This window comes from Suncus etruscus, chromosome 10, assembly GCF_024139225.1.
Source record: "Suncus etruscus isolate mSunEtr1 chromosome 10, mSunEtr1.pri.cur, whole genome shotgun sequence".
Classification (NCBI taxonomy): domain Eukaryota; kingdom Metazoa; phylum Chordata; class Mammalia; order Eulipotyphla; family Soricidae; genus Suncus; species Suncus etruscus.
Genome location: NC_064857.1, coordinates 84105244 through 84166191, shown reverse-complemented (window position 1 = coordinate 84166191; position 60948 = coordinate 84105244). Strand labels below are relative to the sequence as shown.

General features: G+C 51.7%; 2 protein-coding genes across 2 annotated transcripts; one reads left to right on the top strand and one right to left on the bottom strand.

The window, feature by feature from the left end:
- Positions 1-1227: 1227 nt before the first annotated feature.
- RPAP1 (RNA polymerase II associated protein 1) lies at positions 1228-22424 on the bottom strand. Its single transcript, XM_049782140.1, has 25 exons — positions 22365-22424; positions 16994-17226; positions 16526-16674; positions 16173-16262; positions 14871-14991; positions 14168-14386; positions 12789-12941; positions 11429-11544; positions 10926-11024; positions 10196-10297; positions 9893-10060; positions 9296-9475; positions 9069-9203; positions 8801-8971; positions 8109-8266; positions 7453-7605; positions 7157-7349; positions 6718-6827; positions 6133-6328; positions 5829-5981; positions 5401-5543; positions 3721-4477; positions 1977-2153; positions 1772-1831; positions 1228-1587 (listed from the first exon to the last, which is right to left on the bottom strand). The coding sequence occupies exons 2-25, from the start codon at positions 17148-17150 to the stop codon at positions 1426-1428; spliced, it is 4122 nt and encodes a 1373-aa protein (XP_049638097.1). The 5' UTR covers positions 17151-17226; positions 22365-22424; the 3' UTR covers positions 1228-1425.
- Positions 22425-31778: 9354 nt separating this feature from the next.
- Positions 31779-48722, top strand: TYRO3 (TYRO3 protein tyrosine kinase). The gene is made up of 19 exons (XM_049782136.1): positions 31779-32016; positions 33735-33918; positions 34142-34242; positions 35003-35173; positions 36642-36728; positions 37800-37915; positions 39294-39471; positions 40005-40150; positions 40523-40667; positions 41381-41510; positions 41587-41687; positions 41943-42038; positions 42331-42411; positions 42812-42904; positions 43648-43769; positions 43993-44102; positions 44248-44407; positions 44564-44700; positions 47305-48722. The coding sequence occupies exons 1-19, from the start codon at positions 31923-31925 to the stop codon at positions 47696-47698; spliced, it is 2646 nt and encodes an 881-aa protein (XP_049638093.1). The 5' UTR covers positions 31779-31922; the 3' UTR covers positions 47699-48722.
- Positions 48723-60948: the final 12226 nt, after the last annotated feature.

Below are 60948 nucleotides of genomic sequence, written 5' to 3'. Positions count from 1 at the left end.
TTCAGGGACATGAGACTCTAAGCAACTGGGGTCTATCTAAAAGCACCATCTTCACTAATTCCCCTCATAAGGAAGTTCCACATTTTTTTTTTTTTGGTTTTTGGGCCACACCCGGTGATGCTCAGGGGTTACTCCTGGCTATGTGCTCAGAAGTTGCTCCTGGCTTGGGGGACCATATGGGACACCCGGGGATCGAACCGCGGTCCGTCCAAGGCTAGCGCAGGCAAGGCAGGCGCCTTACCTTTAGCGCCACCACCCGGCCCCATGTTCCACATTTTTGTGGTTCCCAGCCATCACTCACCCAGGACTCCTTGCACTTCTTTCACAGTGCTTCTGCTTCTCCCAGCTAATGGACCCCACCTTCTTTGCCAATCTTGATAAGACATTCCCAGGAGATAAAAATCCTTTTCATTTTTTAAAAAATTTTATTGTATAGAAACCATTGTTGATTTTTGTTTGTTTTTGGACCACATCTGGCAGTGCTCAGGGGTTACTCCTGGCTCTGTGCTCAGAAATTGCTCCTGGCAGACTCAGGGAACCACAAGGGATGACGGGGATCCAAACCAGACCTTTTATCTTATTTTTGGTTTTGGAATCACACCTGATGATACCCAGAGGTTACTCAATCCTGTTGGTGCTCAGAGATGCTGAGAATTGGGATGCTGGGAATCAAATCTGTGTCAGCTGTTGTGCAAAGCAATTGCCCCACCCAATACCCAATATATCTTATCTCTGGACCCTAAAAATTCTTTTGTTGGTGTTTTCTTTTTTTGCTACACTCTGGAATTACTCTTGGCTCTGAGCTCTGTAATCATTCCAGCAGAGCACCAAGGACCGTAAGGGCTACCAGGGATCGAACCTGGGTCTGCCACAAGCAAGGCAAATACACTACCTGCTATACTATCTCACTGACCCAAGCTCCTAAAAATCCCTTTAAATGTCAACATCCAACTACAATATTTAAATATTCTGCCCAGGGTCATGAAGGACAAAGAGAAGTGAATCAAGTCCATTTTTTCCCTAAAAAGATGAATGCTTGGGGCCGGAGAGATAGCATGGAGGTAAGGTGTTTGCCTTTCATGCAGAAGGTCATCAGTTCGAATCCCGGTGTCCCATATGGTCCCCCATGCCTGCCAGGAGCAATTTCTGAGCATGGAGCCAGGAGTAACCCCTGAGCACTGCCGGGTGTGACCCAAAAAATCACAAAAAAAAAAAAAAAAAAAAAAAAGATGAATGCTTGTCACCTTCACTCCCAGCACAAACCCCAAAGGTCTCAGACCCTGAACTCCAGCTCTCAGGGTCTAACTGGGGATTGGGGCAAGTCCAGAGAAGTTCGGCCTGTTGCCAGGAAGAAAAATCTCTTCTCTCTGGTGTTCTGGCCCATCTGGGTAGGCATCTGTGGGCAAGTCCTAGACACTGGTGCTCTCACTTCACCGGGAATGGCTCTGATGCCTCATTCTGCTGCATCTCTGAGGTGAGGCTCTGCAGGTACTGCTGCCGCACAGGGGGCAACTGCGGATAGAGCTCAAAGCCCTCCGGGCAGGCAGAATTAGGGAGTTTGTAGTGCAGGAGGTGCTGCCGGGGCCCCTGAAAAGAGAGAAGAATCCCCATGAGGAAGTGAGTGGGGACCTGTTAAGACACTGTCTCGGGGATACACACCTGGTCAAGCTCAAGGAATTATATTTGGTGCTGGAGATCAAACCTTAATGGATCACATTCAAGGCCCCTAAGGTCCTATATTCTCCCAACCTCCAGGAATTGCCCCTTCTACCTCATCGGCCAGCAGCCACGTTTTCTGCAGCATACTCCTGCGGGCGGCCTTCACTTCATCCTAGAAGCAGAACAGGGATAGTGCGGAGTCAGTTGGTACCTGCTGCTGGCCATGCCAGCCTGTCATTCCTGAACCCAGCTGGCCTAGGCAGCTCCATCACAGTGCATTGCAGGCTCCCTCCCACTCCTTGTCTGTGGGGACTTACCGAGCTCTTGGGATCCTGGGAGAAGATGAAGCTGTTGATATGAGCCACAGCCACAGCATAGAGCACTGGGCACCAGCATGGTCTGAGCATGTGGGTCACCAGAGCCCGGAAGTAGAGCTGCAGAAGGGCCAGGCTGTCCTCAGGGGGGCTGGTGTAGTATTCCAGGGGCACAGGCAACTGTGACAGAGAAAGATACACTGTGAGGATGTAAGGTGGGCAGGCGGGATGGTAATGGGAGAATGTCCAGCCTCTGCTTGGGCATTCAATCCCCATCACGACCTTCCGGGAAATGAAGTAGGGAATGTGGGAAAGTTGTTTTGAGTTTTTGCTTCTACTCCTCACTTCTTGGTAGATGAAAACTCTCAAATAGTAATATTTAATATTAAGCTATGGGGTGGGAGATAGCATGGAGGTAGGGTGTTTGTCTTGTATGCAGAAGGACGGTGAATTGAATCCTGGCATCCCATATGGTCCCCTGAGCCTGCCAGGAATGATTTCTAAGCATAGAGCCAGGAGTAACCCTTGAGTACTGCCAGATGTGACTCAAAAAACAAAAACAAAAAAAAATTTTTTTTTTTTGGTTTTTCGGGCCACACCGTTTGATGCTCAGGGGTTACTCCTGGCTAAGCGCTCAGAAATTGCCCCTGGTTTGGGGGGACCATATGGGACGCCAGGGGATCGAACCGCGGTCCTGATCCTTGGCTAGCGCTTGCAAGGCAGACACCTTACCTCTAGTGCCACCTCGCCGGCCCCCCCCCCCAAATTTAAGCTCAGTGAAAATAGCAAATCTTTCAAAAGTTCAGTTTTGGGCTGCGGAGATAGCAGAGGGCAGAAACACAAGCATTGCATGCAAGCACTCTACCCACTGTATTATCTTTCTAGCCCTAGGAGTTCTGATAACCATAACCAGACCACACTTAATGAAATGTTATTTTTTTGGTTTTGCTTGGAGGCCAGGCCTGGCAATGCTTAGGAGCTACTCCCAGCTGTGCTCTGGGGTTGCTTCCAGGATATTCAGGCAACCACATACTACAGGCATCCAACATGAATCTCCTGCATGCAAATATGGACTTAGCTCATTGAATTCCTCTTTGGCTCTAGCACAGATTATTATTATATATAAAAAAGATATATCTCCTTCCTAGCATGCATAGTGATATGGGACTTGTAATACTGAAGGAAGAAATTATTATGCAGGAATTATATTCTATAAAATACATGAGTTCTAAAAAGGATAAAATGCCAGAGGGATCATACAAGTATCATACAGTCTGAATCCCAAGCACCACCAGGGGTCATTCCTGAGCAGAGTCAGGAATAGGCCCTGGGGCCGGAGAGATAGCACGGAGGCAGGGTGTTTGCCTTACATGCAGAAAGACAGTGGTTTGTGGTTCGAACCCAGCATCCCATATGGTCCCCTGAGCCTGCCAGGAGCGATTTCTGAGCTTAGAGCCAGGAGTAACCCCTGAGTGCTGCTGGGTGTGACCCCCCCCCCAAATAAAGGAATAGGCCCTAAGTATAGCTGGGTGTGCCCCCAATATCCCCCACCTAAATCAATACCTACTATATGCTTGGTACTGTCCTTGACCCATTTCCTGGGTTCTCTTCATTTCTCAAAGCCCCCAAGAGGAAAGAATTGATCTGAGGGAATCCAAGGCCAGCCAAAGCCCCTCACTACACCGAGACCACATTCCCCTCTCTCAGATTAGCTAAGGATGCCTGTGTAGACTGAGGGCAGCAGTACCTTGGACAGAGGTAGGCCCAGGGCTCTCAAGGCTCCCACGTGCTCGCCAAAGAGGGCAAGGCGCAAGGTGACACTGAATCGACGCTGCAGGGGAAGGAGGACCAGTGTCCCAAAAAGCTGATCCCCAAACGACACGGCCTCAAAGTGCTCCAGCAGGCTGGCATAAAGGTCAGGGAAAGATGCCAGGCCAGCGAGTGGGCAGTCCAGTTGGAGATTTGGCAGGACTTCAGGCTGGCAGAGCTGGGCCACGAGGGTTGCCACCAGGTTTTGTATGGGGGTCTCCCGAAACAGCTCACTGTCCACCAAGAACACACACATGAGCCGTGCCAGGCGGGCGGCAGGAGACACAGCCCAGAGGACCTGAGGGCGCCAGCTCTCCAGAATGAGCACCCACTGCAGGGCTCGCCAGGCTGTGCCCATAGTGTCAGAGGGAGGGATCCCCAAACGGGGGTCTGAGGCCTGGTGATAGAGGCGAAGCAGGGGCAGGAACGGCCAGTCGGTGGGCAGCAGCGGCTCCTTGGACACTGGTAGCATCAGACTGGTCACCTGCTGCAGCTGCCCTCGGTGGATGGCTTGGGAGGCGAGCAGGCTGGCTCGGGCTAAGGAGCAGTGGGCAAGGTAGCAGCTGCGAATGCTGGGAAGGTCCTGGCAGGCCTGAGTGAGAAGAGCCCCTCGTCCACTCCCAAGATCCTGGCTGTTCCCCAAGGAGAGCTGATCAGAGAAATCAGCTGCCTCCGGACCTCCAGATGCTCTTTCCCTGTAACGGAACACCAAAGCCAAAAATGAGGGCTGGAACCACACCACTGTACAGACCCTGTTAGCTCTGCAGGCTTTCCAGGGGCTCTAACATCCCATCCTGCGCCTCCCTGAGCCTTCTAAAATCTCCCAGGCAGTGTGTGTTGCCTTTAAGAAGAGGGACTTCAGGATCAGCAGTGTTCCTCAGGTGACCCCTCAGCCTTTTTTTTTTTTTTGGGGGGGGGGCCACACCCGGCGGTGCTCAGGGGTTACTCCTGGCTGTCTGCTCAGAAATAGCTCCTGGCAGGCACGGGGGACCATATGGGATACCAGGGATTCGAACCAACCACCTTTGGTCTTGGATCGGCTGCACACCGCTGTGCTATCTCTCCGGGCCCTTTTGTTTTGTTTTGTTTTGTTTCTTTTTTGACTCCTCAGCTTTTTTTGGGCCACACCCTGTGACGCTCAGGGGTTACTTCTGGCTATGTGCTCAGAAATCGCTCCTGGCTGGGGGAACCATATGTGACACAGGCAGACGATTTACTGCTTGCGCTACGGCTCTGGCCCCCACAGCCGTTAATTATCACTTGTGCAAAGCTCATGTCTCTTATTTGGGTGGGAGAGAATTAATTGAGATCACACCCTGCAGTGACCAGGGGCTCCTGCTTCAGTGCTTGGGGGTCACTCCCATTAGTGCTCAGGGATTCGTGCAGTGCTGGGGATTCCAGGTCTCCTGCATGCAATGAAGATGCTCAGCTACTGAGCTCTTTGGTCCAGGTCCCTGTTTTCAGTTATATGGTCAAACCAGTGTCTGAATAACCCCCTCCTGCAGTTAGCTTCGGTCTCAGCACACCAGGAAGAAACAGATGCTGGGAGAGGTCAGAGTATACCACAAGAAAAGTGTAAATCCTGTCCCCTTGAACCCAGCACAGCTGAAGGGCTCACGGGAGGAACTCGGGCCGGAACACGCAGCTCAGCAGCAGCTCGTGGGAGAGATGCTCGCTTCCAGGCAGCAGCCGGCTCAGTAGGGCCAAGGCCAGGTGGTGAAGGAGGGCAGCACTGGGTGCGGACACTGCCTGGAATGTGGCCTGGGGACAGAACAGCAAGTGGTGACTGAGCTGAGGAGATGAGAGGGGCCAGGGTGGGAAGGCAACGGGGTGGGGGGGGGTGGGAGGGAGCTGGTGGTGAGCAGAGACAATGATGGGGAAAAAGCATGGAAGCCCAAGCATGGAAGATAGGCTGCAGAAGGGGGAGGGAGAGGAGGGTGTGAAAAGAGAAGGGAGAGGGGAGGAGGAAGAGGGGAGAGAGAGAGAGAGAGAGAGAGAGAGAGAGAGAGAGAGAGAGAGAATGCATTTAAAGGACAAGTCACTTACGGCTCGTTGGGCCAGGACAAGTGCCAGGTACTGTAGGTGGTACTCATGGTGCAGAGCCCATGACGAGAAGGGGGTGAGCTGTGGAGCAGGCATGGGGGTCACACACTGCTGAAAGTAGTCCTGGAGTCCGGGGGCAGCCAGCAGGGCAGCCAGCTGGAAAGAACCACCTAGTTCAGTTCCGGTGGGAGGGGTCCCCAGGTCACTGCCTCCTCCCCCAGCTCAGAAGAGTGGAGCTGATAAAGAAGGGCTTCCTCCTGGATACATTTGGCCTCTCTCTGGTTCCTGCCCTGTTCACCAGCCTCACCTGGCCACACAACCCCTTGTGGATGCGGGTCAAGGTGCTGCAGAGAGCGAGGAGGGCCGTGAGGAACGGGAAGGGTGAGGTGGAACCTAGCAGGCTGAGGGGTAGGTAGCCTCCAGCGCAGCTCAGAGATGGGAGGCTCAGGAGCACCTCAGGGCCCGGCACACAGGACTGTGGGTTGCAGAGAGGGGAACAGCGTCTGGAAGCAGAAGGGAGAAGCTAAGGGTCTCTGGCCCTAGGTGGACTAGTGCCCACCTGCCTCAGAGGCACCACCGTTGCCAGCCAGGAATCCGACATCCCTCAGAATGGAGGTTCCACCCAGAGCTGGGAATCTCCCAGAAAATACGCCCCCCCCCCATTATTGAAAATAGCATTTGGGGGCCCGGAGAGATAGCACAGTGGCGTTTGCCTTGCAAGCAGCCGATCCAGGACCAAAGGTGGTTGGTTCGAATCCCGGTGTCCCATATGGTCCCCCGTGCCTGCCAGGAGCTATTTCTGAGCAGACAGCCAGGAGTAACCCCTGAGCAACGCTGGGTGTGGCCCAAAAAAAAAAAAAAAAAGAAAAAAGAAAATAGCATTTGGATATACCGAAGGTCCTGGCACAGGCGGGCCAGCGAGGGCTGGCACAACAGGGGCCTTAGCAGATCCTCTGACACGCGTTCCATGTCCTGAAGCCAATCCTCTGAGCATATGCTGGGCTGTAAGCAAGGGGTTCCATGGACTGGCAGCTGGGATGCCCTTTGCCCTGTCCTGGTGCCCAGGCCCTGCCCACCATCTCCAGCCCAAAGACTCTGCATGGGAAGGCTCCAGCCTCTGACCCACCAAAGGGAGAGAAATCACCCAAGGGGGATCGGGGTCCCAAGAAAGATGGAGCTGCTACAAGGGATTCCTGGTCTCCACCAGCACAGTTCCTGGAAATGCAGCTGGATATGGAGGTGGAGAGGGGAAGGGTCAGTGGGTGGGAAAGTGGGGGCTGGGGAGACAGGGTGAGCCATCAAACGTGGGGGTGGACAGACGTCACACTTACTTGCTGGCTCCAGGCCTGGTAGTAGGCGTCAAGGAAGAGCAGGCAAGCGACAGGCACTGGGCCCAGTGTGTGCCACTCCTCGGGCCTAGGCAGAGACTCCAAGGCCTGTCTGAGACACGGCTCCACCAGAGGCTGGAGGCCGCACACCTGCGTCCAGGAGAGCGGAGAAGGGCTGGCCTCAGCAGTATTATTCCTATAAGGTGTGAGAAGGGTCCTGGTGAGGAGGAAGAAACAGCTCTGTCTGGCCAGCAGCTCTGGACAGCAAGTCCTGGGGAAAGATCTGCAAGAGCACCTACCTGCTGGGTGCAGGGTCACTGGCAGCCAGGGTCAGCTGAGTGAGGGTGGTGAGCAGTGAAGCAACACGCTGCATGGCCAGGGGCTTCGGGGGCTGGGCGGCCAGCTCCCGAGGAATGGTCTGCAGGGCCCGCACCAGGATGGGATATAGCTCCCTGGGGATGACATGGTGGTCGCTTAATGAAGATGGAAAAGAATTGGCAGGGTCTGCAGGGACGGGGATGGGGAGCAGGAGGGCCCAGGCAGGCCACTTTCAAGGGACTTCAGAGGGCAGGAATAGGGCCAACAGTCAGGGGTGTTCCATGGCACCCTCTCTCAACAGAGCCCTGGCACTCGTTCTCCAGGATATCCATGTTCACACAAAATGCTAGCAGCAACGGCCCCATTTTCCTCTGGCATGGGCCCCCACCTTCTGCTCCCTTCTCCACAGGGTTCTCAAGGTAGAAACCATTTGTTTCCACACCTGGCAGTACTCAGGGCTGACTCCTGACTGTGCTCAGGAATCACTTTGAGTAGGGCTCAGGAGTCCATATATGGTGATAAGGGCACTCTAACTTAACCCCTGTTGGACTTCTCTCATCCCAAGCTGGAAACTTTTGCCACAGTTAGGTTCTCAGCTATAGTCAGAAGCACTGAGCACCTGCTGAGGCTCCCTCACCTGTACAGGTCTCTGGCCAGGCCATAGGAGGCAGCCACAGCCCAGAAGCGAAGGGCTTCAGTGTTCAGCATCTCTGCTTCCTCCTCAGGCAGGGCCAGTTCCTGAGGCACTTCGGCCAGAAAGCGGCATAGACGGCTCCGGAGATCAAAGCTGCTCAACTGGAGGTGGACAGAGTCTGGGGATTAGGGTCAGTGAGTGGTCAAGGCCCAAGACACCACTGCTGTCTCACTCTGCTCCTTGTGGGTCCCTCTTGTGCAGGAAGATGAGCATCACCCCCATCCACCCTGTAACTGGCCAGGTGCTCTCCTGAGGTTCCTGGCTATAGGGAGAGGTGCACTCCATAGGGCTCTGTGATCCAGCATGAATCCATTTATCCGCAGCCCAGGATCAGGGCTATGAGACCTGGCTCTAGTGACCAGACCCTGCCTAGTGACCTTGGTGGCCTTCCCAAGAAAGAAGAAAGGGCCAGAGAGATAGCATGGAGATAGGGCGTTTGCCTTGCATGCAGAAGGACAGTGGTTCGAATCCTGGCATCCCATATGCTCCCCTGAGCTTGCCAGGTGCGATTTCTGAGCGCTGCCAGGTGTGACCACCCCCCCCTCAAAAAAAAAGAGAAGGAAGAAAGGTGCAGAGGAGCTGGACCACAGCCCACCTTGACTCATCCCCCCACTTCTGGCCTGGGTCCTGCTCACCAGTCGGGCAGCAATGTTCCTGCCAGCCGTGGCCAAGACACGGAGCAGCTTCATGGCAGAAGCACAGGGCACTCGGTGTAGATTGGGGGCAGGACCGGCCCCCACTGGAACCCAGTTAGTGGGTAGAAACTCTCGAACCACAGTCTCTATCAACCGAGGGCACTCTAAGACCTGGGGAGGTGTGGGGTGGAAAGAGAGGAGTTGGGGGATGACTCTAGGCCAGGCCCACGGTTTTTACCCATTATCTAGCCTAGCCCATCATTCTCACCCTTGTGGCTGACTCCAAAGAATGTCGAGCCAGACGAATGAGCACGGCCAGGATGTCAAGGACAACAGAGGGAGCTGGGAGAGTCACCTCCAGCACATAGCGCAACCGGGGCAGCAGGTTGGTGGCCAGCAGCCCCTGGAGATGGAGGACACAGGCCCTGATGACCCCTCCTGCCCAACACTTACCTGGCGGGGACTGCACCTGCACCCAACCTGACAATGTCCTACCTTGATGACATCATGTCGGGCCAGATCAGATGGAGGCCGAGTACCCTCCCCTGGGCCCTTCTTTGCCTTTTCCACTGGCAGCTCTTCATCCTCGTCCTCAGCATCCTGGTCCTCCTGGCTGGGCATCAGAGGAAACACCAGTGCTCCATGGTACCAGGAGAAGGCGCTGTCTAGGAGCTCCTGCCAGGGAGTAGGGTAAAGAGGAGCTAGAGGTCAGGACAGAAAATGTGCCCAGGAGTGGTGTAGAGAAGAGGTGTCTCCACAAGCCCAGCAATGTACAGCAATGTGCTGTGCACGGGTCCAAGGAATGGCCTCTTTTGTGTATGTTTTTGAGCCACACCTGGAAGTGCTTAGGGCTTACTCCTGGCTCTGTGCTCAGGGGTCACTCCTAGTGAGTTCAGGGAACCATATGGGATGCTGGAAATCGAATCTCGGTCAGCTGACTGCAAGGCAAGTACCCTCCTCAGCCCACTGTTCTATCGCTCCAGCCATGGGGTGTCTTTTTTTTTTTTTATGGGGTGTCTTAACCTCTGCTCACCCAGCCAAGACTCAGTCCCCTGGGCAGGACCCAAGGGAGCTAGGCCCCTTTCTCTGTACCTCATCTCCAGGGGCCACAAGCAGAGCCCGAAGAGCGTGAAGGGCAGCAGCAATGACCCCATCTACTCGGTCATCCAGTGAGAAGCGCAGCAGGAAAAGGAAGCCAGCATCCAAAAGGAGGCGCAAGACACTGCCCACCAGGCGGTCCCCAAATTCTCCGGCCCTGGCCTTGGGAACAAGAGGAAGAAACAAGATGCCGAAGTCACGGGGCTATGCCCTTCGATCGTCATCTGGGAACCAGGAAGTTCCCTATTCCTGCAGGACCCCCCCAGTAAGCAATGTCAGGGCTGGGCCCCCACTCACCCTGCTGATGACCTGGGCCAGCACATGTAGCGCCAGGGCTCTCTGCTGGGACACTTGGCTGCGTGTCAGGTGGAAGAGCTCCTGCAGGGAATACCCCGCTCTCTGCACGGGGATGAAACGTGAGAGTCAACCAGATATGGGGTAATTCCCCCCCCAAAAGACACACAATGCCCTATGTCTGCAATCAGGCTGAGCTAAGTATATGGCTCCTCTTCTTCCCTTCCCTTGAAAGGTACAGAGAAAGCTTGCTTAGAGTGCCACAGTAGTCAGTGTTTGTCTGTAGGTGTTGGGGAACCTCAGAACTAGATTGGGGGTAGCGAGGACTTGGGGCATGGTGGGAGGGTGCAGCAGGAGTGAGAGGGACTGAGCCTAGCAGGGACCAACAAGTCTAGGCCTTCAGGACACAAAAAGACCTATAAGCCCAGAGTGTGCAGGGAACATACGAGGCTAGTGTGATCTGGGTGAGGTCAGTGGGGTGATGCTGCAGGCATGAATAGCAGGGCACAGAGGGCAGGAGACAGGAAGTGATGACAGCCCCTTACCTAGGAAAAACTGTGGGAAGGGACAGAGAAGTGGCAGGTTCTGGCACTGGATGAGAATGCTGGGGCTAAGGAGAAAGGTGCCTCCTCACAACCTATGACTAGCAAAATCAGGTAGGGTACCCAGAACATGCCTAGCAAGAAGTCAGAGCAAAGCAAAGCATTTGCTTACTAAAAGCACCTAGACTCACCTCAGCCTCCTCCCCATGGTGGTGCAGGCCTAGGTGGGTGGGCAGGTCAGCATCGGGGGCCAGTAGCTCTCCTTGGAGATTGAACCGGGCCTGCATGCGCTGGAGGAAGAGAGAAGCACAGGCTGGGTGTCTCCTCCCCGGACAGAGGCCCTGACTCCCTCTGACTAGAGCGGGACTCCCCTGAGGACTGGCAGAATGAGAGCAGGTTGTGCACTTAAAAGACAGGCTTAGGGGCCGGAGAGATAGCATAGCGGTAAGGCGTTTGCCTTAGATGCAGAAGGATGGTGGTTCGAATCCCGGCATCCCATATGGTCCCCCGAGCCTGCCAGGAGCAATTTCTGAGCATAGAGCCAGGAGTAACCCCTGAGTGCTGCCGGGTGTGACCCAAAAACCAAAAAACCAAAAAATAAAAAAAATAATAAAAAAAAAAGACAGGCTTAAAAAGGCCTACGCACTGACACCAGGGGCTGCAGCCCCGTCCCACACCCCCAGCTTGGGTTTACCTCCTGGGTCTGCTGTTGCCGAAGTGGGGGCAAGTCTTGGGTCCAGTGTAGCTTGTCCAGCTCCACTGTGTCCATGTGCAGCCACTCCTTGTGGGGCGTCACAGGCAGTGCCGGAGCTGGAGGGATGCAAGAAAATTTCCTCAGAGACTCACTGATCAGTCATGGTGAGACCATCATCACTCCTCAGCTGCTCCAGCTATGGCTCAGTGACATGGTCCTGGGCAACAGATGAATGTTGAAAGGGGCAGAACAGTCTTGAGCTCCAGTACCTTATAGGCCCTGAGGAGGATGGGGGAAAGAAGAAAGAAGAAAGGGAGGGAGGAAGGAGAAGCCTGGGAGGAGGTGAGACCATATACAGTGGGGGAAAACTGTTCTCAAGCACTGACTCAATAGGAGGGGGTCAATGGGACCATCAGGGGTGGAGTGGTGTGAGAAGTGCACCCCTAACACCCTCCTTCCTCACATACCTTCACTCCAGCTCACAGCATGGCTGCTGCAATTCAAGGGGCTGGAGGATCCTGGGCCTCCTAATTTCATTTCCTCTTAGGCAAAGCACTAATCAAATAACCAAGTCCTGGAAAATCACTGTACCCATTGGCCTTCCTGTTCAGGGCCAGCATGTTCCTAAGATCAAGTCTTTCATCCCCCCTGGCCCCCGGCCCTAATGCTGAGGGCACAGGTAGAAGGTATTGTGGGACAGAAGGACTTGGCACTGGGTTGCATAAGTTAGTGACTGAGGGCTTGGCTGCTCAGCTGTTAAGAGGGTCGGAAGCCGGGGACGGGCGGTGGCGCTAGAGGTAAGGTGTCTGCCTTGCCTGCGCTAGCCTTGGATGGACCGCGGTTCGATCCCCCGGTGTCCCATATGGTCCCCCAAGCCAGGAGCGACTTCTGAGCGCATAGCCAGGAGTAACCCCTGAGCATCACCGGGTGTGGCCCAAAAACAAAAAAAAAAAAAGAGGGTCGAAAGCCTAATAAGGAAGGTCAGTGTCAGAGGTCCCATGAGAAACAATCCTTTTCCTATCTGTTAAGGCCCAGAAGAGCAATGCTTCCCCTTCCATCTTCTTCTTTTTTAAATTATCTTTATTTAAACACCGTTATTACAAATATGATTGTAGTTGTATGATTACAGTCGTGTAAAGAACACCCCCCTTCACCAGTACAAGATTCCCACCACCAATTTCCCAGATCTCCCTCCTCCCCACCCCACCCACACCTGTTCTTCCTTCTTCTTGCATCACATCTGACAGTGCTGAGAACCACAGGGGATGAAATTCGAAGCTCTCACATAGGGAGCATGTGCTCTAGTACCTGAGCCCTTCCCTCTGTTTCTGCTCCCCTACAGATAATGCCTCTTCCCAACCTGGGGTACTTGGTTGCAGTCCGTCTTCTTTCCTGGGCTCCTTCTCAGTGACTGCTGTCGAGGATCCCTCGGGCTGCTGTTCCTCCTTGGTCATCTTCGTTGGTTGCTCCTTGGCGCATCTACGAGATTTCAAGAAGGCGACCAGACTGGGATCTAGAGTAAGTGGAGGGGAAAATGGGTCTAAGACCTGCCAGATTCCACATGCCTAAGGCCCAGACACCCTGTGACCCGGCCCATCCCTAAGCCCTGTTGGGGTTATTTTCCCTCCTTGAAGCCTGTCTGGCCTGGGGGCAAGCTCAGAGACATAATGGCTGTGGGACAAATATGGTGTTGGCAGGGTCCAAAGAGAAGGCATCTAGTATTGTTTACTTTCCACTAAATGTGTTTCTTCGGTTTGTTTTTGGGTCACACACTGATGCTCATGGGTTATTCCTGGCTCTGTATCTAGGAATTATTCCTGAAGGTGGAGGACTACATGACAAACCAGGGATCAAACTCAGGTTGGCCATGTGAAAGGCAAGCATCCTATCCACTGGACTCTCTAAGCAAACACTAAGGTTCCTGTTCACCCTAAATTTTTTCCTTAGCTCTTTGAGAGTAGAGCATAGGGAGTCACATTCAGTACTGCTCAGTGATTACTCCTGGTGTGTCAGGAGTACTGCCTGACTCACTGTATGTACCCATTAACTCCAGTTCTCTGCTTATGTATTCAACAAACATTCACTAAGAATCAAATGGTGGGGCCGGTGAGGTGGCGCTAGAGGCAAGGTGTCTGCCTTGCAAGCGCTAGCCAAGGAAGGACCGCGGTTTGATTCCCCAGCGTCCCATATGGTCCCCCCAAGCCAGGGGCAATTTCTGAGCGCTTAGCCAGGAGTAACCACTGAGCATCAAACGGGTATGGCCCAAAAAAAAAAAATAAATAAATAAAATAAAATAAAATAAAAAATGAAAAGAACCAAATGGCTATGTTCTTGCTAGGTACTAGATAGTCTAAAGTAAGACTGACTTGGCGCCACAGTTTTAGTGAGCAGAAAGGATGGAGAAGGGTCTTGGGTGGGGTCAGAGAATGGAAATCTGGAGCTGTCACAGGAGGGAGTCCAACCAACTTGGATTTGTGTGTCACCCGAGTTCCTGGCCTACAACATGAGTAAGGGGGGTTGGTGGTGGTGAGGATCCCTGCTTTGAGCCTCTATCTTTGTCCGTAAATTCATGAGTTTAGCATACCCATAATCTAACAAGAACTGTGTAAGGAAAGAATGAAGCATGTATCGGAGATACAGGCCTCTGTGGGCTGGAGAGCAAGGACCTTTGGTAAAAAGCAGCCCCAAGCTTGCATCCCTGTGATTGAAAATGAGGCTGGTGTTGAGCTATATCCATACCGAGCTGTGCCAGCAAGAGCCTCTGCTCCTGCAGGATCTCCTCAGGTGCCATGGCTTGGAGTCGTGCTATGTTCTCTTCATGGATGGTCTGGGCCTCCTGCTTGGCCTCCTGGCTTCTGAGCCCGGTGCCTGTGACCAGGTGAGGTCCCTGGAAGTTGGGGCTGTTTGGAAGCTGGCAGCTCTGCTTTCCTGAAGGTGACTCTTGAAAGGTCACAGTACCTAAAAGTATTGAGTCTTTTTTCCCCGTTCTGGATCCTCCCCACACTAATCCTACTAGCCCTGAAGACAAATAGAGGCCTAAGCTCTCTTAGACAGGAACCCTGGGGCTGACTTCGGGGGCCCTCTCCAGAATAGTCTTCCAGAGAAGGAGCCTGTATTCTGTTCTTCCAGATGTCTGTCAAGGCAGCCTGGCAGACTCTGGAGATGCCCACCTGTTTCCTTCGCCCTGCACCCAAGACCCAGAGGTGGACCCCACTCCCCAGACCTCACACTCTGAGTGGGGATTTGATCAGCATTCTCAGAGGTTTCAGTTGCTCGTCCAGTCTGAGATGGAGAAGACTCAGATCAGAGCCGTCTCTGAGCACATCTATTCTGAAATCACCCTCATCCATCCACTGGGAGTCCACCCCATGGACTCCTACATCCTTCTTAGGTTTCCCAAATAGACGGTGACCATGTTATATTAAAAGGATGATCCACTCACCCTGCGCTGGGGCCAGCGTGGACTTGGTGTCACTTTGGGGTGACAGCCTGGCTTCAGACACTCTCCTTGCCGCGATTTCCTGGGCAAAGATACTTCTCTTACCAGATGCTGCTGGCTTCCCCTGGGGGAACAAAAAGGAAAACCCAAGTGACCATTTTCTTTACAACCTCTTTACATCAAGATCGTCACTGGAGGGCCCAGAAGATAGCACAGCGGCGTTTGCCTTGCAAGCAGCCCATCCAGGACCAAAGGTGGCTGGTTCGAATCCCGGTGTCCCATATGGTCCCCCGTGCCTGCCAGGAGCTATTTCTGAGCGGACGGCCAGGAGTGACCCCTGAGCAACGCTGGGTGTGACCCAAAAACCAAAAAAAAGATCGTCACTGGAACAAAGAAATAAAGGGTCTTGGGCCAGAGAGATAGCATGGAGGTAAGGTGTTTGCCTTGAATGCAGAAGGTTAGTGGTTGGAATCCCGGCATCCCATATGGTACCCTGAGCCTGCCAGGAGCGATTTCTGATCGTAGAGCCAGGAGTAACAGAACGGCCAGGTGTGACCCAAAAACAAAAACAAACAAACAAAAAAGAAATAAAGGGTCTCTATGGGGGCCTGAGAGATAGTACAGTGGGTAAGGCATTTGCATATAGCCCAGGTCTGGTCCCTGTGCCACTTACGATTTCTGGAACCCAATCAGAAGTGATCCCTGAGCATAGAGCCAGAAACAAATACAAAAGTGAGAACCTGGGCCCAGAAGGAAAGTACAGTGGGCAGGGTGCTTGCCTTGCATGTAGCAGACCAGAGTCTGACCTCCAGTGTCCATATTGCCACAGAGCCCACCAGGAGTGATCCTTGAGCACAGAGCCAGGATTAAGCCTTGGGGTATGGCTCCAAAACAAAAACAAAATAAAGAACTTTGCTCAGGGGTTGGAGAGATAGCATGAAGGTAGGGTGTTTGCCTTGCATGCAAAAGAATGTTGATTCGAATCCCATATGGTCCCCTGTGACTGCCAGGGGCGATTTCTGAGCATAGAGCCAGGAATAACCTCTGAGCACTGCCAGGTGTGACCCAAACAAACAAGAACTTTGCTTAGTCTCCAGGATTACTAGCTGCCCTCCAGAGCTGGAGAGAGAACAGGGCTGACAGGCCCTGAGGGGTTTTTGGTTATTCCATCTATTAGGGCACATTGAACAAAATGTCCACCTCTTTGGGGGTCCAGTTTCCTCACGTGAACAATGGGCCTGATACCTCAGAGGAGGTGCTATGAGAACTCAGCTGCCCTCTACCCTACCCCTCCCCATTTCCCACCTGTCTTTCCTGCGAGCGATGGAACACAGGAGGGAAAGCCACACCGCTGGGCATGGGCAGATTCACAGTCACTGAACTTGTATCTCGTTCCTAGAGTCACAAAGTACAGGACAGTGAGGGCGGTGACTTCCCCAGGCTGGCAGCTTCCCCCACTAGCGCCCCCATCACAGGCAGTCACAGCCTGCTCCAGAAGTGTATCAGCCCACCTTTCTCCTCAGGGCCTGGTGATGCTAGCCTGTGCCTAGAGTCCCATCTGAGTCATCATCTGTTGACAGGCCTGCCACCCCCACCCAACACCTTAGTGGCCTCAGCCACCTTGGACACCTCAGCCTGTTCAGCTGTGTGCAACGCACAATGATCTTGGTCAAGACGGCAGTGATGTGCTGATCATGCCTGTTCAGACTCTCCTCGGGATCCTCGGGGGCAGGCAGGGACCCCCTGACGCTGGGCCTGGCTTTCTTTGCAGGAGCAGGCACCAAAGCTGGGGGCACATCAGGAAGATCTGAGGGAGAGAGCAGCCATGAGAACTCCTGTCTCTTATTGGTTAGAGAGAGAGGACCACTCCTGGTGGGCTCTGAGGCAACATGGGCACTGGAGGTCAGATACTGGTCTGCTACCTGCAAGGCAAGCACCCTGCCCACTGTACTATCGGGGCCCAGGTTCTCATTTTTGTATTTGTTCCTGGCTCTGCCACCATGTGCAGGATATTGAAGCTCTTTGAGCTATTATCTTTCTGGAGAGAAGAGAGGGCCATGACACCCCAAAGAACGGTAGGCCCGGGGTGGGGGGGTGAGGCCTGGCTTTGCTCCAATGCCACTCACCATCCAGCATTACCAAATCCCTCGAGGGAGCATCTCCCCTGCCCCGGCTTCCTTTTTGCACCAACTGCACCGCTGGGGCTGCTCCAGCTGCCAGAAACTGACTCTGGAAGCGTAGCAGGTCCCCCTCAGACTCTCCTGGCTTTGGCCTTGCCAACATCTTGAAGCTCCAGCCGCCTCCTCTGTGGGAATCTTGCCAGCACTGCTCCTTGGTGGGCGTGCCCTCTCGTTTACCCCTGAAAGCAACAGAGATGATGAGTCCCTTTGCCTGGTTCTCATTACTGTACACCAGAGACTCTTCCTTATCATGGCCGCTCAAGCCTCCTCGGTCATACTTTAGTATCATTCCTATTTAGCTCACACTGATGTCATCTGCCTAGCAACAATATTTACTGCTAACTTAGGTTGCTTATAATCTGCGCATGGTAACACTCTCAGGAAAAACCAGAGGGGAACTAGGGAAATGCTATCGGGGACAGGCAGATAAATGTGTCATAACAGGGAGCAGTGGTTTTCCATTAAACTGAGGAAAAAAGAAATTTGCCTGAGCTAAGGGTATTCAAATTATTAAAAAAAAAAAAAAAAGGGGCCGGGCGGTGGCGCAAGAGGTAAGGTGCCTGCCTTGCCTGCACTAGCCTTGGACGGACCACAGTTCGATCCCCGGCGTCCCATATGGTCCCCCAAGCCAGGAGCAACTTCTAAGCACATAGCCAGGAGTAACCCCTGAGCGTTACCGGGTGTGGCCCAAAAATCAAAAAAAAAAAAAAAAGCATGGGATATAAAAGATCAATACATAGATGATGTTGTTGTTTTTTTTTACCATTTTGGGCCACATCTGGCAGTGCTCAGGGGTTACTCCAGGCTCTTGTCTCAGAAATCACTTCTGGGAGGCCGGAGTGATGCAAGGCATCTGTCTTGCACATGCTAGCCTAGGTCAGATCTCAGTTCAATCCCCCGGCGTCTCATATGGTCCCCCAAGCTAGGGACGATTTCTGAGTGCATAGCCAGGAGTAATCTTTGAGCGTCACCTGGTATGGCCCAAAAACAAAAACAAAAAAAGAAATCACTTCTGGCAGGCAAGGACCATATGAGATGTTGGAGATTGAACCCGGATCCGTCCCAGGTCAGCTGAATGCTTACTGCTATGCTATCACTCTGGCCCCAATACTTACTTCTATTTTTTACACATGAGCAAAGAAAACCTGAAAAATAAAGAAAATAATTCCAGGGGTCATGGGAAGATTATGTATCTAAGAGTGTCTTAGAACAGGGAGTTAGTACACAGAGCTAGTACCTGGCTTGTGCATGGCATGCAGGAGCCCTGGTTCCATCCCAGTTCTACACTGTCCCCTGAGCATAATAAAGTGTAGCCCACAAAGTAAAATAGGGGCTAGAGTTATAGTATAATGTGTAGAGTATTTGCCTCACAAGCAGCCAATCAAGGTTCAATCTCCATCATCCTATATGGTTCTCCAAGCCTGCCAGGTAGCCTCTGAGCTACCAGGTATAAACCAAAAACAAACAATAAGTGAAAAGAGGGACCGGTGAGGTGGCACTAGAGGTAAGGTGTCTGCCTTGCAAGCGCTAGCCAAGGAAGGACCGAGGTTCGATCCCCCGGTGTCCCATATGGTCCCCCTAAGCCAGGGGCAATTTCTGAGAGCTTAGCAAGGAGTAACCCCTGAGCATCAAACGGGTGTGGGCCCCCCCCCCAAAAAAAAGGCTGCCTTGGGGCACCAGAACGACAGTACAGCAATAGGGTCTTGCACAGAACCAACCTGGGACCCACTGAGGTTCAATCCCCATTATCCCATATGGTTCCCCAAGCCTGGCAGGAGTGATTTCTGAGTATAGAGCTAGGAGTAACCTCTGAGCACCTCTGGGTATGGTCTCCAAAAAAAAGCCTGCCTTAGGCCAGAGCAATAACACAGGTGAGCATTTGCCTTGCACATGGCTGATCAAAGCGGGCTCAATCCCTGGCATCCCATATGGTCTCCCAAGCCTACCAGGAATGATTTCTGAGTACAGAGCCAGGAGTAACTCCTGAATGCTACTGAGTGAGACCCAATCCCCCACCCAAATAAAAGCCTTACTTTTAAGTGCAAGGCCAAGAGTTAGTCATTGTAGCTGCCCACATGTAAGGCTCCTAAAGCTATGTTATCTGGACCCCTGACATTGCAACAGAGCATGTGATCTCCAGGACAGCCAGTATGTATGAGGCAATTTAAAACCATATATGAGACCAGAGAGATTGCATAGCAGGTAGGGCATTTGCCTTGATTATAGTTAACCCAGGTATTCTGGTACCTTATTTGGTCCCCTGAGCCTGCCAGGGGAGATCCTTGAGCACAGAACCTGGAGTTGGTTCAAAGCACAGTGGGTGGAATTATAAGACATAACAAAAACCAATGTATTTGGTAAAGGACCTACACACAGACTATGTAAAGAAATAATGAAATGACAACGAACCCAACTGAAAAATGGGCAGGCAGGGAATGGGATGAACCTCAGAAGGAGAAAGTAGGAATGATTGGTTCAAATCCCGGTGTCCCATACGGTCCCCCGTGCCTATCAGGAGCTATTTCTGAGCAGACAGCCAGGAGTAACCCCTGAGCACCGCCGGGTGTGGCCCAAAAACAAAACAACAAAAAAAGTAGGAACGGAGTATGGCAAGAGAAAGTAAGAAGAAAGACCTGGATGTGCAGACAGGGCTTGTAAAGCAGTTGAAAGGACTGAAGCACATGCCTGCCTGACTTGTGGAGACTGAGTTTAATCCCTATCCTTGTATGGTCCCCTAAGCACCTAAGGGTCTAGCTCTGATAACCCCTGCTGAGCCCAAGAAGCACCTATCACCAGACTTAACCATTTTACCAGTATATGGCTGAGAGAGGCATCTGGGTCCCTGAGTACTGGTTGGGAGGCTGTATGAACAAATGAATGAGTAAAGGACAGAAATTTTCATTTATTTTTTGTTGTTGTTGTTGCTGTTGTTTTATTTTTTGAGCCACACATCAGGGACTACTCCCAACTCTGTGCCCAGAACTTGTTCCTGTCAGTTCCAGCTCAGGAGATCTTGTAGTGCTAGGGATGGAATCAGGTTTGTAAATACACAGTATAGATAGCAGTCCATTTAACTCTCTCTCTCTCTCTGACCCTGGGCAACAAATTTAAACAGACATTTTGCCAAGTAAGATATATGAGTGACCAAACAAGCACATGGAAAAATAAAAGGTCAAATTCATGAATCAACAGGAAAATGTAAATGGAATCATAGTGAGATACCATTCTATACTCAATAGGAAGGCTCTAAACAAAGAAAAACAAACATAATATATTAGCAAGGATATGAGGAAATTAGCATATCTACATATAGTTTTATGTGTGAAAATAAAGTGGTACAACCATTATGGAAAGCAGTGTGGCAGCTGCTGTAAAAATAAAATAGTTACTAATTATAAAGTTAATTACTATTACAATATTAATCACTATTAATGCTACTCCGAGGTATAAAGCTAAGCAATATATTATTTATTTTATATTATACATTATTTATAAGCAATGTATTATTTATTTTAGCTAAGCTAAAAATATATGGAAATATATTTACAAAAAAAAACGGGGAGCCCGAACAGATAGCATGGAGGTAGGGCATTTGCCTTGCATGCATAAGGACGGTGGTTCGAATCCTGGCATCCCATATGGTCTTCTGAGCCTGCCAGAGGCGATTTCTGAGCATAGAGCCAGGAGTAACCCCTGAGCACTGTTATGTTATGTGACCATATGCTAATTAAGAAACAAAAATTTGGGCCGGAGAGATAGCATGGAGGTAAGGCGTTTGCCTCTCATGCAGGAGGTCATCGGTTCGAATCCCGGCGTCCCATATATGGTCCTCCCGTGCCTGCCAGGAGCAATTTCTGAGCCTGGAGCCAGGAATAACCCCTGAGCACTGCCGGGTGTGACCCAAAAACCACAAAAAAAAAAAAAAAAGAAACAAAAATTTCCGGTTGGCCCAAGAGTTTATCTTCAAACTGTGTGGTTTGTTTGGAACTTCTTCCTTAGAAGCTAGGCTCTCTAGAGCGAAAGCAAAGCTATAAATAATGATACCCGGGGAGGCCCACGAGATAGCACAGCAGAAGGGCATTTGCCTTGCACGCAGCAGCTGATCCAGGGTGGATGGTGGTTCGAATCCCGGCATCCCATATGGTCCCCCAAGCCTGCCAGGAGAGATTTCTGAGCTTAGAGCCAGAAGTAACCCCTGAGCGCTGCCGGTGTGATCCAAAAACAAAAAAACAAATAATAATAATAATAATGATAATGATACCCCGGGCCAGGAGAGATAGCACAGCTGTGTTTGCCTTGCAAGCAGCCGATCCAGGACCAAAGGTGGTTGGTTCGAATCCTGGTGTCCCATATGGTCCCCCGTGCCCGCCAGGAGCTATTTCTGAGCAGGCAGCCAGGAGTAACCCCTGAGCAATGCCAGGTGTGGCCCAAAAACCAAAAAAAAAAAAAAAAAAAGATACCCCAATTAAAAATAAAACAAAAAAACTTCCCATATGCAAAGGTCCTATCTACCACAGGGCCTGTAAAGTCTCAAGAAATAAAAGGCGATTATTTCAGCCTCAAGGAAAGTCTCCAAGACGTTTTCCCCCAACAAACCTCCAAACCTGTTCTGGGTCAACGCGTGCTAGGGGAAAAAAAGGGGAACACAAAGAATAAGTTCAATCACACCTTATGGAGGGCAACTTGCAATCCAATGAGAGCTAACAACGTTTTCTTTCTTTTTGTTTTGGGGTCACACACCCGGCAGTGCTCAGGGGTCACTCTTGACTCTACACTCAGAAATCGCTTCTGGCAGGCTCAGGGGACTTTATGGGATGCCGGGATTCGAACCATCGTCCTTCTGCATGCAAGGCAAACGCCTTACTTCCATGCTATCTCTCCGGCCCCCCCCCCCTTTTTTTTTTGTTTTTTGGGCCAAACCCGGCGGTGCTCAGGGGTTACTCCGGCTGCCTGCTCAGAAATAGCTCCTGGCAGGCACGGGGGACCATATGGGACACCGGGATTCAAACCAACCACCTTTGTTTGGTCCTGGATCGGCTGCTTGCAAGGCAAACGCCACTGTGCTCTCTCTCCGGCCCGTCCGCCCCCCTTTAACAATGTTTTCCTCCTAGGCCTCTGGGCAAACCTCTGGCGCTGCCCCTTTGCAGCCGGATCCCCGAGCCCTCCGGACCCGCTCGGGCCTTCCCAGGAGCTCCAGAACCCCCCGAGCGACGGATGCATCAATCAGCCCCCCAGTCTGAGGCCATGCTATCCCGCCAGGGATAGTCGAACCCGAGACCTCCGCGCCAAAGAGGCTGCGTGCAGAGAGACGACTCACTCGGGCCAAGTCCGCAAGAGGCCCGGGACACTCCACGCCTACGCTTCGTGCCCAGAAGCCGCTGCTTCAGCCTCTACCGCTCACGGGCTAGGAGGTCTCCTGGGCGCCGCCATCTTGCCGCGCGCGAGCCCCGCCCCTTCCGCCTTCTCAGGTCTCCCTGCGACATGACCACGCCCCGCCCGGGCTGGCCCCGCCCACTTGCGCTCGGCTTCCCGGGTTTGCGCATGCGCGAGTCTTACTCTGCCGCCACCCAGCTAGCTTTGGGCTAGGCTGACTGGCCTGTGGACACACTTGACATTCCTGGCCCAGGTCGCCCGAGGTCTTTCTGCTCTGACCACTCACACCCACAGGCACCACGTAAAAACCACCAAGATGATCTTCTCCTCGTGTTTATTTATGGACGACCCTGAGAGAGAAAAGAAAACAGGCGACATCCAGGGAAAGAAGCACCGCAGGAAAAGTGATGGCTGAAGAAGAAAAGTTGCCTCCTTGCCTGCAATTTGATTCCCCCTTCCAGATCTTTCTTTGTTCACACCAGTCTCTCTGGACTCGGGGTGCTGCTCAGAGCAAAATGCAATGTCTTTTGTTGTGTCTAAGACCTGAGTTCCATCCATCTGGGCAGTGCAGAAAAATAAAACAAACCCCACAACAACAAAACAAATATAAAACCGTGCTATGGGCTGGAGAGATAGCATGGAGGTAAGGCGTTTGCCTTGCATGCAGAAGGTTGGTGGTTCGAATCCCGGCATCCCTGAGCCTGCCAGGAACGATTTCTGAGCATAGAGCCAGGAGTAAACCCTGAGAGCTGCTGGATGTGACCCAAAAACCAAAATAACAACAACTACAACAACAACCATGCTATGGGGCAGAAGAGAGAGAGAGACAGACAGACAGAGTGTGCTAGAGTTAATGTTCTCACTTTGCACAATGTATACCTATGTTGCTCTTTGCCATTAGATATGGTCCCCTAAGCCAGGAGTGATCCCTGAACTCAGAAGTAAGCCCTGAACACAGAAGGGTCTGGCCAAAAACAGCAACAAAACTGTGCTAGTAGTCTCCCTGTTTGGAGAGTTTTTGAACCTTTCCTCTTCTCTCTGCATCCTCCAAGTATTCTTTTAGTGCTGATTCCAGCAGAAGCTAACTCTAAAGCCATTGTCAACTGTCCCATTTGCTGATTTTAGAATCACTTGCAGTGTCCATCTGCACCAACTGTATTGTATATTGGGAATGTATTGCCTACTATCAATTGTCCCCTATTGTCATTTAATAGCCTATATCCTGTTTCCTTGAGAGTTTGCATCCCAGTTCTAGCATCTTTTGCATCCTTAATGCTTAGAGGACCAGACCATATTAGGACCCCTTTACCCCAGTAAAGCAGTAACAGACCAGTACTGTCTCTCTGGCTCAATACTGTTTTACTGCGTTTTTTGTTTGTTTCTTTTTTTTTTTGGGGGGGGGGGGCTACACCCGGTGGTGCTCAGGGGTTACTCCTGGCTATATGCTCGGAAATAGCTCCTAGCAGGTACAGAAGACCATATGGGACACCAGGACTCGAACCAACCACCTTAGGTCCTGGATTGGCTGCTTGCAAGGCAAACACCGCTGTGCTATCTATCTCTCCAGCCCCTGTTTTACTGCTTTGCACTGAAAGTTGCTCCAAGCCCATCTATGTATGCCCTGCCTGGGTCCTAGAACCAGCTATTTCATTAAGAACCATAGGTTTCTTTTACTGGAAATATGTACTAGAAATCAAATATTTTTGGGCATGGGAGGTGGTTGAAAGAACTGGAGTATGGGCCGGGAAGGTGGCGCTAGAGGTAAGGTGTCTGCCTTACAAGCGCTAGCCAAGGAACGGACCGCGGTTCGATCCCCCGGCATCCCATATGGTCCCCCCAAGCCAGGGGCGATTTCTGAGCACATAGCCAGGAGTAACCCCTGAGCGTTAAACGGGTGTGGCCCAAAAACCAAAAAAAAAAAAAAAAAAAAAAAAAAGAACTGGAGTATATGGTTTGCATGCTTCGGGCTGAGTTCAATCCCAGGCACCACATAGTCCCTAGAGCACTGCTAGGATGAGTCTCCTCCACCAATCCTTCCCCCAGCAATACTGGATGCAATCCAAAGATAATTAAAAACATGGAAAACAGGGCTGGTGAGGTGGCACTAGAGGTAAGGTGTCTGCTTTGCAAGCGCTAGCCAAGGAAGGACCGCAGTTCAATCCCCCGGTGTCCCATATGGTCCCCCCAAGCCAGGGGCAAATTCTGAGCGCTTAGCCAGGAGTAACCCCTGAGCATCAAACAGGTGTGGCCCAAAACCCCCCAAAAAAAACCATGGAAAACAAGATATGGGTGCTAGGTATGCTCATTATACTAGGGTGTCTTATTTTAGACCCTTCTCAGCTGACGAAATATATATATATATATATATACACACATATATATATGTGTGTGTGTGTACTGGCATATATGCATATCTATAAATATTTCTACTTGTAACCATCTGAATTTTTATGCATAAGTAATTTTAAAAATATGCTACAGAATGATAGGATAATATTTATAGTTCAAAGTTAATTATATAGCTAAGATATGCTTTGAAAAACTCCTGCAAACTAACAATAAGAGACAATCGAACACAGTTGGCTAAGATAACCATTGAACAAGAGTAATGGGTACATAAAGATTCATCATATTGTTTTTTTGTTTTGTTTTGGGGCCACACCCAGCGGCATTTGGGTTACTTTAGGCTCTGCACTCAGAAATCACTCCTGGCAGGCTTGGAGACCAGGAATGCCGGGAATCGAACCCATGTTCGGCCTGGGTCGGCCGCATGCAAGGCAAACACTCTACTACTGTGCTATCGCTCTGGCCCCCAAAGATTCATCATATTGCTATCTCTACTTGTATGATAAAAATACCCCAAGATATCAGAGAGATAGCAAAGGGGTAAGACACTTGCCTTGTATGTGACCAAGCCTCTCTCTCTCTCTCTCTCTCTCTCTCTCTCTCTCTCTCTCTCTCTCTCTCTCTCTCTCTCTCTCTGCTTTCTCCTGGCTCTGTTCACAGGTCCCTAGTGACCTTTGGGACCATACAGGATGCCAGGGACGAAACCTGGGTCAGCCATGTTCAAGGCAAACACCCTAATCACCGTACTCTCTCTCCAGCTTCTGATTGTCTGTTTGATCCCCAACCCTTGAAGCACCTCCAGGAGTATCCTTGATACAGTGAAGAGTAAACCCTGAGCAGCTGAGTATGTTTCCCTCCAAAACCAAAACCAACAAACAAAACCAAGATTAAAGTGCTTGCCAAGCATATGGCTACAGCCATGACCCTGGTTCAAATTTCAGTGAAGCATATGGTTCCCCAAGTACCACTAGGAGTGACCCTTGAGCACCTAGCCAGGAATGACCACTAAGAACAGCCATGTGTGGCCCCTGAGCTCCTCTGAATATGAACTCCCCCCAAAGTTTGTTTTAAAAACACAGACAGCAGGGGGCTGGAGAGATAGCATGGAGGTAGGGCAATTGTCTTGCATGCAGAAGGACGGTGGTTCGAATCCCGGAATCCCATATGGTCTCCCGAGTCTGCCAGGAGCGATTTCTGAGCGTAGAGCCAGGAGTAACCCCTGAGTGCTGCCGGGTGTGACCAAAAAAAAAAAAAAAAAAACAATAAAAGACACAGGCAGCATTTATATACACACACAATTATATTTGCAAATAAAATTTTCTCTCAGGAATATCCCTCAAATTCTCCCTTTCCCCATAGTGGAGATCAAAGCCAGAGCCTCGATGTAAGGCATGTGTTCTAGAGTGTTCCCTGGTGCTATTTAGGGAAGTTTACACATTAGTGAGGATTCAACTAGGGTGGTTGGTACCCGGTAGCCATGTGCCTTATCTCTTTCATTATATCCCCAGCCCTCTAAATGAAAACGTGTTTAAATTTTGTTTTGTTTTGGAGAAACACTTGGAGGTGCTCAGAGCATACTCTTTTTTTGGAGGGGGGGGCCACACCCAGCAGTGCTCAGGGTTTACTCCTGGTTCTGTGCTCAGAAATCACTCCTGGCAGGCTGAGGAGACCATATGGGATGCCGGAAATCAAACCCAAGTCTATCCTGGATCGGCCGTGTGCAAGGCAAAAGACCTACCGCCGTGTTATCTCTCTGGCCCCCCAGAGCAGACACTTAACTCGACTTAGTTTTCCTTCCTGATGGGCCTCTTGGGACCATATGTGGCTGGAGATCAAACCCAAGTGGGCTGCAAGGTAGTTAAGTGCCTTCCATACTGTACTCTCTCTCTCCTTGAAGTAAAACCAGGTATTATTTGGAAATTTGAGGGAAGGAGGGAGAGAGATAAAAAAAGAGAGAGAGGGGCCGGGCGGTGGCGCTGGAGGTAAGGTGCCTGCCTTACCTGCGCTAGCCTAGGAGACGGACCGCGGTTCGATCCCCCGGCGTCCCATATGGTCCCCCAAGCCAGGAGCGACTTCTGAGCGCATAGCCAGGAGTAACCCCTGAGCGTTACCGGGTGTGGCCCAAAAACAAAAAAAAAAAAAAAAAAAAAAAGAGAGAAACACACTCAAGAGAGAACAGAAGCAAAAAATAGAGAGAGAACAGAAGCTTCTCACCAAAGGAAGAGAGCTCAAGTTACATATCCCAGCAATAAAGTATGGAAATATAATGAGCCGGAACAGTGGCAAAAGCCGTAGGGTGTCTACATTCAGTGTGCTAACCTAGGGACGCTAACCTAGGATCCTGGTTATATCCCCAGCATTCCATATGGTCCCCCAAGCCAGGAGCAATTTTTGAGTGCATAGCTAGGAGTAACCCCTGAACGTCAACGAGTGTGGCCCCAAAACCAAAAAAAAAATAGTATGGAAATATGAAAGTACACATCTCAGGCCTGGAGCAGCACAGTAGGAAAGCATTTGCCTTGCACACAAATGACTCGGGATGGACCTGGGTTTGATCCATGGCATCCCATATGGTCCCCCATGCCTGCCAAGAGCAATTTCTTTCTTTTTTATTTTGTTTTGTTTTGTTTTGAGGCCACACCTGGTAGCACTCAGGGGTTACTTCTGGCTCTTGTCTCAGAACTTGATCATGGCAGGCTCTGGGGACCATATGGGAAGCTGGGGACTGAACCTGGGTCTGTTCTAGGTTTGCCACGTACAAGGCAAACACCCTACCACTGTGCTATTGCTCTGGCCCCAAGGAATGATTTCTAAGTGCAGAGCCAGGAGTAACCCCTGAGTGCTGTGGGGTGTGGCCCATTAAAAAAAAAAAAGAGGTGCCGGAGAGATAGCATGGAGATAAGGCATTTGCCTTTCATGCAGAAGGACAGCGGTTCAAATCCCGGCATCCCATATGGTCCCCTGTGCCTGCCAGGGGCGATTTCTGAGCATAGAGCCAGGAGTAACCCCTGAGTGCTGCTGGTGTGACCCAAAAACAAAACAAAACAAAACAAAACAAAAAAAGAAAGTACACGTCTCAAGAAAGAGGGAAGATTCAGGTGACATATACATGAGTTGGCAACACACCTGTACACTCCTCTATTCTCTTTTCTGCCCCTTTTCTTTTTTTTTTTTTTTTTTTTTGGTTTTTGGGCCACACCCGGTAACGCTCAGGGGTTACTCCTGGCTATGTGCTCAGAAGTTGCTCCTGGCTTGGGGGACCATATGGGACATCGGGGGATCGAACCTCGGTCCGTCCAAGGCTAGCGCAGGCAAGGTAGGCACCTTACCTTTAGCGCCACCGCCCGGCCCCAGTTTTCTACATGTTTAGATTCATATCCTTTTGGGGGGGGCCACACCTGGTGGCACGCAGGGGTTACTCCTGGCTGTACGCATGGGGGACCATATGGAATGCTGGGATTTGAACCACTGTCTGTCCTAAATCGGTTGCACGCAAGGCAAATGCCCTACTGCTGTGCTATCTCTCTGGCCCAGAACATAAATTTTCTGCCAGTGCAGTCTGTGTGTGTGTGTGGGGGGGGCATGGCAGGGATGTCCATTCTTTCAGAAGAACTTTGCCTCTAGAACTTCGCCTCTAAAACTTCAACAGCAGTTGGAAATTAATAGATGTTCAGTATAAGTATCACTGAGGCTATGGGAATCCCAGAGCAGACCTCAGTCAGTCCCCACCTAGTTCCCTTCCCTGAGGTGGGAGAAAGTCCTAAATCCGAACAGCTGCTTCCTGAGACTGCTGGGAGTTACTACCAGATGTTCTGTTTCTGCGGACAAGTGGTTCCCCCCCCCCTCCAGTTTGCCTTTGTCTTTTCTTAATCCCTGTGCTCTTTGGGTAGTCCTGGGTCACAAAAGGTGGAGAGTGGGCAAAGGCTTATTTCCCTAGAATAATAGAGATCACAGCCAGATCTAGCTCCAGCCATGCCTAGTGGCTGTGGCAGGCACCCCTGTTCCCCTGTTCCTCTTCTTGCTCTCATGAGAGATTAGTTGGCACTGGTTCTGCTCTGAGGACTGGAACTTCTGAGACAGCTGTTCCTGCATTAGGGTCAAATACATTTCCTACTGATTTGATTAGTTTCCTTCCAAGCAATGCATTTATGAAAGGGAGAATTTGCAGGCATGTATTTGCATCGACAGCTAGCCTCCTCCAGACACACACACACACACACACACACACACACACACACACACACACACACAGTTTCTTCTTATCCACCCACAACACATCAATCATCACATTTAGAGTTTGCACAAATGTACACCCTCCCTCATACATCACAATGCACACCCTCTTACCCACCACCTACACACCGCTTCCACAAGTTCACACCTGATCACAGACCCTTTAAGCATAGCTTAAAAGGAGAAAGAGAGAGAGAGAGAGAGAGATAATGGCGAAGGTTCATAGAGTCACACAAATTGAAATCAGAATAGGAACCCACCATCCCTACCTCCATTGCCAGCAGAAATATTAAGAATTGAGGGGCCGGGCGGTGGCGCTGGAGGTAAGGTGCCTGCCTTGCCTGCGCTAGCCTAGGACGGACCGCGGTTCGATCCCCCCGGCGTCCCATATGGTCCCCCCAAGAAGCCAGGAGCAACTTCTGAGCGCATAGCCAGGAGTAACCCCCTGAGCGTCACAGGGTGTGACCCAAAAACCAAAAAAAAAAAAAAAAAAAAAGAATTGAGAGGATTCTGAGCCGGAGTGATAGCACAGAGGTAGGGCATTTGCCTTGCATGCAGCCGACCTGGGCTGGACCCAGGTTCGATCCCCAGCATCCTATATGCTCTCTGGAGTCTGCTAGGGATGATTTCTGAGACAGAGCCAGGAGTAACCCCTGAGCACTGCCAGGTGTGGCCCAAAATCCAAAAAAGAAGAATTGAGAGGATTCAGAAGTGGGGAATAGGAAGCAAGAAACTCTAGACTTGGGGCTGGAGAGATAGCATGAAGGTAGGGCATTTGCCTTGCATGCAGAAGGATGGTGGTTCGAATCCCGGCATCCCATATGGTCCCCTGAGCCTGCCAGGAGCAATTTCTGAGCTTAGATCCAGGACCCCCAAAAAAAGAAACTCTAGACTCCTGGCTCCCTACCTATGAGAAACTTGTGCTCTGGGGAGATACAACATGTTCCTAGTGTGCTGCACTGTAGGGCGTCTGCTGGGTTGTGAGTGAAGAAACAGTGGCATTCATGTCCTAGAAGCCTATTTTGACAGATGGCCAAGAATGGTCTTTGGGCCGGGATGCCCTGTTAGACCTCAAAGAGGATGGGGAGGAATGAGAGTAATAGTGCAGTGGGTAGGGTGCTTGCCTTGCACAGGGCCAACCTGGGTTCAGTCACCAGAATCCCATCTGGTCGTAATTCCTGAATGCAGAGTAATTCCTGAGTGCAGAGCCAGGAGCAAGCCCCCTGAGCATCGCCGGGTGTGGCTTAAAAATAAAAAAATGAGAGGATGGAGAGGAAATGAGAGGAAAAAGGAGCCAAATTTGGGTTTTTACATCCAGTTTTCTAATGTCAGCCACAGTCAGCAGCAGAGCATCCTTCTCAAGAAACTAGAGATCCACCCTGAGAGGAGAGGTGGGGTACCAGGCCTGGAGGAATGCCCTCAGTTTCCACACTGTCACAGCATCTGTTCCAGCCAGCCTGCCCTGATCCCACTCCATGCAAGCTTAGCAGCTGAGGATTCTGGATAGGGAGCAAACCTGCTTCTTCCTGATGGAGTTCTGGAGCTGACCCAGTGTGTCCAGAAACCTGGCAGAAACTCAGCAGAGTCTTGAGGACATCCCACCGGGGCTGCCTTTCCAGTGTCCCCCTAAACTGCCGCCTGGGGGCGCCCCCAGCTGAGGCTGAAGCTGAGGCTGCGCCAGCCCTGCTGTTGTTCTCATTAATGTGATTAATAAACAAGTGGAGGCCAAGTGGAGGAAGAGACAGGCCAAGCCATGCTGCTCCGGAGATTCCCTGGAAAGATCCAGAGAGGCTGCGGGTTGGGAGATTTGGCCTGGCTTCAGCATCTCCCATCCCACTCCAAAATACATCCAAAGGCCCTGTCCCTCGTAGGCTCAAGGGGGCAGGTAGAGGAGAAGGGAGAGAGAGGAAAAGAAAGGGAAGGAAAGGAAGGCTGAGAAGCTAGATTTGGGAGCAGCTCTGCCTCTCTGCGCCAGGATGCCAGTGGGTACAGTCATCCCCATGATTACTGGTTGTGAGGCAGGCCGAGCTCTGAGATCAATATTCCCGCAATAACAGGCTTCATGTATATACAGAGCGCCTACTGTGTGCAAAAAGGCATTCTCCTACTAACAAGTTTTCCTGGACTTTCTGAGTCTTGGAGACTTCCGCAGTTGGGCAAATGGGAATGACAGTGAGCAGATAGGGAGAGGTGATGAGGGAAGAGAAACAGTCCCAAAGACAGGGGAGAGGGGGACCCAGCACAAGAGCACCACAGGGTTATGTTCTGCATCCATCAGAAGGGGGGGGGGCGGCATGGCCAGTTGAAAGGAAGAGAGGGGTGCTCAGAAGATTTTTGGAAGAGTCAGGATCTTGCCATTTAAGATGGGACCTTTACCACCAGGATGGGAACTTAGGGTGAAGTTGCAGAAGGGGCAACATCTGGGGTACATCTGGGGACCCCTAATTAGAGCCAACCTAATTCCCTTAACTGAGGTGGGAGAAAGCCCTAATTTGGGGGGTGGGCGCCTGATGGTGCCAAGTGTCTGTGTGTGTGTGTGTGTGTGTGTGTGTGTGTGTAGATGCTTTGCAGCAAAAGTTGGGGTGCGGGAGCGAGCCGAGGGGCCGGAGGGGCGTGTCCGGGGCTTGGCCCGGCGGGGTCCCGGGGCCCGGGGCAGCGGGGCGGGGCCGGGGGTTCGGGCCCAGGAGCCCGGGGCTGGGCGGGCCCGGAGGAGGCGGCGGCTCCGGGGACGTGAATCAGCGGCGGCTGCTGCGCGGCGGGCCCGGGAGCGGAGCAGCCGCGGGAGCGGGAGTGCGCGGCGGGTCCTGGTCCGGGTCCGAGCCACACGCCCCAGCGCCGCCCCTGCCTGCGCGGCCTCCGCCTCCGCCCGCGCGCGTTCGGGGCCCGGCCCGGCCCGGCCCGGCATGGTGCGGCGTCGCGGCCGATGGCGCTGAGGCGGAGCATGGGGCGGCCCGGGCTGCTGCTCGGAATCGGGCTCGGGCTGGCCGCCCTGCTGCTGCGGGAGCCCGGGGCCGCAGGTAGGAGAGGAGGGTCGGGGGCCGCGGAGGCCGAGGGAGGCCGGAGGGGGGGAGGCTCGGCCCGCACCCCACTGGCCGGCGATCGGGGCTCCTCCCGCGGGGTGCTCCCCACTGGGCTTTCCCGCCTCGGAGTCCCCCCACATACACACACGGGGTTCTCTGGCTCTGCCCCTTCCCGTCCCGGGTCCCCACTCATTCCCAGGGCGCCCCTGCCTGCACCCCAATAGCTCAGGGGACTCGCAGGGGGCCCGGTGCCGGCCCCTGGCATGCGGGAGAGGCTGGGCTGGTGCCAGGCAGGCAGCCCACTGGGTGCGGGTTTGCCCCCCACTCAGCCAGACAGACTCTGCCCCCGGATCCCCAAGTTCCCTCTCCCGGCCCCTACCCCCAAGACTGTCTGCGGGGGGCTCTGGGATGCCAGGAGACCCCCACCCACCCAGTTGTGGATGATCCTGAGGCTGACTGGGAGTGCTGGAAGGCACAGACAGGGCTGGCAGGCGGGCAGGGCAGCAGCCACTCGGCTGGTACCTTTTGCCGGAGACATCACTCCCTGCCACGCCAGCTGCCCAGAGAAGGGAAGGGAAGGGAAGGGAAGGGAAGGAAGGGAAGAGGCAGAGTGACTCGTATTTGCAAGCTGAAAGGTGCCTGTGGCAGGATCAGAGAACCTAGGAACTTCCCCGAACTCACACAGCAAAGGACAGAGTCAAGCAGGACTGGATTTTCTGCTGTGTAGATATTTCCTGTCCGTCTCGCTTTTGAAACATCAAGAAAGAGATGGGTTCTGTCTCTGTGTCTCTGTCTGTCTGTCTGTCTGTCTGTCTGTCTGTCTGTCTGTCTGTCTCTCTCTCTCTCTCTCTCTCTTTCTCTCTCTCTCTCTCTCTCTCACACACACACACACACACACCCCTCCCTGTTTGTGGGACCATAGCTGATGATGTTTAGGAGCTTCTCTCAACTCAGTGCTCTGGAGATTAGTGGTGCTGGGGATTTGAACCAGGGCCTCCTGCGTGCTAAGCATGCACTTTAGCCCTTTTGCTCTTTCGTCAGTCCCTGGGTGGTCTCTGTTGAGGTAGTAGGTGGAGGCTTTGGTGTCCTATCTCCCCTCTCTGCTCCTCTGCCTCCTCCTTCCTCCCTCTCTCAGGCTGCCCCTACACACATTCAGGTATTAATAGAGCCCCTGGCTGCCAGGAAGGGTGCCATGTGTTTGATCTGACGTGGTTCTGCAGCCATATGTTCTCTACTTCAGGAGAGCACCCCCTCCTTCTCTTCCTCAGCCTTACTTCATTCGCCATGGTGGGGTGTCTGCAAATCGTGGGGAGTCCAGGCCCATGTCCTGGGTAGGGAATGAATGGCAGCCTCTTTTTCTGGCCGGCCGCAATTGTTCCCAGGGCAGAACTGGTCCCAGGTGGAAGGAAGCAGAACACTATTGCCACCTGGGTTATTTTACTTTCTGCTGCTGGCCCTGAGCTTGACACTGCCCAGCAGGGAGGTGTGGAGGACAGGTCACTTCCTTAACACTGGGAGAAAGTTGGCATGGCAGAAGCGGGCCTGGAAGTGCCACAGGCCTCTTGCCCAGCCCAGATCTGGGCTACCTTCTGCCATCGCCGGTCCTGAATCTCTTCCTTGCCCACTGGAGAGAATGAACCTTTTGACCCGGGACTAGCTTCTGAAGAGACAGGGTCCCTCTCAGCTAGACTGACACCTTCTCTTCCCCGCCTCAGGCCTGAAGCTTGTGGGAGCCCCAGCCAAGCTGACTGTGTCCCAGGGGCAACCAGTGAGCCTCAACTGCAGCGTGGAGGGGATGAAGGAGCCTGAGATCCAGTGGATGAAGGATGGGGCCGCGGTGCAGAACATGGACCAGATGTTCATCTCTATCAGCGAGAAGCACTGGGTGGCCTTCCTCAGGTGGGGGCCAGTTCGGGGCAGCTGAGTTCCATCCTTGGGGCTTAGCAACTATGGGACAAGGCTGATGGCCTGAGGTCTGTGGTCTTTCAGTTTGGCAACGGGTGGAAACGTCCAGAAGTAGAGGCAAGGCAGGCCAGCCACAGTGAGCGTGCCCTGCAAAGTTCTCCTTTATCCTCTCCCTCACCGGGGCCCCAGGAGTGAGCCTGATGTCTTGTTCCCACAGCCTGAAGTCAGTGGAGCGCACAGACGCTGGCCGCTACTGGTGCCAGGTGGAGGATGAGGAGGAAACCAAGACTTCCCAGCCCGTGTGGCTCACTGTGGAAGGTGAGGAAGCATGGATGGTAGCCTGGAGCAAATTCTGTCTGCCCAAGGCCATGGCTCTCAAGAGAAGTGGAAGCTGGCTTGTTCTCCCCACCCCACTCCTCATCTTCTGGGAGCGCCCCCAAGCACACCTTGTAGACAAAAGACCCTCTCAGGTCTGGGTATTTGATCCCTAAGTGGGGGTGGGGCAGGGCGCTTATGGAATGTTGAGGATGGAACCCAGTCCTGCCTTAGGCAAGGCAAGCTCCCTTTTGGTTGTACTATCTCTCCAGTCCTGTTTCTGCTTTCTAAGACAGAAACCCCAAGCCCCAACTTGGGGCCTGGCTGTTGTTCTGCCGAGTGGCTAGCCTGGAACAGTGGGGGCAGGAGAGGGGGAGAGGACAGAGGCCCAGCAGCTGTGGAAGCTGGGAACTGCTCAGCCCAGCAAAACAAAGTGACTAAGAAAGTAACAAAGGGCCCTGTACCAGCAGAGGAGCTGGGAGCCAGGCCTGCCAGCCAGCCCTGCTCTGCTACTCCCGCCCTCCTCCTCCCTCCCCCAGGCCACCTCCTCCCTAGCCGCCTCCCTGACTCTGAGCCTCCCCGGACTCTGAGCTGCCTTCTGAAGTTTGGCCAGGGAGCTGGGCCCCAGTGAACACATGCAGGCTTTTCCCAAGGGTCCCTAATGGGACCTTTCCTAGAGGGCTTCTAGTGGTGGTGAACTTGTCATGGGGGTAGGAGGTGGCTTGCAGCTGGTCAGATTGTCCCCCACTCCTTTCTCCCTTAGGTGTGCCATTTTTTACTGTGGAGCCCAAAGATCTGGCAGTGCCTCCCAATGCCCCTTTCCAGCTATCTTGTGCGGCCGTGGGTCCCCCTGAGCCTGTCACCATTATCTGGTGGAGAGGAAACATGAGAGTTGGGAAGCCTGTCCCATCTCCTTCAGTTTTAAATGTAACAGGTGAGCAGTCTCGGGAGGGCCTGGGAGCAGGGACAAGGAGGCCAGCAGTCCACTGAAACCCTGGCTTTGCTGCAGGGACTCCTCAGAGCAGGCCCTGGATTGTGGGGATGGATGTAAGTGGCTGCTCTGTGGGCTGTGTAGAGGAGAGGAGAACCAGAGCCTTCACCTGCATTTGCTCAGCCCAGCTGGCCACAGTACAGGCTCGGGGCCAAGACCTGGGGGACCCATCCCCCTCTCCCAAGGAGTCAAGCCACTGGACACGGGAGCTGGGAGGAGTGTTTTTCTGGCAGAAGCCTGGAAGACTAGAGTCTCAGACACGGAGGGGTATCTTAGATATTGGGCCTATCTCACTATTGGCGCTTCTTAGAAACCTCCAGATGTTTTCCCCAACAGTGACAATTCATACCTCTCCAGGGTTAGCCCCAAAGAACCACACTTACACTCCCACCTCTGTCCTTGTGTACATACCTCATATGCTTGTGGATATGAAACAGTTTACTCTTTCTGGTCTGGGCTTGAACTGGCCAAAGACAAGAGTATAGGAGCTTGGGGTGGACCCCTGGGAAAGTGTGAGGAGAGGGTTCTGATGACTGCCTCAAGCAGTAGGCATCTGGAGAAGAGGTGGCCTCGCGGACCTTGTGGGAGGCAGGCAGAGCCTGTTTGGGGGTCCAGCTAGAGAGGAGTTTGGGGTCCTGGCACTCTAGATGTACCTGGTTGGGACCCTTAGGCAGCCAGCCTGGAATGCACTCACTAAACTCCTACTCCTTGCCCCACACTGTGGTAGGCACCATGGGGGACCCAGGGCATACAAAGAGCCACAGCCATTGGGCCAGTCCCCCAGGAATGGGTATATCTGGGGAGACATGACACATGTTGAAGGCATTGGAAACTGGCACAGTAAAGAATCTGTAAATGGGGGCCGAAGTGATACCACAGCGGATAGGGCGTTTGCCTTGCATGCAGTCGAACCAGCATCCCATATGGTCTCGTCCCGTCCCCCCTCCCCCAAGCCTGCCAGGAGTGATTTCTGAGTGCAGAACCAGGAGTAACCCCTGAGTGCCTCCAGGTGTAGCCCCAAAACCAAAAAGAGAAAAAAGAAAAGGAATCTGCAAATAGAACCGGGCCAGGGCAGGCAGGCAGGCAGGCAGCAGAGGATAGTCCAGAACTTTCTGTAAAGGAGCTGGTACCCTGAGTAGGGGCAGCTTTGTGCTCTGCAGGGAATGAGGTGAGGGTGGGGTGACCACTCAGGCTTACACTATGCATGGGGAAAGCTATTATTTCTCTGTACTGGGCACTAGATCCAGGCCCATTGAACCCCTAGTTCTTCATTATACTCTACCCACAATCTAGCCCCTACTGTTGGCAGGCAGGGCTTTGGAATGTTGAAATCCAGTTCCCAGGTACCCCTTTCCCCAGAATCCATGCTGGAGGGCTGGGCGGGGGGCTGATGAGGTTTTTCTGGCCCCAGGTGTGACCCAGAGCACAGTGTTCTCCTGTGAGGCTCACAACGGGAAGGGTCTGGCCTCCTCCCGACCTGCGACTGTTCGCCTTCAAGGTAGGAGGGTGGGCAGGGCAGAGGGGAGGAGAAGGGAGGAGTATGGGGAGGAGCTTTGCCTGGTAAGCCTCTTTTGCCGGGAGGAGAAGTCGGGTTTAATTGGCTTCCCTTCCTTCCTAGTGCATTCCTAGTGGAAGCACCTGAGACCCTGCAGAGGCTAAGAATAGAAACCTGACGTCACAGCAGATTTCCCATCACGAAGCACAGAGGAGTCCTTGGGAGGGAGGGAGGGAGAAAGTGAGAGAGCGAGCAGCGACAGAAATGAGCCAGCAGGAGCTGGTCAAGGCTCCTGCCCAGCCTGGCTCTCTCAGCCGCTGTGGAGGGCAACGGAAGCAGCCAGGCAAGAGGGCAGTGGGAGAGCCAGCAGGTGCAATGCTGGCACCTCTCATTTTTGTCTGTGTCGCCCCCATCCAGAGCCACTAGACTTTCTTTTTTGTATTTTGGATCACATCCAGCAATGCTCAGGGGTTACTCCTGGTTCTGCGCACAGAAATCACTCCTGGCGGACTATATAGGATGCCAGGATTCGAACCACCGTCTGTCCTGAATCGGCCGAGTGCAAGGCAAACCGTCCTACCACTATGCTATCTCTCCGGCCCCCACTAAATTTTCTTATCCTGTTTCTTTGCCCAGGGCTCCTGACTCAGAGAGCTGTGTGTCTCTATGGCCGGGGCATTGGCCAGAATAAGAGTAACTGTGTGTGGGCTGGAACAATAACACCATAGGTAGGGTGTTTGCACACGGCTAACCCAGATTCAATCCCCAGTATCCCATAAAGTCCCCAAGCCTGACAGGAGTGATTTCTGAGCACAAAGCCAGGAGTAACCCCTGAGCACCCACAAGTGTGACCTCCTCCCCTCCAAAAAAAGTAACTCTCTGCTACAGATGGCTCAGTGTGGGGGTAACTGGCCATGGAGTGCTTTAGAGAAGGGAGGATAGCAGGCCCCGGGATAGACTCGGAGCTTAATCCTGAAGCACCGGTTCCCTCCTCTGCTTCTGGTGCTGACTCTAAATCCCCACCTACAGCGCTGCCCGCAGCCCCTTTCAATGACTCTAAATCCCCACCTACAGCGCTGCCCGCAGCCCCTTTCAATGTTACGGTGACCAAGCTCTCCAGCAACAATGCTAGCGTGGCCTGGGTACCTGGTGCTGATGGCCTGTCCCTGCTCCAGTCCTGCACAGTCCAGGTAGGTTGGGATGCCTGAGCTGCATGGACCCCTGGCACAGGGCACTCTCCATAACCTAGATGCAGGCCATTCTTAGGTTTGATAACAGATCACTACAGCAGATTCGGAGAAGACTGAAAGTTGCTTATCCAAAAAACCCAAACCTGGGGCTAGAGCGGTGGGGCAGCTGTAGGGCGTTTGCCCTGCATGCAGCTGACCCAGGACAATCCCCCATAGTACAATCCCCTGGAGTTCTATATGGTCCCCTGAGCCAAGAGTAATTTCTGAGCACATAGCCAGAAGTGACCCCTGAGCATCACCAGGTATGGTCCAAAAACCAAAACAACAACAACAACAACAACAAGAAACCCCCAAGCCTCTCATTTATGTAATCTCTACCATTTCACGTACTGCCCTTTGACTCAGATCCATGCCAGGGACCCGAGGATCTCAGACCAAGTGATTCTGAAAATAGGAGGTCATGCAGACTTGTTCATTTTCTGTTTTTTGGGGGTTGGGGTGGGGTTGGGTTACACCCAGCAGTGGTCAGGGGTTACTTCTGACAAATTTCGCCTTTTGGTACATGGATCTTCATTTGTACTCTTACCCTGACCCCCAGAACATACAGAAAGGCTTGCTTCTGGTGCCCCTTGGTAACCAGGCACTTTGCCCAGAAACTGAACCTGCATTGCTCTGTGGGGGTCACGATTTGATAGTTAAGATATGGCAGAAGTTGGGGCCGGGCGGTGGCGCAAGAGGTAAAGTGCCTGCCTTGCCTGCGCTAGCCTTGGACCACAGTTCGATCCCCCGGCGTCCCATATGGTCCCCCAAGCCAGGAGCAACTTCTGAGCGCATAGCCAGGAGTAACCCCTGAGCGTCACCGGGTGTGGCCCAAAAACCAAAAAAAAAAAAAAAAAAAAAAAAAGATATGGCAGAAGCTAGGAATGGTTGAGAAGGTAGACTCACAGTGTGGTGCTCTTTGCAGTCTTCAGGGATGTGTTGGGCTTTACCAGGAAGAGCACTCCTTCCAAGCAAAGGGAACTGCATATGTAGAAATTTGTTGATGTGGGGCCGGGCGGTGGCGCTGGAGGTAAGGTGCCTGCTTGCCTGCGCTAGCCTAGGATGGACCGCGGTTCAATCCCCCGGCGTCCCATATGGTCCCCCAAGCCAGGAGCGACTTCTGAGCGCATAGCCAGGAGTAACCCCTGAGCGTCAAATGGGTGTGGCCCCCCCAAAAAAAAAAGAAATTTGTTGATGTGAAATCTGGGGTGTGGCTGGATTGGGGTTGGCAGGGAGGAGGTGAGACAAGACTTGAGAAAGACATAATCTTAAATTCCCTTTAGACTTGACATATGCTGTCATCTCTCTCCTCCCTGGTTTCTTCTCTGCTTTCCTGTAGGTGACACAGGCCCCAGGAGACTGGGAGGTCCTGGCTGTGGTGGTTCCTGTGCCACCCTATACCTGCTTGCTCCGGGACCTGGCACCTGCCACTAACTACAGCCTCAGGGTGCGCTGTGCCAATGCCTTGGGGCCTTCTCCATATGCTGACTGGGTACCCTTTCGGACCAAGGGTCTGGGTAAGGGACTCAGCCGAGCTGTGTGGCTGACACAGCAGGAGCACTGTTAGTGCTGCTTCCAGTTCTGGTTCTGGTTTGAGCTTTGGGGTTGCACCTTGCAGCCCTGACTGCACTCTTAGTGCTGGGGTGGGGGGCCATTCTTGGATGCTTGTGCTGTGAGAACCCTGCGAATTTTACGCTCCAGCTTGTTGAGCTTTTCTCCAGCCCCTGCCTCTGGTTCTGAGTGGAGAGGGCAGGGAGACAGGTTTATGCTACACTGAGTGTCTGCTGTGAACCTCACACATGGAAAGTAGATAAGCCCGCCCTCGCTCTAGCTCCAGTGGGCAGAGCAGAATAACAAAGAGCGTGGTAATGAGCAGGAGGGCTGCAGGATGGTACCTGAAAACCTCCTTTAGAGAGATCTGGGGGAGGCAGAAATAACTGGCTAGAGTAGTCTTCTCCCTGTGTGAGACCCTAAGCCAGGGTCAGGGGGATAGGAATGGTGAGAAGGATGAGGCTAAAGGATGAAGTCAAAGTTACCTTCTTTTACTCAGCCCCAGCCAGCGCTCCCCAGAACCTCCATGCCATCCATACTGACTCTGGCCTCATCTTGGAGTGGGAAGAAGTGATCCCCGAAGGCTCTTTGGATGTCCCCCTGGGGCCCTATAAGTTGCTCTGGATTCAAGATAACGGAACCCAGGTAAAGAGTAGAGTCAGCTCTCAGGGTTCTGAGCTTCCAAAGACTGTTGCTAAGGGCTGTGGTGGATGGGACCTCCTGCAACCCACTGTCTAGAGCTAGAGCTCCCCTCCCCCATCTGCCATATTATCCCCCCTTCTTTGCCTTTATTGACTCTCTGGTGCTGGAACGCAGAAGGGAGGAGGAGGGCCAAGATAAGGCCTGCTTCTCTGCCCCTCCTCTGCATGCCAGGACTGCCTTGTTTGTGTTCCCGGGAGGCCTCTGTACTCCCCCACCTTCAGCTCACAGAGGCTCTGCCTCCTGTTTCTAGCTTTAGTCTTCCTCCAAGGCCTCCTCAGACAAGTTGTGGAATGGGGCGTCTTTCTTTCAACACAGGGAGAACTCACAGTGGAGGGGACTGTGGCTAACCTGACGGGCTGGGATCCTCAGAAAGACCTGACTGTTCGTGTGTGCGTGGCCAATGCTGTGGGCTGTGGGCCCTGGAGTCAGCCCCTGGTGGTCTCTTCCCATGAGCATGCGGGTGAGGAGGGGGGATAAGTTGAGGCTTACAGCCTTGGGGATGTGGGGGTGGGTGTGGCAAGCAGACACTTTCCTTCCAATAAGCCCACAGACAGCCACATGGTGTGTCCAGGGTTGGGATTTAGGCTGTCTCTTTTGGTTCATGGGGCAAGTCTAACTTCTAGCCCTGCAGAGTTCCCCTGGACACCATTAGGAGGGACTCTAGACAACTGCTTTGAGAACAGTTGTCCCCTATCCCCAGCACGACCCAGAGTGCCCCCTCCTCCTTCCTCAAAATCACTTAAATTCGGGGCTGGAGAGATTGCACAGCCATAGGGCTTTTGCCTTGCATGCAGCCCATCCAGGACAGAAGTTGATTCAAATCCAGGCAACCCACATGGTCCCCTGTGCCTGCCAGGAGCGATTTCTGAGCGCAGAGCCATGAGTAACCCTGAGCACCGCAGGGTGTGACCTAAAAACAAAAACAAACAAAAAAATCACTTAAATTCTCTCTCATTCTCCTCAGTCTGGGACTAGCATAGAAATTCATGGTCCCACTGTGAGTCCCAACAGCCCCCAACTGTTGGGGACAAGGGTTAGAGTTCTCAGTTCTTCCCTTGAAGCCTGTTTCTACTTGGAACTCCAGGAAACTTAAGGAGAACCCCTTTATTAGACCAGAGAACTGTCCTGGGAAAGGTGCAGGGACACAGCCTGGCTCCTGTGTGTCTCCCACAGGCCAGCAGGGCCCTCCTCATAGCCGTACATCCTGGGTGCCGGTGGTCCTGGGCGTGCTGACAGCCTTGGTGACAGCTGCTGCCCTGGCCCTCATCCTACTGCGCAAGAGGCGGAAAGAGACTCGGTTTGGGTAAGGGGGTGGGCCCGGGGACCACTGGTTGTAATTCTGAGACTCAGCCCTCACCTGAGGCCTGGTGTCATTTCAGACAAGCCTTTGACAGTGTCATGGCCCGGGGAGAGCCCGCCGTCCACTTCCGGGCAGCGCGTTCCTTCAATCGGGATCGGCCCGAGCGCATTGAGGCCACCTGTGAGTGATGAGACCCATTGGACGACAAATACTATGCCCCCTGTTGCCCTGACAGCATTCCTCTTCTCACTCATTTGCCCCATGCTTTCCACAAGTGCCACACACAAATGGGTGGGAAAGTCAGGGTGACTTTACTTGGGTGAGAGAGTTAATGTTGGCTGATCTGCCCCTCCCCACCAGTTGAGGTCTCTGGTGGGGGCTGGCTGGTTTGGGAAGGGGGTGGGACATGCCTGTCCTCACTGCACCTTCCCACAGTGGACAGCCTGGGCATCAGTGATGAACTCAAGGAGAAGCTAGAAGATGTGCTCATTCCTGAGCAGCAGTTCACCCTGGGCCGGATGCTGGGCAAAGGTCTGTGCCTGGAGGAGTGTGTGGTCCTGGGAGCAAGTTAAGTCAGTCTCATTGCTGGGAGGGTTCAGGTTTAATGAGCTACTGGAGAATGCATAGAGTCGGAAGTGTTAAGGGGATTGGGATTCCCAGATTCCCAGAAGAATCTTCCAGGAAATTTTCTTGGACCCCAGCCAAGGGTGTCTCTCCAGTGACCTCAGACTCCAATGAGGTCATGATCCTAAAGAGGGTCCCCTGGGAAGGAAGAGAGTGGGGTCAGGCCAGGAGAACTTACCATCATTTGGCTGGATCCCAGGAGAGTTTGGTTCTGTGCGGGAGGCCCAGCTGAAGCAGGAAGATGGCTCCTTCGTGAAAGTGGCTGTAAAGATGCTGAAAGGTGAGAAGCAAACAGGAAGGAGAGGATGGCATGAATGTACCCCTTAAGGGTGAGAGGGGGGAAATGATGACAGTGCTTGGCTTAACTACAGCCCAGCACTGACAGGAGTGCTCTGCGTCTTGCGAATGGTTTCCCAGCATAGACCCTCACCCGCACATGCTCTCTCCTCCCCCCACTTTGCTAGTGTCTTAGTGGCCCTCCCAGGACTCCTGATCGGGCTGTGGAAGTGGGGCTTGGCCCAAACTATCTGGATAGCCCTATCCTATGGGTACCTCCTGCTCATGGCCAGATCCTTTAATGCTCTGGGAAACCCACGACATCAGGGATCCTAACCCAAGGCCCAAGAGTCTCTCCTGTGAAATCCAAGCCATATCCACCTCTCTCCCACCTTCTACTCCAGCTGATATCATTGCCTCGAGTGACATTGAAGAGTTCCTGCGGGAGGCGGCATGCATGAAGGAGTTTGATCACCCACACGTGGCCAAGCTCGTGGGTGAGCCCTTTGTGGGAGAGGCTGATGGGAAACAGGACAAAAACTCTTGTTTCCCCAAAGTAGGGGAACAGCCTATAGGCCACACATTTATCATTTGTCATTTGGTGAGTATGAACATGCAGGAAGAGAATAGAAGGGACTGGGGTCTGGTAGGATTAGGTGCAGACCCCAGCCAGGAGCCCAGAGTGTAGTTTCTGTTCCTGAGATCTGCAAATGGTGGGCAGGGGGTAGGGGAGGGGGACAGGGGAATCCTCCCAGATGCTCATCAGATCAGTGTGGAACTCTCAGGATAGGAGGTAGCTGAGCTGAGCCTCAAGGTTCTATCTAGCAAGTGGGGTTCTCAGAACTCCACCTAGATCAGGGGTCTCAAACTCAATTTATCTGGGGGCCGCAGGAGGCAAAGTCAGGGTGAGGCAAGGCTGCATAAGGGATTTCGCTTACCGAATATTCGCAATAAAAAATCGCATTAGTAAGAAAAAAAATCGCAAAAAATCTCATTAAACATTTGCATACCCCGAATGGAACTGCTCGGGGTATGTGAATGTTTAATGCGATTTTTTCTTACTAATGCGATTTTTATTGTGATTATTCGGTAAGCGAATAATCGCGAATACTGCGATATTTGAAGGCCGGCTGCTGGCCACAAAATGTTGTACAAAGGGCTGCAAACGGCCTGTGGGCTGCAAGTTTGAGACCCCTGACCTAGATGGAGTGACCAGCTCCCTTCTCTGCCTGATCCCTAGGGGTGAGCCTCCGGAGCAGGGCCAAAGGCCGTCTCCCCATCCCAATGGTCATCCTGCCCTTCATGAAGCATGGGGATCTGCACGCCTTTCTGCTGGCCTCCCGCATTGGGGAGAACCCTTTTGTGAGTGTGAGGGGTGGGGAGAAGGCAGGCTGTGTTGGCCTTTGCATGCTTGTAGGCCTCTGCCCAAAGCTGGGCTGGGACCTCTGGGAAAAAGTGGCACCTTTTCCAGGCTTACTTAAGCTTTGTGGGTGTGGGATGGTCCTCTCCTCGTAGTGATTTGAGGGGCTGTCTTCAGGCTCTCTGGCATCAACTGCCACCTCACTAAGCCTCATCTGCCTACCAGAACCTGCCTCAACAGACACTGGTGCGGTTCATGGTGGACATTGCCTGCGGCATGGAATATTTGAGCTCCCGGAACTTCATCCACAGGGATCTGGCTGCTCGAAACTGCATGTATGTGAGACCTACCATGCAGGAAGTTGGGTGGCGATGGGGGACATATAGAACAACAGCCGCCGTTGGCCCTGTTGGGGGACAGCTTGGGAGCCCAGGGGACCTGGATCTGGTAGGGGTGGCCTCATTTCCCTTCTCACTCCAGGCTGGCGGAAGACATGACAGTGTGTGTGGCTGACTTCGGGCTTTCCCGGAAGATCTACAGTGGAGATTACTACAGGCAGGGTTGTGCCTCCAAGCTGCCTGTCAAGTGGCTTGCCCTAGAGAGCCTGGCCGACAACATGTACACAGTACAAAGTGATGTGGTGAGTGGGTGGGGACACTGACCAAATGTTTAAATGGCTGTGGGGGTGGCTGGGAGATAAGGGGACCAAAGAGGGCTGGCATGGGCTTGGCTCAGCCTCAAGGCCAAGGAATCCTAGTGATAACCTCCTTCCCTCCCTGCCTTAATTCTCACCCAGTGGGCTTTTGGAGTGACCATGTGGGAGATCATGACTCGTGGGCAGACGCCATACGCTGGCATCGAGAATGCTGAGATTTACAACTACCTCATTGGCGGGAACCGCCTCAAACAGCCTCCTGAGTGTATGGAGGATGTGTGAGTACCCCCAAGAAAGGGTTCCTGGGAGGGGGAGAAGGGTGGGTTGGGTTGGGTATTCTTTTGTGTGTGGCCTTGGCCCTGATATTCTTTTAGAAACACACCCAACAGCTATGGCTGCTCCCTGCTGTCTGCCTAGGGGGTTGGTTGCAGTGGGAACTAGGCCGACTAAATCCACCTCTTGCATGCAAAGTCTCTGCTCATTTCATTCAGCCAGCCAGCAGGGCTGAGGACTTGTTCTCAGGCCCAAGAATGGAAATTTCAGCTGCTGGCTCAGACATAGCTCAGGCCTCAGCGTGTATTATCTATGTTTGTTTTTTGGGGTATACCAGATCTATACCAGGCTCTCAGGAATCGCTCCTCAGTGCTTCTGGGACCATATGGGATTAAAGCGAATTGGCCATGTGCAAAGCAAAAGCCCTACATGGTGTGCCATCACTCTGAGCACATGCCCCCACCCCATTTAATATATATTTTGGGGGTTTTTTTGGGTCACACTTAGAAATACACAGGGGTCACTCCTTGCTCTGCTCTCAGGAATTACTCTTGGCAGTGCTCAGTGCATCATATGGGCTTTCAGTAATTGGAACCAGGTCAGCCACATGCAAGGAAAAAGTCCTACCCACTGTACTCTCCACCCCCACCCTTTTATTTGGTGGCAATAGAAGACTAACCTCCACCCCAAATCCCTTTATCTACTTTGTCTTTCTTCTCTTGTCATATCCTATTATTCATAGTTCTTTGTCTTTTTTTTGGGGGGGGGGGGTTCACATCAGGCCGTGCTCGGGTTACTCCTGGTTCCACACTCAGAAATTGCTCTGGGTAGGCTTGGGGGACCATATGGGATGCCAGGACTCTCTCCCACCCCTCATAGTTCTTTTTCTCTTCTGTTTTCAATTTTTGGGACTGAACCCAGGGCCTCACAGGTGAAGTCTGAGCCCTCCCCATGAGCCAACAATTCCTTCCCTTTTCCTTGTTGAGTAGTAGGGCAGGTTCCCCATTTCCACCCTTTCCCTGTTCCCCAGTCTTCACACACACACACACACACACACACACACACACACACACACACACACACACACACAAACCCACACACACATATTGAAGGACCCTTCTGGACTGTGTTCTTTCCTGAAGACTCCCTCACCACCACCTTTACTTGTCAAGAGGAAGGCCACTGGGGCCCATTTTGGAGGTGTCTTGTCTTGATCTCATTCTGAGGGGTCATAGGGCCTTGGTAACCTACTGAGTTCCTGGGGAATGGGACCGCCTTCTCCTTTGTGGAGGAAGCTCCCAGGAGTGGGGTGTGACAGGAAGTCTCAGGTCCCTTGTGACTGGACCCATATCACTAACTTGTTTTTGGGCTTGCAGGCATTCTTTACATTAATCCTCCTCTCACCTACCGGGAAAACTTTTGTTCGTCCATTTTGTAGATGAGGAACTAGGATTAAGGAGGTGGCTAGCAGGGCCAAGGTCACACAGTAATTGAATGGGATTTGGGTCCTTTGATTTCATACTATGAGCTCCTGCATGTGATGTCAAACATGATCCACCTGCCCTTCCCATAAATATTTTTTGGGGGGGGGGGCATACCCTATGTTGCCAAGGACTCCTACCTGGCAGCACTATGGGAACCATATATGGGGATCTCTCTGGGCTTGTATCCTTTGAGCTCTTTTTCTGGTTCAGTTCCCTACCCCATCACCCCACCTCTAGTTTGAGGCATTTTCTGGAAACTTGGATAAGATCTCAGGGAATATGTTTTGTTTTTGTTTGCTTATTTGGGCCATACCTGGAGATGCTCAGGGATTATTGCTGGCTCTGTGCAGGAATTAGTGGTAGTCAGGGAATCTTATGCATGCCCGGGACTGAAACCCAGTAGGCCTTGCGCAAGAGCAGGCACCCTACCTGCTATACTCTCTCTCCAGCCCTCAGGGAATCAGGGTTGTTGTTGTTGTTGTTGTTTATTGTTTTTGAGCCACATTGGTAGTACTTAAGGTTTGCTTGTGACTCTTTGCTCAGGGATCACTCCAGGTGGGCTCAGACAGCCATATGGGGTGCTGGAGATTAAGCCTGGGTCAGCCAAGTGCAAGGCTACCATTACCCTTACTCATTGTACTTTGTGTTCTGGCCCCAGGGCCTCTTTTTTTTTTTAACTTTATTGATTGATTGCTGATTGGTTTCTGGGCCACACCCAACGGACCTCAGGAGTCACTCCTGGCTCTGCACTCAGAATCGCCCTAGCAGGCTTGGGGCTCATATGGGATGCCAGGAATCGAACTGGGTCCCTCTGGGGTCGGTTGCATACAAGGTAAATGCTCTGCTGTGCTAACTCTCCAGCCCCAGGGCCTCTGCTTTTTTTTTTTTTTTTTTGGTTTTTGGTTTTTTTGGGTCACACCTGGAAGCACTCAGGGGTTACTCCTAACTCTATGTTCATAAATTACTCCTGGCAGGCTCAGGGGACCATATGGGATGCTGGGATTCGAATCACCATCCTTCTGCTGGCAATGCAAATGCCCTACCTTCATGCTATCTCTCCGGCCCCATGGCACTCTGCTTTTGAGGAAGGACTAATGCTCCTCTTTCTCCCGGTTCTTCCCCCAGCTATGAGCTCATGTACCAGTGCTGGCATGCAGACCCTAAGCAGCGCCCGAGTTTCACCTGCCTGCGCATGGAGTTGGAGAGCATCCTGGGCCATTTGTCTGTACTCTCCACCAGCCGGGACCCCTTGTACATGAATCTGAAGGGAGCTGACGAGCCTGCTGAGGGAAGCAGTTTGGAGCTGCCCAGTGGAGACCAGGCCAGCGGCGGGGCTGGGGATGGCAGTGGCCTGGGAGCAGTGGGGGGAACCTCCAATGACTATCGCTACATTCTCAGCCCTGGGGTGCTTGCTGAGCAGCCTGGTCAGGAAGAGCCACCACAGCCCCAAAGTCCCCTCAACGAGGCCCAAAGGCTGCTAATGTTGCAGCAAGGGCTTCTGCCCCATAGCAGCTGTTAGCCCACAGTTGGTCTGAAAGCTTCTGGGCCATGTGGCTGGCTCTGCTAGCCACTGAGCTGGCTAATGAAGCCCCATGTGTCCCCAGTCCAGGCAGCAGGTGTGGAGGCTCCTGTGGTAGTCTCCCCAAGCTGTACTGGATGCCTGGACTGACCAAATCGTCCAATCCCAGTTCTTCCTGCAGCCACGCCAGGGCCAGCCTGGCACAGATTCAGGCCTTGTTTCGGAGATGGGCCAGGCCTATTCTCTAAGGCTTGGTTGTGTTTCCATGGTTCCCATGGGTTTGAGGAGTTGGGGGAGTGTAGCTACGGCCCCGTGGGGGCCCCTGACTCTCCCAGCTGAGCTGTCCCTACTGCTTCTGTGCATGCATAGAGGTGGCATGTCTCCAGCTTGATGGTCCAGCTGGGCCCACAGTGAGGGTTGAAATGGTCAGGTTTGCCCATCTGCACACTCGAGTTGCCCTTTATTTCCCCCTTCAGGTGGGAATGAGTGAAGATTTGGTAACAGGTCCCAGATCTGGAGTCAGCAGTTACGCTCAGGTCCAAACCCCTTTCCCAATGGCCCCAGGCCCTGGTGAGGCACACAGCACAGCTGGCCAGGGACTGCAGGGCATACCAGGTTGCTGTGACCACCACTTAACATCTCCTGATGCCATGCACTAGGCCTGGCAAGAGGAAGGTGGCTACAGGGCTCACCGAGGAAGGAGCGTGCAGAGGCGTCTCTCCAAGCCCTCCCACAGTCTGTCTCAGCATGCTACCAACTCCCAAAATATCCTCCACTAACAAAGGCAGCTGTGTCTGAGTTCATCTTCCACGCAGCACCCTCAGCCCATTTCCCTCTCATTGCAGACCTTCTTCTGTGCCAGGAAAGATGGAGCTGGAGTGGGGGGAAGTTACTGGAGCCTGGACCCCAGGCCTGGCTGAGGCACCTTGAAAGTATGTGGGGCCAGGCTCTTGCTGTTAGGGACAATTCTGAGTTGTTAGATACTGTTTAAAAACAGAAATAAAATTGATGACTAAAGACCCAAGGCATTGTCCCTTAAATGTTTATGCTTTATTTTTCTCCTCCAGATCACAAAAGTGAAACATCTCTGCAAGAGCAAAGTCTGGAAAGACATATGCCCAAATGTTAACAACTGTTATCTTTACATAATGTGGTTATGGGAAACTTTTCTTTAGTGTTTTAAAAAGTTATCTGCATCATGGGGCCTGAGCGGTGGCACAAGCAGTAGGGCGTTTGCCTTGCATGGATGGACCATGGTTGATCTGCTGGTGTCCCATATGCCAGGAGTGATTTCTGAGTGCATAGCCAGGAGTAACCCCTGAGCGGCACCAGGTGTGGCCCAAAAAGCCAAAAAAAAAGTTATTTGCATCAGGGACCAGAGCAGTAATAGTAATGTAGCAGATAGGGCACTTGCTTTGCATGTGGCATAACTGGGTTTGAACCCTGGCACCACATACAGTCCTCTAGTCTCCTCCAGGAGTGATCCCTCAGCACCGCCCAGTATGGCCCTAAAACAAAAGTTTTCTGCATTAAGCACATAATTGACAGAAGATCCTCCAAAATAATACTCTTTTTTTTTGTTTTTGTTTTTGGGTCACACCCGGCGGTGCTCAGGGGTTACTCCTGGCTGTCTGCTCAGAAATAGCTCCTGGCAGGTACAGGGGACCATATGGGACACCGGGATTCGAACCAACCACCTTTGGTCCTGGATTGGCTGCTTGCAAGGCAAACACCGCTGTGCTATCTCTCCGGGCCCCAAAATAATACTCTTTTTTTTTTTTAGTTTTTGGGTCACACCCCCGGCGGTGCTCAGGGGTTACTCCTGGCTGTCTGCTCAGAAATAGCTCCTGGCAGGCACGGGGGACCATATGGGACACCGGGATTCGAACCAACCACCTTTGGTCCTGGATCGGCTGCTTGCAAGGCAAACACCGCTGTGCTATCTCTCCGGGCCCCCAAAATAATACTCTTAAAGATGATAATTCTTCAAAAACAAATAGAAAATTGCAGGGTTTTTTTTTTTTTTGTTTTGTTTTTTTTAATTTTTAGTGATGGAGAGATAGCTCAGTCAGCTAAATAAGTGCTTTGCAAGCAAGAAGCTTGTGTTCAGTTCCTGGTATCATGAGCACTACCAGAGTTGTCACACCCCACCCCACCAAACATAGCTGGGAGCAACTCCTGGGCCAAGAGACCAAAACCCAAACCAGATACCTAAAAATCTGCATGGAAATGAAAGGGATTGACCCTTAGAAAAAGCAGGGGGTTCTTTATCTTGGATCCAGGGCGAAGATATTATCCTTCCAACAGAGTCCTATTATTGGTGTGGACACCTTACCCTTAAATTCTCGTCTGAAACCTGGGGAAACTCTGGGAAGTAGTGGGCCAAGAGAACAGTGTATGAGTCACCTGAAGATTAGAAATCAAGCTTGAACTTTGCTTTCAGATTTTTCATTAAAAAGTTATGAGAGGCACCTGTTCTTCAAACCCATGTACTCCCATTTTTTTTTTGTTGTTGTTGTTGTTTTTGGGCCACACCCGGTGGTACTCAGGGGTCACTCCTGGCTGTCTTCTCAGAAATAGCTCCTGGCAGGCATGGGGGACCATATGGGACACCAGGATTTGAACCAACCACCTTTGGTCCTGGATTGGCTGCTTGCAAGGCAAATGCCGCTGTGCTATCTCTCCGGGCCCCCATGTACTCCCTTTAACATGTAACCTCACTTATTTGGATCTTTGCTTGCTTTTTTCACTCTGGAGAAACTCGTGTTCACTCTTGACTTAGTACGTTTCTTTCTTTGCCCTCCCCATTTTTTTTTTTTTTTTGGTAGTTTTTGGGCCACACCCAGCAGTGCACAGGGGTTACTCCTGGCTTTCTACACTGAAAAACCACTCCTGGTGGGCTCAGGGGATGCTGAGAATCGAATCTGTGTTGGCCGCATGCAATGCAAACTCCCCATAGTACTCTCTCTGACCCCTTCTTTTTCTCTCTCTCTCTCTCTCTTTTTTTTTTTTTTTGGTTTGTTTTTGGGTCACACCCGGCAGCCCTCAGGGGTTACTCCAGGCTCTGTGCCCAGAAATCAACCCTGGCATGCTTGGGGGACCATCTGGGATGGCAGGATTTGAACCTCTGTCCGCCCTGTGTTGCTTGCATGCAAGGCAAACACCTTACCACTGTGTTATTGCTCTGGTCCCTGGCCCCTTCTCTCTCTCTCTCTTTTTTTTTTTTTTTTGGTTTTTTGGGCCACACCCAGCGGTGCTCAGGGGTTTCTCCTGGCTGTCTGCTCAGAAATAGCTCCTGGCAGGCACGGGGGACCATATGGGACACCGGGATTCGAACCAATCACCTTTGGTCCTTGGATCAGCTGCTTGCAAGGCAAACACCGCTGTGCTATCTCTCCAGGCCCTGGCCCCTTCTCTTAAAAAAAGGTTTTAGAAGGGCTGAAGTGATAGTGCCAGGCTATGGTGCTTGCCCTGCATGCTGCCAACCCAGGTTAGATTCCCAATACCAAAGAAGGTCCCCTGAGCACTGCTAGGCATGAGCCCGTGTACTAGTGGGCAGGGCCAAAAATTAAAAAACTTAAACAATGGGGCCGGGCGGTGGCGCTGGAGGTAAGGTGCCTGCCTTGCCTGCGCTAGCCTAGGACGGACCGCGGTTCGATCCCCCGGTGTCCCATATGGTCCCCCAAGAAGCCAGGAGCAACTTCTGAGCGCATAGCCAGGAGTAACCCCTGAGCGTCACAGGGTGTGGCCCAAAAACCAAAAAAAAAAACAAAACTTAAACGAGCAAACTCGTGCAGGGCCACGAGAAGCAATGCCTTTCTGTGGGAAGATAGGAGGGACCTAGGTAGTGCCCTGTTGGCAAAGGGTGATGAAAGGTGGGCGTGTGTGAAAGCAAATACGCTGTCAAACCTGTTGCTGCCACTCCTGGTTCTGATTCCCACGTCGATCATGAGACCTGGATTGATTTCCTGGGAAGTAGCATTCAGAGTATTTCCTGCTAAGATTAGCATTAACTGTAGGTGCTGATTATCTGGGAGGTAGTACTTGGGAATTCCCGAGGGGGGGGACGGGGGACGGGGTGTTTCCCACACTGCTAGCATAGGGGCTATGCTGGCTCTGTGCTTGGTGTCATTCCCATTGGAGTGCTAGGGATAGAATCCAGGTCTCAGAACTGGAGAGAGAGTGTGAAGTTCAGTGTGCTTGCCTTGTACACAGCCAACCTACATTCAGTCCCCTCATTAGGTGCCAATCTGTGTCTCCCACATCACATCTCAAAGTCAGAGCATTTCTCTCTTTTTTTTTTTTTTTGGTTTTTGGGCCACACACGGCGGTGCTCAGGGGTTACTCCTGGCTGTATGCTCAGAAATAGCTCCTGGCAGGCACAGGGGACCATATGGGACACCGGGATTCGAAACAACCACCTTTGGTCTTGGATCGGCTGCTTGCAAGGTAAACGCCGCTGTGCTATATCTCTGGGCCCGTCAGAGCATTTCTTAATAACCACTGTCTGATAGGAAAGAAAACACAGAGTGAATTTTTTGTCCAAGGTAGATATTGGCATTGTCTGGGCCACTCCCTTCCACTTCACAAACAGCTCTATCTTAGCCAACTTGTCTTTGGTTGGGGGGTCGGGTGGGAGGGGACACTTGCTAATAAATACTAGTAATGTTGCACAGGAGGGGCTGGGGATATGGCTCAGCAGCAAAGCACTGCAAAAATAAAACCCAAAAAATAAGCATAGGACTTGAGATTCAATACCCGGCATCCCACATGGTCTCCTGAGCCTGCCAGGAGTGATTTCTGAGAGAAGAGCCAGGAGTAACCTTGAGCACTGTAGGGTTAAACCATAAAAAAAAAAAAAAAAAAAAAAAAAAAAAAAAAAGAGTGGCAATTACCTATTAGTAAATTTAATCAGCTACCTTGTGCCCTTATCCCCATGGTCTTATTTTTAATTTTTTTTTTTTTTTTTTGATTTTTGGGTCACATCCAGCAGCGCTCAGGGGTTCCTCCTGGCTCTACACTCAGAAATCGCTCCTGGCAGGCTCGGGGACCATATGGGATGCGGGACTCAAACCACCGTCCTTCGGCATGCAAGGCAAACACCTTACCTTCATGCTATCTCTCCAGGCCCCCATGGTCTTATTTTACAAAAAAAAAAAAATCACAGATTTTGTTATGTGGGTAGGGGGCCGAATAATCCCTACCCATCCACAGGTACCTCCCCTAGCATGGCCTCCAGACATAGCAACAAAGCCTATGAGATCTGGGGCTCTGCTCAAGTGAATATGAACACTACAGAGAGATGTGGGCACGTGGCCAGGAGTGTGACTCGTGAATAGCACACTACAAATGGACAGTGCACCAGCACTGAATCTTAAGCATGTGACCCACAGTAAGCCCCTCAGCAAGTGTGGGAACAGCAATCAGATACAGGACTTGGCCATGATAATAAAAGCAACAAAGGAAAAAGGCGGAAATAACCCCAAACAGAAGACGTACACTTCACAAGTGTGCAACTCCAAAGGTCTTCTACAAACATCCAAATAAGCAGATCATGAAACAATGGAGAGCTGGCTCCAAGGTTGAGCACATATTCAACCTGGATTTTTTTTGGGGGGGGGCACACCCGGCGGTGCTCAGGGGTTACTTCTGGCTGTCTGCTCAGAAATAGCTCCTGGGGGCCGGAGAGATAGCATGGAGGTAAGGTGTTTGCCTTTCATGCAGGAGGTCATCGGTTCGAATCCCGGTGTCCCATATGGTCCCCCGTGCCTGCCAGGAGCAATTTCTGAGCCTGGAGCCAGGAATAACCCCTGAGCACTGCCGGGTGTGACCCAAAAACCACAAAAAAAAAAAAAAAAAAAAAAAAAAGAAATAGCTCCTGGCAGGCACGGGGGATCATATGGGACACCGGGATTCGAACCAACCACCTTTGGTCCTGGATCAGCTGCTTGCAAGGCAAACGCCGCTGTGCTATCTCTCCGGGCCCTCAACCTGGATTTGATCCTTGGCACTGCATGGTCCCCTGAGTACCACTGGGAGTGACCCCTGAGTAGTGAGCTGGCAGTACCTCCTGAGCACTCTACCCCTAAACTAGAAACCACATTTTCTTTTTCTTTTTTTTTTTTTTTGTGGTTTTTGGGTCACACCTGGCAGTGCTCAGGGGTTATTCCTGGCTCCAGGCTCAGAAATTGCTCCTGGCAGGCACGGGGGACCATATGGGACGCCGGGATTCGAACCGATGACCTCCTGCATGAAAGGCAAACGCCTTACCTCCATGCTATCTCTCCGGCCCCTAGAAACCACATTTTCAGCACTCCAAAAGCAGCCTTTGAACTGGAACATCCTCTCTCCCCCTCCCCCTTTTCCCAAAAGGTAATCTTTATCCTGATTTCTAAATCCATGGATTAATGTAGCTGTTTTTGGAGTTCACATAAATAGGATCAAATAGGTTGGATTATTTTGTGTTTGCCTTCTTTAGCTCAACAGTGTTCCAGAATCATGTAGCAGATAGCAATTTTGAAAGGGAAGAGAAAAATAGAAGAGTATATTTTTTTTGGAGGGGGCCCACACCGGCAGCACTCTGGGGTTACTCCTGACTCTGCACTCAGAAATCACTCCTGGCAGGCTCAGGGGACCGTATGGGATACTGGGGATCGAACCCGTGTCCATCCTTGATCAGCCATGTGCAAGGCAAATGCCCTACCACTCACTATGCTACCACTCTGGCCTGAATATGTTTTTTTTAAAGAAGAATGTTTTTACTTATCTTGCTTTTTATTATGGCCTCTGGTTTAATGCTTCTCAAACCTCAGAGAAGGTTCCCAGAAAAAAAGGGAAAAAGAAAATGGAGGGGCTGGAGCTATAGCACAGTGGGTAGGATGTTTGCCTTGCACATGTAGCCAACCCAGGTTCAATCCTCAGTATCCCATATTCCCCCGAGCACTCCAGGAGTAACCCCTGAGTATCACTGGATGTGGCCCCAAAATAAAAAAAGGAAATGGGGGAGGGTGGAGAGATAGCACAGTGGTAGGGCGTTTGCCTTGCACACATCTGATCCAGGATGGAGGGTGGTTTGAATCATGGTATCCCCATATGGTCCCCTGAGCCTGCCAGGAGCGATTTCTGAGCACAGAACCAGGAGTAACCCCTGAGCGCCGCTGGGAGTGAACAAAAACAAAAACAAAAAAATTTAAAAAGAAGTGGATGCCTAACGGTGACGCAAGTGGTAGGGCATTTGCCTTGCACGCTGCTAACCTAGGACAGACCGCATTTTGATCCCCCAGCGTCCCATATGGCCCCCAAGCCAGGAGTGATTTCTGAGCGCATAGCCAGGAGTAGCCCCTGAGCATCACCAGTGTGGCCCCAAAACAAAAACAAAAAGAAATGGCTTTATTCCTAGGTCCTCAGTGCCTTTTCAGAAGATCTACTCTTATTGGTTTATAAGACATTTAAGGGGGTGGCAGAGGGATAGCACAGTGGGTAGGACATTTACCTTTTTTTTTCTTTTTTTTTTTTTTTTTTTTTTTGTGATTTTTGGGTCACACCCAGCAGTGCTCAGGGGTTATTCCTGGCTCCATGCTCAGAAATTGCTCCTGGCAGACACGGGGGGTGGGGGGGAACCATATGGGACGCCGGGACTCGAATCGATGACCTTCTGCATGAAAGGCAAACGCCCTACCTCCATGCTATCTCTCCGGCCCTGGACATTTACCTTTTATGCAGCCTCCAGGTTTGATCTTCTGAGGCCACCAGGAGTGATCCCTGAATGTAGAGTCAGGAGTAACCCTTAAGTATTGCCAGGTGTGGCACACAAACACACACCCTAAAAACTTCAATATATAACAACCTTTTCTGGGACCAGAGTGGTAACTCAGCAGGTAGGGTGTTTACCTTGCATTGTAACAGATTCGGGCTCAATCCCCAGCATTTCATATGGTCCCCAAGACTGCCGAAATGATTTCTAATCACAGAGCCAGGAGTAACCCCTGAGCACCACCAGGTGTGCCTCCCCCCCAAAAAAAAACCTTTCCAGGGTATTTTAACCATACACTTTTTTTTTTTCCTTTTGCACAGTGGTAGGTTACTATACATGCTTAGGAGTTATTCCTGGCTCTATGCTCAAAAATTGCTGTCAGGCTTAGGGGACCATATAGAATGCCAGAAATTAAACTCGGGTCGACTGTGTACAAGGCAAATGCCCTACCCGTTATGCTATTGATCCAGTCCCCACCTTATTCTTTAGTGTGTGTGTGTGTGTGTGTGTGTGTGTGTGTGTGTGTGTTTTGGGGGGGGCGGTCACACACAGCAGCGCTCGGGTTACTCTGGCTCTATGCTCAGAAAACGCTCCTGGCAGGCTCGGGGGACCATATGGGATGCCGGGATTCAAACTAGTGTCCTTCTGCATGCAAGGCAAATGCCCTACCTCCATGCTATCTCTCAGGCCCCTCTTTTCCTTCCTTCCTTCCTTCCTTCCTTCCTTCCTTCCTTCCTTCCTTCTTTTTGTTTTTGGGTCACACCCAGCAGCCCTCAGGAGTTACTCCTGGCACTACACTCAGAAATCATTTCTGGCAGGCTCAAGGGGATGCCAGAATGCGAACTACTGACCTTCTGCATGCAAGGCAAACACCCTACCTCCATGCTATCTCTCTGGCCCCTTTCTTTTCTCTTCCTTCCTTCCTTCCTTCCTTCCTTCCTTCCTCCTTCCTTCCTTCCTTCCTTTCTTTTTTCTTTTTTCCTCCTTTCTTCACTCTTTCATTCTTTTCCTCCCTCTTCCTCTCCCTCCCTTCTTTCCTTCCTCCTCTCTCCCTCCCTCCTTATCTCCCTCCTGGCTTTGTGTTCAGGGTTATTTCTGGCAGTACTCAGGGGACTATTTGTGATACCAGGGACCAGGTATTAAACTCAGGTCATATGACTAAATTGAAATCCAACTACAATCATGTTTGTAATTAAGGTGATTGAATAAAGATATTGTAAAAATAAATAAACTCAAGGGGCCGGAGAGATAACATGGAGGTAGAGCATTTGCCTTACATGCAGAAGGATGGTGGTTCAGATCCCGGCATCCCATACGGTCCTCCGAGCCTGCCAGGAACGATTTCTGAGCATAGAGCTAGGAGTAACCCCTGAGTGCTGCCGGGTGTGACCAAACCCCCACCTCAAATAATAAAATAAATAAATAAATAAACTCAGGTCAGATGCATGCAAGTGCCTTTTTCCTATACTATGTCTTGGCTCCACTTAATGATATTTAATCTTCACAACAATCCTATGCAGTAGGTACACTTACTGCTTCCATTTTATAAATGTAATTCAAGTCTAGAATATCCCACAAAACCTCATTTTAATGAAGAGTCCTAGCAGCAGAGATAATACACTATTATTTCTTGTGATGTATCATGATTTATTTAACAAAGCCAGTTAGGCTATTTTCAATACTTTAATCTTTTTTTTTTGTTTTTTTTGTTTTTTTGAGCCACACCCGGCATTGCTCAGGGGTTACTCCTGGCTGTCTGCTCAGAAATAGCTCCTGGCAGGCACGGGGGACCATATGGGACACTGGGATTCGAACCAACCACTTTTGGTCCTGGATCGGCTGCTTGCAAGGCAAACACCGCTGTGCTATCTCTCCGGACCCCCAATGCTTTAATATTATAATTAAAATTACAATGATTTTTTGATGATGCTCATGGGTTACTCCTGGCTATGCATTCAAAAATCACTCCTGGCTTGGGGGACCATATGGGACACCATGCTCTCTCTCCGGCCCACTCATACACTTTCTTATCCTCCAGGGATATGTCCTAAAACCCCAAGTGTATATAGAACACAATATATCTTATGTTTTTTTCCAATACATGCACACCTAAGATAAAGTTTAACCTATAATGTTGCAGTGCTGCACAGTAAACTATTCACAATAAGAACTAATAAAGTAGAATTACATAGCAATATACTGAAATGAAAGGTCTATGATTGTGGTCTAATGCTCAAGATAATCTCATTGTAGTGTTTAATATTTTTGCACTGTGGTCGAATGAAGGTGATTAAACCGGTGAAAATGGAATTCAAGTAGGATTATCCATGCTATATACATGTATAATGTGATTTTGAGATCCACTTCTTGTAGGAGAACGGTCAATTCCATTCGCCTATGTTTTCCTTTGTTTTTGGTTGACTATTGACTCGTTGCTTGGGGATTCCTCACAGCTGTGCTCAGGGGACCATGTGGTACCACTGACTGAAACCAGGACACGCAAAGAGCACTGTGGCCTTTTGAGCTATATCTTCTTGTCCCATTCCACCATTCTCTTAGTTTTTTGGTGGTGGTGATGGTTTCCAGCAGTGCATCTTGGAGATCAAACTCGAGACCTCACATAAACGAATCAGGTCCTGTTTCTTTTGAACCACACAACACAGGCCTATCAGGGTTTTTGGTTTGCGTGTTTGTTTTGCTTTTTTATTTTGTTTTAGGGCCTCCACCCAGAGGTGCTCAGGGGATATTCCTGGCTCTGCCCCAGAAATGACTTCTGGCAGGCTCTGGGGACCATGCTGGATGCCGAGTCCTACCCGATGTGCTATCCTCTAGCCCCATCTCTCAGTTTTTTTGTTTTTTTTTTTGATAGATGGAGAGATTCTTTTTTCTTTTTCTTTTTTTGGTTTTTGGATCATACCCGGTGGTACTCAGGGGTTACTCCTGGCTCTGCTCAGAAATCACTCCTGGCAGGGTAAGGGGACCATATGGGATGCCGGGAATTGAACCAGGGTCCGTCCTGGGTTGGCTGCGTGCAAGGCAAATACCCTACCGCTGTGCTATATCTCTGGCCCAGGTCCTTTTTTATTTAGTTTTTGGGCCACACCAGTGGTGCTCAGAGGTTAGTCCCTCCTGGCCCTCAGTTTAGGGATCACTCAAAGTGGTGTGTGTGGGTGAGCATAGGGTGGGGAAGGAGTGCTGGAAATGGAACCTGATGGGGGGGAGGGGGGTTTGGGATGCAGAAGGTGGAACCCAGTGGGTCATGTGCCCTACCCACTGTACTGTCTCTGGTCTGTTTTAGAGGGGTCCTTCATGCCTCCGTCAGCATACTTAGGCCACTAGCCTCCCCAGCCCTAGACTCCTGTACAACTCTCAGGAAGCCCCCATACTTCACCCAGCCTCCACAAGCCAACTAGCACCCCCCTGCACCCAGGAATAGGCTCTTCCACATCTTTTGTAATGCTAATAATGTCCTTGATCTCATCTGCCTTGTTTACCACTAGGCTATCCCCATCTTCTTAGCACCTAGTAGGTACTTAGTGAAAGTTTCGCTATGTGGCTGTGGGAGGAACGGAAGAGTCCAATAAACATTTGTCACAGGAGGATTTTGTGACGAGAGTGTTAATTAACCAGCATCTAGGGCGCAGAGTAAATCCTGTCCTTGGCTTGACTTTTCAAGAATGAAAGACAGCATAGAGAGACATTTCACAATGCCTTTGGGGGCCTAATTAAAAGTATCCAAGAATTGGGGCCGGAGAGATAGCATGGAGGTAGGGCGTTTGCCTTGTATGCAGAAGGTCGGTGGTTCGAATCCCAGCATCCCAATATGGTCTCCCAAGCCTGCCAGGAGTGATTTCTGAGCACAGAGCCAGGAGTAACCCCTGAGCACCACCGGGTATGATCCAAAAATAAACAAACAAAAAGAAAAAAGTATCCAAGAGTCTGACATAGCCCAACTTTAGCAACTATTAGGCCCGGACTCTCCCTCACCCCAATATTTTTGCTCAATTTTGCTCTGGAGTGAAGAGAAGCATTTGAACCATTCCTAGAACATGGAGTTGGGGGGTACATCAAGAGAGAAGTGATGGAGCTGGAGTGATAGCACGGTGGTAAGGCATTTGCCTTGCATGCAGAAGGTCGGTGGTTTGAATCCCGGCATCCCATATGGTTTCCTGAGCCTGCCAGGAACGATTTGGAGGTTCAGGGAGAGAGGGGGAGGGAGAGAGAGAGAGAGGGAGAGAGAGAGAGAGAGAGAGAGAGAGAGAGAGAGAGAGAGAGAGAGAGAGAGAGGAGAGAGAGAGAGGGAGAGAGAGAGAGAAGAGAGAGAGAGAGAGAGAGAGAGAGAGATGAGAGGAGAGAGAGAGGAGAGAGAGGAGAGAGAGAGAGAGAGAGATGGCAAAAATACATGTTCTATTCGGACCCTTGATCATTGCAGAAATCCCCAGAAGTGGGGTTTGAGGTTTGGAGGTTCAGGGGTGTTGCCTGCTCGAATAGGGCTTGGGGAGCAAGCTGGGCCCCCCGCGGGGTCACTGGCCGCTTGGCTTGGCGGGCCGCAGCTGGGCCGAGGCCTGGGCACACAAGCCCCTTTGTCCGCCGAGCCAGATGGGCCGGGGCTCGTCGGTGCAGCCTGGGGCTTCTCTCCGGCCTGCAAGGACTCGAGGGACAGGGACAGGGACAGAAACAGGGACAGAAACACACCGTGAGCGCCGCCTAGGCCCGAGGCGCACATGGAAAGCACAGACGCGCCAACCAGTCCGGTTCGCCCAGAAGGAGCCTACCAGGAATTTGGGGGCCGAGCCGGGGGTGGTGGGGGAAGCAGGGCGGGAGGGCGATGGCGAGTGACATGCAACGGGCTTTTAGGGATTTGCTGTTGCTGTTTGTCTGGGGACCACAGCCGGCCGTGCTCAGGGGCCATTCTCTCTGTAGGATCCAGTGGATCGAATGCTGTTGTCGTAGAGGCTGTTGCAAGGCAAGCCAGCTAGCTCCCTTCCCTGTGTCTTATGCTAAATGCGTCTTTTATTTATGTTGTTTGTTTGGGAGCCACATCCGGCAGTGCTCAGGATTATTCTCAGATCTGTGCTCAGAGATAAAACCTGGTGGGTCTGGGGGAGTATAATATGAGGGCCGCTCTGGGGACCATAAGAGATACTAGGGATTGAACTGGTCCTGGAAAGTGCAAGTTAAGCACCCTACCCACTGTACTAGCACTCCAGCCCAATTTACTTTTTTGGGAGGGTGTTGGGCCACACTCGGCATTGCTCAGGGGTTACTCCTGGCTCTGTGCTCAGAAATCACTCCTGGCAGGCACAGGGGACCTTATGGGATGCTGGGATTTGAACCATTGTCCTTCCAGGATCAGCTGCGTGCAAGGCAAACGCCCTATTACTGTACTATCTCTCCAGCCCCCAATTTACTTTTTTTTTTTTTTGGTTTTGGGGCCACACCCAGTGACGCTCAGGGGTTACTCCTGGCTCTGCACTCAGACATCGCTCCTGGCTTG

Coding starts and splice junctions, on each gene's coding strand:
- RPAP1 (XM_049782140.1), bottom strand. CDS start 17,150: ATGTTGGCAAGGCCAAAGCCAGGAGAGTCTGAGGGGGACCTGCTACGC. Junction 16,675..16,993: donor GGATTTGGTAATGCTGGATG/GTGAGTGGCATT, acceptor TCTCTCCCTCAG/ATCTTCCTGATGTGCCCCCA. Junction 7,606..8,108: donor CTGGCCAGAGACCTGTACAG/GTGAGGGAGCCT, acceptor TGTCATCCCCAG/GGAGCTATATCCCATCCTGG.
- TYRO3 (XM_049782136.1), top strand. CDS start 31,923: ATGGCGCTGAGGCGGAGCATGGGGCGGCCCGGGCTGCTGCTCGGAATC. Junction 33,919..34,141: donor CACTGGGTGGCCTTCCTCAG/GTGGGGGCCAGT, acceptor TTGTTCCCACAG/CCTGAAGTCAGTGGAGCGCA. Junction 34,243..35,002: donor CGTGTGGCTCACTGTGGAAG/GTGAGGAAGCAT, acceptor TTTCTCCCTTAG/GTGTGCCATTTTTTACTGTG.